The 60,948-nt window shown below is 48.0% G+C and overlaps 1 pseudogene; it reads left to right on the top strand.

Annotated features, from left to right (window-relative positions):
* Positions 1-6,356: 6,356 nt before the first annotated feature.
* LOC144113606 (CLIP-associating protein 1-like) lies at positions 6,357-32,224 on the top strand (annotated as a pseudogene).
* The last annotated feature ends 28,724 nt before the right edge of the window (positions 32,225-60,948 follow it).

The raw sequence follows: 60,948 nt of genomic DNA, 5'->3' as shown, positions 1-60,948 counted from the left end.
GGCTCACTTATTTTGTTTGGTTTTTGAGGAAAGTAAATGGCACAGTAACTGTCTCACATATCTCGGTGGACACCCGAACCGCGCCGTAAAGGAAGGGATAAAGGAGGGAGGGAAATAATAATAATAATAATAATAATTGGTTTTTGGTGGAAAGGAAATGGCGCAGTATCTGTCTCATATATCGTTGGACACCTGAACCGCGCCGTAAGGGAAGGGATAAAGGAGGGAGTGAAAGAAGAGAGGAACAAATAGGTCCGTAGTGGAGGGCTCCGGAATAATTTCGACCACCTGGGGATCTTTAACGTGCACTGACATCGCACAGCACACGGGCGCCTTAGCGTTTTTCCTCCATAAAAACGCAGCCGCCGCGGTCGGGTTCGAACCCGGGAACTCCGGATCAGTAGTCGAGCGCCTAACCACTGAGCCACCACGGCGGGGCGGAGGGAAAGAAGAAAGAGTAAACTGAAAATTGAAAGTTAGATTTTGAGGAAAGGCGCGGCGCTGCGCAGCGGCGGAACACTTGTGGCTCGGTGCTAATGAAAAGGCCGCTAGGGGGCCAGACGAAGAGAACGCCCTTCGCAAGTGCTCCTGCCTCGACGCCTCCTTACCCCCGGCAAACATCAACGCAGTAGAAAATGGAGTACTCCATCGCTTTCTACTGATCAAGCGGAATCCGTGGATACTTGCTTTACATCCGTGAGTCCAGATTTCGCCATTTTCTGCCCGTCGGAAAATCCAAGGCAGAGTACGCCGCGCTAAGCCTAGGCGGCGTCGGGCCGTCGGCCCGAAGGAACGCTGCTACAGCTCACGCCGCACCCGTGAGGATGGCGGACGCTGACGCGGCGGCGTCGGCTGGAGCCACGACACCGCTCGAAGAGAATCTTCACAGCGACGACAACGCTACCAACAACGCTACCGACAACGCTACCGACCACGCTACCGACAACGCTACGCACCTCTGGCAGAAGAGAACAATCGACAACGGGGGATGGTTCACTGCCAAATACCAGAACTCGAGACTGATTGCCGTTCCAGAGGCCGGGACAGACGCGGCGGACAATTCAGCGCTGAGCCAACCCAAACTCAAGTGGAATCCCGTTCGGCGAGAGAAGCTACCTCCTTTGCCAAAAAACGACTTCAAAGTCATCCTTAGACCGAAGAATGGACTCAACATCAGCGAACTGAGCACGCATCAGATGGCCCGGGCTATAACCAAAGCATGCGGAAAACCAGACATCTGCAACGAAGGCAGCTTCCTTATACGGCTGCACAACGGATCCAACATCGCTATACTCAGCACGCCAAGCATGGAGAGTGCCAGTGCTGTGCAGTGTGTTTCAAGTCTACGCTTTGCTGCAAAGAACTATGCAGTGACAGCTTACGTGGCCGCGCCGGACAATTCGTGCAAAGGTGTCATTCATGGAGTGGGCGCTGGGACCACGCCAACTGAACTACTATCGCATCTCCGGGTACGTAGCCAAGGAGTCAAAATACTTTATGCAAGAATGCTTGGCAAATCCCAAAGCGCGGTCATTACCTTCGAGGGAAAGATAGTTCCGCGTTACGTCTATTACTACGGCGGCGAGATACGTTGCTACCTCTATCGATCATCTCGGCAAGTGTGTTACACATGCTTAAAGGCCGGACTTAGGGCGGACGTATGCCCGACACCTGACGTTGTCGTCTGCTCTAAATGCACCGAGCCAGTAATCGAGGACGGACACTCCTGCTAGCCCAGGTGTGTGCTATGCACGGAAGCGCATCCTACGGGGGCAAAGGAGAGCAAGGAACGCCTCAGGAAACCGAGACCACGGACGAGAAAAAAGAGGAACCAGGCGGCGGAGACAACGGCGGACGCGGCGGGCCCGGAAATGCTGGTTCAGCGAGGACTCCAGTTCGAGATCCAAGTCCAGATCGGCATCGAGATCAGGATCAAAGTCGAGATCGGCGTCCAGGACCCGGGAGGATCCAGAAACCAAAAAGAAGCAGGAGAAGAAGACCGCACCAAAAAAGGAGGAAGCAACCAGGGTGAGCTGGAAAGAGCATCTTTTCCCCACCTCTCCCACTGCTCCAAAAAACGCAAACACACAGAAAACAGTGATAGGTAACACCGCTAATGGGGAAGCTAACGAGGACGTTCAAGAGCTAAGACAAATAATTCAGACGCTCAGGGCAGAAAACGCCGAGTTGAGACAGAAACTAAACGATCTGATAGACGAACTAAAGGCCCAAAGAACAAGGCAGAATAGCACTAACCCGCAAACAGACGAAGCTCAGGCGACAACTATAGGGCGCCAGGAATTTACAACTGCCATGGTTGCTGTTAACAATGCACTGGCAAATCTTAGCAACCTCATCTCCAACGTCCAAGACGAGACGCGCAGGGATAGAGAGCGTCTAGTACAATTCACAGCCATGAAATCCAGAGGAAAACCTTATAACAGGCCATCCCAGTATGGCGAGCAACCGTAAACGCTCGGTCAAGTTGGAAACCCTTGAAATATGGCAGTGGAACTGACGTGGGATCCGCCGAAAGCAGGGTCTTCTTAAACAACACATCACAAATTGCACCTCTCCGCCAGACATAATCGCCCTACAGGAAACCGGCTGCTCACTCACTCTCGCGGGGTACTCCATCTACGAGGGGCAGGGGCAAAGCAAGGTCGCCACGCTGGTTGCAAAAGCAGTCACCGCAATCAGACACGACATCGACGGAACGGACATTGACCACGTCCTTATAGAAATCATTACCCAAAAGAGAAGCCAAGAAAGCACCTTCCTACTTAACGTGTACAGCCCGCCAAGCCAGAGGAAAGCCAATTTCAGCTACCTGCTAGGCAAAGCAGAAGAAGCAGCAGGCAAGAACGGTATCGTTATTCTGGGGGACTTTAATGCCTGGCATAAAAGTTGGGGCTACGTTCGGGAAACCCCGAAAGGCAGGGATCTAGCCAGGGAAGCTGATCGTAGAAGGCTCACCCTCATCACTGACCACACCCAACCCACGCGAGTGGGGAACAGCATCAACCGAGATTCGTGCCCAGACTTATCATTTGTCAAAGGGGTAAGGCACGCAAGATGGGAAAACGACGGCGAAACTCTAGGCAGTGACCACTGCATCCTGCGCATCCATATAGAAACCCTCCCGATCAGGCGACAACATGGCCAGGCTAGACTGACAAACTGGGAAGCCTATAGGAAATCCAGGGCACAGCATGAAGACGCTGAGATCACCGACATAGAAGGCTGGGTCGCAAGAATCAAGACAGACTGGCGAAAACTAACCCGAAAGGTCGCCCTCACTACCAACACACCCGAGGTGGACAAACATCTCTTACACATTTGGGACGCCAGACGGGGCCTACTAAAAAAGGTGGAAAAGGCAAAAGCATAATAGGCGGCTCAAGCGTAAGATCGCTGAGGTCACCAGACAAGCTGAAGAATATGCGACGGAACTCTCGAGGCGCGACTGGAACCAAAAGTGCAACGAACTTCAGGGGACTCTAGGTTGGGCCAAGACATGGGCCTTGCTAAGGGCTCTCATAGACTCAACCACCACAAAATCCGAAACCCGTAAGACGACCCAAAGGATCGCGCACCAGTTCTAAGGCACTGACGAGGAAATGCTACAGTACATCAAGCAGCGTTACATCGGCAATGCAACATACGCCGACAGCAGCATGGCATACACGGGCGAAACGAATCCCGCTCTGGACGAACCCCTTACCATAGAAGAAGTCAGACACGCTGTGATGTCCGCCACAAAGAACACAACACCAGGGAGGGATGGCATCACCGATGCCATGATAAGGAATCTGGATGACAATTCAATCAAAAGACTCACGGAGTTCATCAATAAACACTGGGAACAGGGGACCCTCCCGGACGACTGGAGACATGCGGAAATAGTAATGATTCCGAAGTCCGGAAAGACTCCAAACCTGGACAATCTTAGACCTATTTCCTTGACATCATGCTTGGGAAAAGTGTACGAGAGAGTTGTGCATCACAGGTTGCAGACCCACCTTGAGGACAACGAACTCATGCTGCACACTATGTTTGGAGTTCGAAAATACCTATCGACACAGGACGTTCTCCTGCAGATCAAGGAGGAGGTGCTTACTTCCGTTCCAAAATATGGAGAAAACATCTTGCTCGCTCTCGATCTTCAAGCGGCCTTCGACAACGTCAGTCACAGGGCTGTGCTGGAGGGGCTCAGCAAACTGGGTTGTGGGCAGAGAATATTCAACTATGTGAAAGCCTTTCTGACTAACCGAACCGCTACCATTGGAATAGGAGGCATCAGGACTGACACCTTCAACACCCCAGAAAAAGGAACACCACAAGGCTCTGTGCTATCACCTATGCTTTTTAATATTGCAATGATTGGTTTAGCAAGGGCGCTCGAAGAAATTGAAGAAATCAGGCATGCCATCTACGCAGATGATATCACAATCTGGGTGTCAAGTGGATCCTTAGGCGAAAAACAAGAGCTTCTTCAGCGAGCGGCAGACACGGTCAACGCATACGCCCGACACTGTGGACTTGCATGCTTCCCTGAAAAATCCGAGGTGCTCAGAGTCTACAGAAAAGGGTATGACCTGCAAAACTCCATAGATATCTACATAGGGGAAACGAAGGTTCCAGAAGTATCGAAAGTTAGGATCCTCGGCATGTGGGTCCAAAGCAACCGTCGTATTGATCACACGATCAGACAGCTAGCAAATACCACAGCACAGATCACCAGGATGATTGCAAGAATTTCCAACAGAAGAGGAGGTATGAAGGAGGAAGACACATGTAGGCTAGTACAGGCCCTCGTGCTCAGTGGGATCTTATATGGCGTCCCCTACCAAACACCGCTCGAGCAAGAAAAGGAGCAGTTGGAGGCAATTCTTAGAAAAGCATACAAATGCACTCTCGGACTGCCGGTCAGCACTTCGACGGAGAAATTCCTTAAACTGGGCATAAACAACACAGTACAAGAACATATCGAGGCCCACCTTATCGCGCAGAAAACAAGACTGATGCTGTCCGCAACAGGCAGAAACACGCTGCGGTTGCTGGGCATGAGGGACGCTTTGAAAGAAATCAATAGCACAGCGAGCGTTCCAAATGAAATCAGGAGGATCATTGAGATCACTCCGATTCCAAAAAACATGCATCCAGATATACATAAGGCGAGAAGAAAGGCAAGATCTGAATTCCATGAAAGAAGCTTCGCCGGGGCAAAAGACGTATTATATGTTGACGCAACAACATACAGACACCGATATGGCTCGGTAGCCAGCGTGGTGGATCACCAGCTCAGGGAAATCAACTGCGCTTCGATAAAAACCAACAACATACTCGAGGCTGAGGAAGCAGCAATTGCACTCGCCATCACCCAGCAGAGTGACGAGCCCCATGCACACATCATTACAGGCTAGCAAGAGGCGTGCAGAAGATACAGCAGTGGACGCATATCCACTGCAGCCATTCACATACTCAAGGCGAGGACAATCACTTTTACGAGATGCTTCATCACGTGGACACCAGGCCATGAGGCTGTCAAAGGGAACCAATGTGCGGACGCCAATGCCCGAGCATACGCCAACCGGGAGGCGCGCACCGAAGGGGAACTGGACGCAGTCACTAGACGGTATGGAGCCATCTTAGAACACCAACGAGCCCTACGGAGGACCTACCCGCCTCCCCACAAAGACCTTAGTAAACAGCAGTCGGTTGCCTGGAGACAACTACAGACTAATACATACCCCAATCTGAGTTTAGTCAGCAAAATCTATCCATCCACTTATGAAAACAAACGCCCGCTATGCGGTGAACACGCAACGCTTTACCACGTTACATGGGCCTGTCAGAAAATGCAGGCAGCGCCGATAAACAACACACCTACACCGGAGCAGTGGGAGGCTGCGCTGTCCAGCTCGAAGCCTGAAGAGGAGCTCAAGCTGATCGACAGGGCTCGCAAGACTGCAAAGGCCGCTGGGGCCCTGGACTGAGGGCTCCACCTACGCTGCGAGAAATAACCCTTATACAATAAAGTTTTTTATTCATTCATTCGGTGCTAATAGTGGCGCATGCGCAGTTGTGACTAGGGAGCGAGAGAGAAAGAAAGAGTGGGCGGCGGCCACCTGCGCCGTGCGTGACGTCACCCGTGCTCCGACACACGCCGACTCGCGCGAAGCGCGGTGTTGATTCACGTAGTGAAGCTTTTCGCTTCAATACACATCGACATCTTTAAATAATGAGTTGTCTAAATTAGACTGCGCAGGTGCATAGATGCAAAGAATTTTCAGGCGAAGTGCGTTAAACGTGCAGTTGAACGCCAGCTCGCGTCCAAGCGCATCGTAGGTAACATGATGGTCTCGCAGGAGTATGCGGTTGAAAACAAGAACGCCAACGCCGCTAGAACGCGTGCTGTTCGTACGAAAAGAAAGAATGGATGCCAAACCTACGCATAAATTCCAACTGCGTGTACGCCAAGTCTGCAGCCGTAAGGTTACCGCTGATAAATCTGTTCTGTGCCGCATGTGTTACCTCATTATTTTGTAGTGAGCGCTACAAGATTGAAAGGCTGAGTTGGCACCGAGTTCTTTTATCTTAGCCTGGCTACTAGAAAATAATTTTTGACGCCATCGGCAGCAGTGCACTTCATGTCTTGCATCAAATTGCTAATAAGAATTCGCCTACAGCACACGGGCGCCTTAGCGTTTTGTCTCCAGTGTACATTAAAGATTCCCCAGCTGGTCGAAATTATTCCGCAGCCTCCACTACGGCAGCTCTTTCTTCACTCAGTGCCTCCTTTATCCCTTTCCTTACGGCGCGGTGCAGGAGTCGGCCGATATGTGAGACAGATATTACTCGATTTCCCTTCACCAAAAACCAATTTTCGACTCGGAACCCGGTTTTTGGTGAAGGGAAATCGAGTAATATCTGTCTCACATATCGGCCGACTCCTGCACCGCGCCGTAAGGAAAGGGATAAACCAATTTTCGACTCGGAACCCGCCCCGCCGCGGTGGCTCAGTGGTTAGGGCGCTCGACTACTGATCCGGAGTTCCCGGGTTCGAACCCGACCGCGGCGGCTGCGTTTTTATGGAGGAAAAACGCTAAAGCGCCCGTGTGCTGTGCGATGTCAGTGCACGTTAAAGATCCCCAGGTGGTCCAAATTATTCCGGAGCCCTCAACTACGGCACCCCTTTCTTCCTTTCTTCTTTCACTCCCTCCTTCACCCCTTCCCTTACGGCGCGGTTCAGGTGTCCAACGATACATGAGACAGATACTGCGCCATTTCCTTTCCCCCAAAAACCAATTATAATTATATAACTCGGAACCCCGCAACGGTGACTCAGTGGGTGGGGCGCTCGGCTACTGATCCGGAGTTCCCGGGTTCGAACCCGACCGCGGCGGCTGCGTTTTTATGGAGGCAAAACGATAAGGCACCCTTGTACTGTGCGATGTCAGTGCACGCTAAAGATCCCCAGGTGGTCGAAATTATTCCGGAGCCCTCCCCCACGGCACCTCTTTCTTCCTTTTTTTTTCTTTCACTCCCTCCTTTATCCCTTCCCTTACGGCGCGGTTCCGGTGTTCAACGATATAAGAGAGATACTGCGCGATTTCCTTTCCCCAAAAAGCAAATATCTATAAACGTTGGCTACCGCCATTGTCAGCAGCAAAAAAAGATGGGCTTCTACCGCACGAGGTGGATTTAGGGTTGCTTGACGGCGGAACTTATCTCTGATCCATCAAGGCAACGGTTTGGTCGAAGACCCTTCTCCCAAGCATCTCACCCTAGATGAGCCGAGCACCATGGCGGGGAAATCTTAAAACCGGTGGGTACCCGGCGGCACTTGGAATCGAACGCAGCACCTCCCGAATGTGAGACGGATGCTCTGCCACAAGGTCGCGCTTCGGTGCTATGATCTTCGCCAAAAGGCTGAGAAATGAAAAGCCGAAAGATGGTCGTTCGGCAGCTTACAAAGTCAAGCTGTCATGTTTTTTCCTGAACACAGTTATGGCTCAGGCTGATTGTACCATTCTACATGTTTTTTCCTCATTCATTGAGACGCTCAATAAGCTTTAGGATGCGATAAATTATGAAGAGGAATGAAATATTTGTGTGAAATGTTTCTTTTCATCACTGCATTTTGTGGAAACATGTTTGTATTGTAATTTTAAATGTTTTATAATTTGAACATGGGAGAGGTCTTTGCCCTGCAGTGGGTGTAGTCAGGCTGATGATGATGATGAATGCAGTAGTTCAGTTGACTTTCAGTAATGCAAGCTCTTAAGGGGGCCAAAAATTTGGTGTGAAATGCGTACTGAAGGGAGCCCTTTTAATACGCTATGTTGACAGAACCAAAGTTGCAGTAGTGGCAGACAGTGCCATTCACTCTGGGCCGCAGGTGTATTGGTGTCCATTGCATTGTGGAAATTTCTGCCATCTGAAGGTTGATGCATATTGCCCCACACCGCATCACATGCATATTGATGCACCACATGCATATTGACGGGCTGAAGTGTTTGTTTTTGTCTTTTTCCCAAAAACCCAGGTGTTTACGCTCTTCCTGGAGGCCTTGGGCGAGCTGATTCATGTCCACAGTGCGTACTTGCATGGCTGGCTTTATATTCTACTGACTCGTCTTTTCATCAAGACGGGAACCGATCTTTTGAGCTCATTGCAGACGAAGATTCAGAAGATCATCTCCATCATTAGGTAATGACTGTCAACCCATCTAAAATTACGTGCTTGCGATTCTTGATAGCTTGTTTGTTTTAAATCAAGGCTGGAGAGGTCTGCACATCAGCAGTTTCGCGTAAGGCCTTTCAGGGAACAGGGCAGTAGAGAAAAACTGTTCTTGAGCTATTTCTCATTTTCTCATCCTCTGTTCAGCATAGACGCAAGTCAAATTATGCAGGTGCAACTGTGCAAGTCAGACTAGGCAAACTATGCGCAGTGCTTGCTGCTTCTCTCTACAGTACAGTCAGTTCCATTTCTGCGTGCCTGGAATGCTGAATACAATTTTTGTAAGCTATAATGGGCCATGGTAGTTAACTTTGGAGTGCCTGTGTTGGAATAGCTAGTGAAGCAACATCTTCAGAGCTAATTAGTAGTGTTGTATATGTTCTCTGTGTGGAAACTACATTTCTTTACATTTACTGTCGTTGGTGTTCTGTAGTTTTTTTTCTAGCTCTACTTCAATTTTTCTTTGTAGTAACAGTAGTGATACAAAAACTAAATTTCATTCTGCTTGCATGGGACTGAATTGTTGAACCAAACAACATTTTCAGCATCTGCTACCACACAAATTGATGTGTTGTGCAGTGTATAGAGCTTATACGGGAGGCAGTATTAGGAGCTCCGTCACTTGTTTAGGGCATTATGTTATGCCATGGAGTCAATATGATCGCCTTCCTCAATGATGCAAGACTGCAGAGCGATAACCACGGGGCAAGACCTAGCAGACTTAAAACAGCCGAACTGATGCGTGAAAGTATGAATTGTTCAGGAGTGCGTTGTGCTGTGTCGTATTGTGCCACCTTATTTGAGCGTTTTGTGATCTTTATACGTTTATCTTCACTGCCTGCAGGGACTGTTTTCCTCATGCTGACCAGTTTCAAGCGGTAGCGAGGTACATTACTGACCCGACACAAACTCCAAACATCAAGGTCGGCTCCATTTGTTCTTCATTGTTCATTATTTCTGCTTGCTGAATTCAAATGAATATGTTCATTTCTAACATTGCTTCCAAATAAGCTTTCTCTTTTACCCGTTCTTTACATTAACGGGGTGCTGCAGAAACTAGGCCATGTTTGCATGAATGTGAACCAACATCTGTCACTTGGACATCTTGGCCGGTACAGCAAAACCTTATTCATACCATCCCAGTTCATACCATTTCTCGGCTCATAATCTCAGTATCATGGGCAATAAAGAGCTCCCATATGGCTGCACTATTTTTCTTCCGATTAATGCGTTCCCAGATAATGCGATTTTTCGGCTACTACGGTTTTAAAAATTTCCACAAATCCAAGTCGTATTATAGGATTATAATCAACTGAACATGTGCAAAAAAAGAAAGTGGTCTGAACCTGGGGCCCACAACTGAGCTGGAATGCAGCGACGGGAACCCGCCATGGTGGTTTCTCTGCAGGGCCTTTGTGCAAAGGGTCAAAACATAAAAATATAAGAGTAGGAATGTACCAACGGGGCTTTACTGTATTTGAAACAGTGCTACAAATGTAACGCAACATCTTTTAATTCCTTGTTCAGTGCATAGTGAGCTCAACTACCATGCACCTGAGCTTTGTGAAAAGCCAGTGTCTCGGATTATTTTTGTGGAGTATGCAGGCGCACATGTATCATTGAAGTTGATGGTGTTATCAGACCACACGTCACAAATGAGATAACTTAGCATTGCCCTTCAATACCTTTGTCAGTCAGTCGAAAATGTGAGCTGGTATAGCACACCTCATAGTTTACGGCATGCACAAATTTTTGTCAAATCTGAGCGTGAAAGTTGCCTATCACGTGACAGGGTGACAGTCATACATATTTATTCATGGTGAATGACCAACTGGGGTTGAGTCACTTATAAGCATGTAGTATATTTTAACTTGCAGTTCTGAGTATGTACTTCAGCATGCCTGATTCTGCTTCTGACCTTTCTGCAGGTTAAGATTACCATTCTGCGATACCTCATGTCTCTGCTTCAAGCAATGGACCCTGGGGATATGCTGGTCAACACTCCAGAAACACAGGCCATGGTTGCAAAAATCTCTTCGTGGATCCGTGACCAGAAGAGCCCTGAACTCAAAAGGGTCAGTCTAGCTGCCGCTAAATGCCACTTTAAGTCACCCATGCAAATATTTGTGGAGGACATTGTTGCTGTTGATGGCGTGTTATTAGTGTGTTAGCATTAGAAGAATCGGTGCAAGCAGGAATGGCAAGCAGTCTGTTAATATCTAGTGGCAGGTGGCCCACCTGCCCCATTGGGCTATGAACGAACTTAGTATACTACCTGTACAAACTTAGTATACAGTAGACTCTCGTTAAGGGGAGACCCTGGTCTTAATGAAGTCAGGTAATGAAGGTGCAGTCTTCTTAGACTATTTTTTGTTGTTGCTCGCTGTCAATGGAAGCCTTTGCACATGTTTCCATATTACTGTATTATGTGCATGTCATAAATGCAGCAGCAAGCAAGAGTAATTCTTTTAACGGGCTAATGGTATTTGAGTGTTAAACTTTGTCTGTGTGAACCTTGCTGTGTTTTCAGATTATCGCAGTGCATTTGCCAAATAATTGTAAAAGTTGTATTCTTGACGTTTGTGTTGCACAGCACTCCCAAGAAGTGATCGTGCCCATTTTCAAACTGAGGCCAGCAGAACTGCACGGGTTACTCAGCACGCTTGACCCAGAGACCCAGGTGAATTGCTTTTCACTTCACTGCAAATGCTCTCTCTCTCTATGAGCAGTAGCTCTGCTGAACATCGCCTCTTTCTTGGTTATTACTTGAACCTTTCTGCTGATGTGGTGTTTGGGGGGAACATTTCTACTGATGTGGTGTTTGGGGGTGAGGGTATGCACAAGCATACTCGTGTGCATTCTGTTGGGGTACTCTGTTTTTTAAATGCTCCCGGCACACTGTTGCAGGCTTGTGGAAATTTTGCCTTTAACGCAAATAACTCTAGATGCTAGGGTGGAGTGGGTGCGTCAATTGTAAGTTTGTGCCACTAGCTGTGCTGAAAGTAATTGCACTCACTAACCTGTATCACTAGGCATGTACTGTGTGTAAGGTGACTTTGTCTGGGGTGAAACTTGGGCCAGGCTTTCTGCTTGTTCCTTTTGCGCATTATCTCTTGTTAACTCCCTTGTCCACAGGCACTCACTATGGGCCTTATTCAGACCTCCATGCGTGGACGCAGTGAAGATGGTGAGCTGCGAACAACCAGTCCCATCACATCGTCTCTCCTTTCGTCTATCAGCTGTACACCAAAGTATGCAGAGCCTAAGAAACTGCCTGCATGAGGCCATCTAGGCAAATGCACTTGCTTGTTTTAGTGATGTTTGAAATGAATTTTTTGTTAGCTCATTGGCAGCAATGGTTGTAGAATACTGTGGTGTTGAGCTGTGACAAAAAAAGTAATGCTTCAAACTTCAGCAGTGGCATAGTGGTTTGAGCATTCTTATCTCATGTGGGAGGTGCAGGGTTTGATCCCTATTGCTGCCAGGTACCCACCAATGATCGTGTATACGAGCTTTCTTGTAGCGTGATGCTTGGCTTACCTGGACTTATCTTGGAAAATGGATCTCTGACGTCACCTCGTGCAAATGAAAATACCTCGTGCTAAAGTGCTCTTTGACCAAGGCTGCCTTTGTGTTATTAAAATTAATCATCACCAAGCTGTGCGCTTCAACAGGAAGTTTTGTTATCAAACGACTTTCATTAACTATTAAGGTTCGGCAGTTTCGGTAAAGCTTCAGCAGAAATTCTGGGCATAGTTTAAGAATTGATGCTAGAAAAGTAGTGCCAGAATAAGCAAATGCCCAGGCAAATCTAAAAACTGCACTGCCACCACAGCAGTAGCTTTTAGCCTTGGGGATGTGAGGCCATGGTCTCTCTGTGATCACTGGCCTTCATGTTTGTTATGCAAAGGTTCTGTTAGATTGAGACAAATGTACCTTCTTGCGGTTGATTAGCCGAGGAAGAAGAGGCAGCGGGAGCCGATCGAGCACGCCACTGCAGCGGTCGCTGGAAGAGGAAGAGGACAACACCGAGAACATGAACCCTGACGAGGTGTACAGCTCTCTGCTGCGCTGAACCACAGCCCAGATCCATCGGCTGGCTCTGGACCCTGTTCGGGGTGGGGTTGGCATGGACCTGGACTCCAGCTCCTCAGGCAGCAGTGCAGAGCTGCTGCTCCCACCACTGGGCAGTGGAGGCCTAAGGGAACAGCTGGCTCCTCAGAACTGGGAAGAACCCTGCAGCTATGGGCAGCAGCAGCGCCTGACCGGCAGCCGCGAGGCTTCGCCTGTCAAGCGCATGGGCAGCAGCGAATACGTGAGTGCACCTGTCTTGCCCAGTTGTTAGTGACACATGACATATCTTGTGGCCATAGACACTGCATCATAGAACATGTAGCAGTATTTTTTATTTGTTCATCATTTGCAACATCCATGTGCATCGATACAGCTTCATGCAAGAGTTCTCTTGTCAGCTTCTTGTGGTGACTTTTTTGCTAATCAATCCAAAACACCCTTCCATTTTCTCTGAGTGAGAATTAGGGGTGCACAAATATTCAAAGCTTGACAAGCAAATCTAATATGTTTGTTATTTAATCCGTATTCATATTATTTGCTTCAAACTTGACCTTCTTATAATATGGGCCTTTCTTTAGTCCTTTGATGTCCCAATTTAACCTTAATGTTATGTTTATTTGCCAGTAATTCATCAGTTCATGGATTTCATTTTATTGCTCATTTTGCTTGACCACATTACCGGTTGCACACTGTGTTGCTGTCGGATCAAGCAGTGTACATTTCTGTGCACGTCATGTTTTTTTGTTTACCGTATAGAGCCAGCACAGTTTTGTTTATCTTGGTTGCAAAGACCAGACATTGTTTTGAAAAAAAAACCTTTGCCTATTTATCTTTCTGCGAAATTTGTTTTCATACAGAGCAGATATGCAATGTTCCAATGTTCAGGAGCATTTTTTCCTCATAGTCTTATTTGAATCATACCCGAGAATTAATACTTGCACACCCCTAGTGAGAACACTAGTTTCTCTGCTTAATATGATGCAAGATTGCGTTTTCAATTGGATTCAAAAGACAGGCTTGATGTCACTCATGGTTTTGGAATCGTCATCAGCTAGCTTGAGCCCTTGAAAGGGCACTGCAGGATTTGGTGCTTTCTTTTTTTACATTAAGCTTCTTTCTATTGTGAGAGATTGCATTTCTGCTTTTTTAAGCTTGAAGTGCTGTTGTGTAATTTTTTTTCTAACTGTATTCATGACTCATTTCTTGCTTGTGAGCGGTGAATTTTATTTTTGCAGGATGGAGAGACTGGTCTTCCTAAGATCAGGAGAACGTCTCTAGATGGTGGTGTTGGCAAAAATGGTAAATCTATGCAGGTGTTCATGCACTTTTTTTTTGTCTTGAGATTCATTCTGACTTTGCCAGTACTGCACTGTTGCATTTTCTTGTGTTACTTTTGGCCTGTCCATTCATCTCCATGTGATGCTTGATATGAAAAAACTGTTTCTTATTACCTTGTTTTCAGAACAAGACACCCTCAACAACATTTTTGCCATCCTTCAAAACCCGAACAGCAGGTATGTCTCATCATTAAGCGAAGAAAGGCAGAAAGCTTCTTCATTAAAATACCTTGAGGTTCTCATTGTTAGCATTTATTATGCGGCTAAATTTTATAGCTTTGCTTTTGGTGATCATTGTACCTCGACACCTTTCAGCCATGCAGGGGTATCGAGGTTGGCAGGTTCTGTGCCAGGAAAATCTTGACATCTCAGTTATCTTGACATCTCACTGGCCATTCCAGGACGGAGCATCGCAAACAAGCATTATCGGAGCTCATGCCCCTCACCGAGGATGGCTCACCAGAGCTCTGGGATGAGAACTTCAGAAATGTTCTGCGTTGCCTCGTGGAAAACCTTGAAGAGCAAGTGGTAAGAGCATTGGCTGTGCCCAGTGGTTGTGGCTGCTCGCGTACAGTCGAGCCCACACATAACGGCCCCACTTAAGACGAACTTTCGCTTATAACGAAAAAGACCTGCGCCACCGTCAAAATATACATTATTTCAATGGCACAAAATCACACGTATAACGAACGTCATTAACCCCTGCTGATCGATTACAGCGAACGGACGGCACAAACCTGGCGCCGCGACGCGAGATAACCTTGCCTCCGACCCCTTTGTGCGCCCAGCGCGCGGTATGTTTCCCCGAGCCCAGTCGCAGGCGAACTGCCCACCCCAGGTCTCCTCGATTTGGCTGCACTTTCCGCACTAGTTCACAAAAGTGCCGTGTCAGTGTAGTGCCAGTTCCTGCGGCGCGAGTGTAGCCCGACACTAGTGCTGTAGGTGCAGCGGCCAAATCGAGTGCAAAAGTGCAGAAACTTTCGTCTGCTGCGGCCATGTACGTGTTGGTGTTTGTCGCGTGTTTTCACATATGCGCGAGATTGTGCTAGCTGCATTGCACGCTGTGTATTTGCTCCAAATGGCACATCTCGTGGAGCGGCTATGAACTTTGTTAATTCCAAAAGTGGTGAAGAATTTGACACCGTTCTTTCCGTTGCGTTGTTTAAAGGGGCGCAGGCCGGTCGACCGTCACTGATTCAACGGGTACTTCGAAGAGGCAACAATTAATTAGACAGGTTATTCAGACTACCGCTCGAGACGATCTTTTACATCCATACGCGTGATTCAGGCTGCTTCCGTCCAATCGAAAAGTGACTACAGTTGTCCGCCAAGAGTTGCCTGATCTATATTTGAACTCAATCGCCTTCACTTTCGGCGGACGGTGACGGCGACGTGACTGTCAGAGGCTAAGTGGCAGGCGAAGGTGTGGGCTGACGGCGACCTCAAGCCCAGTCGCTGTCGTAAGTAAGCGGAGGTACTGATGTCGCAGCGAGCCACAAACGTTGCGATCGCCCACGTATTATAAAACATCTCGCAATCTGCCTCTTATGGAAGCGCTCCATCGTGCTGCGTCTATAATATTAATTGCACACAAAAGAGAAATGGTGTAAGCAACTTGCGAGGCTGGACAGAAAGATGCGAACCCATACGCAGTACGTACTTCCGTACGTGCGCCATGCCAGCCAGTCGCTTACGCGCGTACACAGACACGCGCACACGCGCGCGCTTACACACACGTATACGCACAGTCATTTCAGCTGTTTGGTGAGGGCCCGGCGCAGATGCCGCGTCTTACACGGGTACGCGGCCGTCTCAAACATGGTCTCAACGCCGCTCACAAAACAAGCGGCCGCGGAGCCGTCTGCTACGGAGCGCGAAAAGCATCTTGCACTACTTGCACGAGAAGAGAACTCGCCGGGAGGCTAGTGCAGCAGTGCAGAAGAACTCGTGCAGCACGAGGCCAAATCGAGTGTCGAAGTGCAGGTGGCACTAGCTGCACTGTCAAATCGAGTGCGAGAGTGTCGCACTTCCTGAACTGGTGCAGAAAGTGCAGCCAAATCGAGGAGACCTCCCACTTCGTGCCGCTCTCAAGCGAGCTACCCTTTCCCCGCCAACGCGCCATTTCAAGATCGCCCTCCTGCCCCTCCGCGCAACTTCACTCCCCTCTCACTCTTTTGCAAATCCATGCGTGGCCTCTGCGATCAAGCGTGCTGCCGCCGGCGCTGATCTCAGAGGTCACGCTTCGTGAAGTAAGCCTTCCGTGGGAGCCAGGAGGTGGCTGCACTGACGCTCACGGACACCCCTCATTGGTCTCTCTGCTGGCGCTGTACGTCTGTATCTTTAGCTTGAGTGCCACTTGTGCACGTTACACGTCTAGCTCGTCGCGTGCTTTTGTCACTTTTGTTGCGGTGCAGACGTTTCGTTGGCTTCGATCAAATCTCGGGGCTCTGTTTATAATTCGGGATGGCGGACGGGAACACCGTGCCCATTTCCATTGTATTCATCGGTCGAGATGATGAAAATGGCCTGGGCGGAGGTGACGGCCACTTGCATGCGGAACTGGTTCCCCCAAGGCCGGTTTCGTTGCCACAGTGTCTGATGCCCAGCCTAATGCTTCGGACAATGACCAGCCGGTCGGCGATTTGTGGCAGCGCGTCGTCAACTCCGACATGGGGGCTCATGACATTGGTTGGAATGATTTTATTTCTATTGATGACAACGCCGACTCCGCGGAACCGTGCACGGACCAGGGCATTTTCTCTGAAGTGTGGGACGAGAGTGACGTGGAGGAATCAGATGAGGATGAAACTTTGGAGCCAGCACCCATAAGCGCGCCTGTAACAAAGGGCTATAGAGAGAGCCTCAGACAACTTGTCTATGCCAAGGGCCTCGGTGAAGAGCACGCTTCTGCTATAAATAAACTGGAAACCTCCCTCGTGGGATCTGCGCTGCAAAAGCAGACGTCCATCACGGACTTCTTCGCAAAGAAAAAATTTTGTTTTGACGCGCAACTCTCTTTAAAGCTGTGGTCCACTTACTACGAACTTCGGGATATAACGAACGGATGCCACATGATGCCCATGTTCGTTATAAGCGGGCTCAACTGTATGATTTGTGTGCAGGATTTATTCATTATGTGAATGTGCTGGATTGTGGAGTCGGAAAAAGGACACAATTTTTTGCATTGCCGTGAGCACTGCTTTAGACTATTGAGTTCTCGTGCCATAATTGATGATCCAATGAAACAGGAAACAAGATGGCTGGGAATTAGCAGTTGGAATGGTAGTAGTCAGTCTTGCACATTGTATGTGCAACGAATAGGTTCGAAGCTCTGTTTCTGAAGAGTCTAATGTGAGGTTCACAAAGGGGAAAATTAAATACGGGACACGCTAGCACACACTTCCAGCTGTTTATTCATACGAGCAAGTCTCGTATTTATACACTTCACAAATAGGGTGACATGACTCCTGAAAGCCAGGAACCTAACTACGCATTATGATATGGTTACTCCCGTGGTGAAGCAAAAAAAAAAGTTAGACGTGCAAATTCTAGTTCTTCAAACTAAGCATGGAAGGTCAGCATCACGTAAGCTAAAGAAAAGAGTGGGGGAGAGGGTGAAGGCATCATAGCAGAAGCAATGTCATGCATTCATATCAAAGGCAGAGTCAAAGTGTAGCTAGAACTGCTATAGCTTAATTGATAGCGCACATTGCTTGAGATGTGGAGACCATGGGTTGGGATCTTTCCAGCGGCATCTGGTTGTTTTTTATGCCACTTTGTGTGCAATTATCTTTCACTTTGAGAAATAATAACTGCCAGTGATCAACAATACAGAAAAAATACCTTTATGCTTTCCTTGGTTTCATATATCTTTAATCTGCACCAAACACTTACTTTCTATGTCAGAATGTACTTTTGGCTGCTCCCAATGCTGCTCCAAAGTAAAACTATTCCTCTGGGTAAAACTTAAGGGGGAAAGGTGGTCTTAGAAAAAAACATTTTTGCTAATGAAGTCACAATAATGAAAGTTTCAAGACAGATGTATTTTTGCGTGCCGATTCTAAATATGTAACTTAATTTGATGCAAAACAAGTCCTTGTGCACTTGTATAATATGTTATGTAACTTTTTGCTGGGAGGTTTCAATAAATGTTGCTGCAGGAAGCTTGCTTAGAGCACATGCCATTGGCTTGTCTTGACATCAAATTATGCAGTAAGGTCAAAATTATTATCCTGCGTATCATAGAAGTTGAGTTGTAGGGTTTTGAATTTGCCACTTCACAAACGGGATGATTCGTGATTTCAAAATTCTATAACTCTTCTATAACAGGCAGGATGATAATTTTTCCCTTATTGCATAACTTGATGTTAAGAGAAACCAATGGCATGCAATTTAACAAGTTCTTTGCGGCAGAATTCCTTTTACACTTTTGGCAAAATGTTACATAACATAATGCATAAGACCACAAGGACTTGTTGTACATAAAATTAAATTATACGTTTGGAATCAGCATGCAAAAATACATGTTCTCTGAAGATTTTATAACTCTGACTTCATTAATCAAAATTTATCTCTAAGGCCCTCTTCCCCCCTTAAGACTGACTGCAGGCTATTGCCGCATCTTGTTGTCACGCCAGGCTTTCTGCAAATTTGGTACAGCAATGAAGCATATAATAATTAGTAATGTCGAAATTACTGAAGATATTTCGAATAAATTTTGTGTTTATGCATTTAGTGGACTAATTAGCATGCCAAATTTCAAAATTGACAATCTTCTCTATTCGCCCCATGTGTTCAAATGTTCACATAATCCTACTTCACCCCCCCCCCTCTTTTTTTATATAGCTACAACATGCATTTCTAGCGGATGCACAGCCTCCTTGCTTTGAAAAACTAGCTTTTCGACGTGTCCTCTTGTGCTTTGTTTGAGGAACTTTGGGGTGATGTTCTTTCTGAAGCCTGTAAATATGTGACTTGCTGGTTCGAATTTACAGCTGGCAGTGTGAACTGTGCGTCTTATACCTTGTGATGTTTGTTTCCTTCACTCCCTTCACATTGGGAACGTGCACCAACTTGCCCAGCAGCCTGTCATTCGAATTATGTGACTACATCGCCTCTGGACGTGCTGCTGTATGCTGCGTCCATTGTGCTCTTTGCAGGTCCCTGTAAAAGTGGCTGCTCTGCGAGCATTGGCAGAGTTGCTGAAAAGGCAGCCTCAGCACTTCCACAACTATGCTGAGCTCACCTTGATCAAGATCTTTGGAACACTGAAGCAACCAGAGAAAGAGGTTTGTTTGGACAACGACTACAATTCTTGAACACAGTGGTGCATGAGACCACCACTTCAGTACAAGCGCAACTTCAGTGCTTGAGTACAGTTCAGAGCATGACCTTGCGGCCGTGCAAGCCACAGGCCAAGTTTAAAACAATCGAGTTTTGTTACAAAGTCTCCCAATGAGTTCATTGGGCAGCAAGAAAACTTGTCATAACTGATATTCCAGGGTACACAAGCTCGAGTTAACGAGGCCTCACTATGTGTCATGTGAAGAGTTTATGTAACATCCAGTGTAAAGTTAAAGTAGCTGCGTGCATCTTAGCTGATGGATGGAAAAAGCTTGCCTTTTTATTTGTGGCAAGTCTCCAGTGCTGCTTACTGGCTACTCTCACAATGTGATGCTCAAGGCCAGGTCTTTGAGACATAAAAAGATCTGCACAAATTACGCGTGCTCGAGGCAGGACTTGAGAGAGTCTGCATGTCCCATCAGTGCCAAATGAAATGCAAACAGGATAAAAAATTACTTTCTGGAGAAAAAAAATAATCCTGTTAACACTTGCGCAGTAGCCTTCATGCCATCGAAGTGACAAACTACTGTGCTAATGTTCAGATTTGCTCATTTAAATCCTTCTTGTTTTGCTATTGCCGTTTAAGTTGTCTTGTTTATATTTTATTTGATGCCAACAGTACATACAGTTCGCATGAACTTTTCTATAGCTCAAAGAATGCACTAACTAGCCCGGCAACACATTGCAGTCAGTGTGTTGCAGTTTTATTGTGCACTTACTGTGCCTGTGCACAGGTGTGTCGTGCTGCTGAGATGTGCTACATGGAGGCTGCTGCCGCACTGCCTCCCGAGCAGACAATGCGCTTGCTGCACTCGCTCATTGGGGAGTCGGATGACCGAGATGTAGTCATTGCTGCCATCAAGGTCATGTCCAGGGTGAGTTCTGCACTTCCAGTTCCGTGGGTGACCACACAGTTGCTGTCATTGTAATGGCCCCTGTCACGTAGCAAATTCAGTGTCGTGTTCAACTAATGCCGTTTCTGTTCCAGGTTCAGTGACGTTTTCTAAAATTGAGTCATGATAGGATGTTGTTTGCGGAACTCATTTGCTATATAGTTTCTGTAGGGCATGTGTTTGCTGGCATAACAACCAAGCTCAGGCGTACACAAGCGTGTGGCATTAGGTCAAAAATCGGATGAAACGTCAGCTTTTAGCAATGTTTTTAATCAAAAATGGTTCAGACTAAAAATAAATAGCTTGGAATGTTATCAGCTCTTAAACTTGTCCTCATTCTTGCCCCTTACTCGGTGTTTCCACGGCCGCTATACATGCCGCAGTTTACCAATGTAGTTTGGTACAAGTCCGCACACTTACGTTTTCTTCAGCATGATAAGCCCACTTTCTGTTTGGCATTAAGGGAGGAGGCTACCCTTGAACACCAACTTTTTTGTTTCTTGATATATCTGAATGAAATTTTCAGGGTAGGCTCACAGCATAACCATTTGAAGAAATACCAAGTTTCATGAAGCGGTGCACACTGGTTCTAAAGTTACGAGAGAATATCAAAAAGGTTCACATAGGTCCCTTATTCCAGGCCTGGAGAATTTGAAAACAGCGCTGTCACTGTGAAATTCATTATGGTTATTGCTAGATAGGTACTGCAGGGCAAGACAAGGCCCTTTTGCTGAATTTCCTTGCTGAAAAATTTTAGCACAGCACTGAATTTAGTGTCACTAATTAGACCTTCATTAGGTAAATTTTAATTGCTTATGACAAATTTCAGATAAAATAACTAGAAAAAGTGGGCTTGTCTTGCCCTCAGAAATTTATTCAGGCACGAAATAAAAAAAAAACATGGAAATATGATAAGTGGTTCCCGAAATGCAGTCAGAATGAGCAGCCACACCAGGAAAAAAGTCATTTCTAAACATGGCCCCCGAGAAAGTTTCGTCATCGCTTCAAACTTCCGTTGTGTCGCTGGCATGGCGCCAAGTCTTTCTTGAACAACAGCACGTTGTGCATCCGCCGCCTCGATCTCCTCGCGCGTCAGGAAATGCGTTTCCAAGTGAACGGCGCGCGACGCGTTGTCACGCTTCGGGGTAGATTCCAGACCGGAGCTGGAGGCCGCAATCGCCGAGGTTGAAGAGTTCGGTACACAAGGCGTGCCCGAAGCAACGCTTTCTTGCACCGAAGAAGCTGCTGGTACGTCGCTGAAAGCGGCGACGCAATCACTGTCTGGTAGCGATGTAGCAGAAGCTACGCGGCTGGAAGCATCGACACAGTGGCTGTTGGTGGCACGCTTCGCCGCACGAACCAACTTCATAGCACGCTTCCGCGCACCGAACGCGTGTAGCGTGTTTCGCTTTGTTGGATGCATCGTGACTGACCGCGCAACAGTCTGCAGGAAAATGTTCGGACGGCACGGCGAGATATCGTAAAGACGGTGACAACAGCGAACACAAACCTGGCGAAACGTGAAGAGAGCGCACAAATCACAAAGACCGCCAACAACAAGAAAAGGAAAGAGCCATGGCGGCCAGTGCAGACGATGCGCCGGCCGCCGCCGAAAGGGGACCGGCTCGTCAGCGCGTGCAGCAGCCAATAGCGGCCGCGCGACCCCATACGTTCTCGAGGAGTGCGCCCTTCGCCGAATCGCAGCCTCGCATTTCAAACGCGGGAAGCTTGAAAGGCGCTTTGAGGGCCCCAATCACAAGCGTGCCACGCTTCCACCATGCTGACGCAGCGGTCGTCAGAGGAGACAAAAAAAAGAGCAAGAGTTCACAAACAAAACAAGACCAAGATGACGGCGCTCGGTTCGCTGGCTGAGAAACGGCATGCGCTCGAAGTTGGGGTATTTTAGGCGCTTTCTCGCAGCTCAGCGGCTGCCGCGGCTTCTTCGATATTTAATTTGAAATACTTTCACGACGAATTAGGCGTTTATATTTGCAGAACAGGTTATGACACAAACTGTCAGAATATTCACTTTTCCAAAAATCGACTTTTTCGCGATTTTTCGGTTTTCAAGGGCCGCGTCCCCCCCTTAAAGGGATTATGCAATGAATAAAAAGTCGCTTGTAAATGTTTTCAGTGCTTAGAAATGATGCTAACAAGCATCATGAATTCACACCAAGAATGAGTCTTCGGAACTGAGCCGGCAATTTATTATGAATTTTTAAAAACCGTGTTTTTTAAAATTCGCGGGCCGATTGGTGTGCCCGTAGTGACCGATTTTGAGACTAAAATCGTGAAAAAAGACGTCACTGTACCCCAGGCCATCACATGCTCTCATTCGCTGGAGCCACGGCAACCACGACGTCACGGGCACACTTCCGGTAGCCGTGAAAATCGTCTGCTCGTGCCGTCGCGCGACCCTCTCGGGCAAGCGCGAGCCAGGGCATTGCCTTCGCGCATATGGTTTCAATTTTCCTCTGCCGCCTCCTTCTGTCGGGTGTTCCGGAGCCACTCGCTGTGGCTCGCCGAGTCGCTACTGTCATCGCTGGCGTTCAGCCGGTACGGCGTGAACGCATAGGGCTCGATGCCCATCGCGGCCATAAGAGCGAGCAGTCGCGCCTCGAGGTCCGGGTCCATTATTGCGAACTACAACAGACGACAAGCAAAGAAACCCGACGCGCGCCGCAATCGCGCCGCCGACGCTGCTGCTGGGGTGCTAGGAGCGACAACCGGAAGTTGCAAAAGGAACGTCAGCGGATGTCGTATTCATGGGCGGGGCCCAGTCCCGGAGCTCCTTTCTTTATATTTGTCTGGTGCCCCGCATGTACAAGTTGAGGGGGGGAGAGGAGGAGCGTAATTTTTAATCGTCTATATCTTCGGTGTTATTGATGCTAGCTTAAAAATTCTTCCGTTGGGATGACGAGTGATGAAATGCCTATCTGTCGTCTGCTTTACGTAATCTCAATTAATTTATTGCATAGTCCCTTTAAGTGCCACTTTTAGTGCTGACAGCCTCCTTCCTCTCTGCTTGCCACCCTGTCAAGCCTCCTCTTATCATACACATAGCACTGTTCCAGTCACTGTCATTGTCAGCCTTTTTTCTTTTTTTGTCATGTTACTGCATGCAGAAAAATGGCGTGAACCTTTTGTGGTCCGAAACGATTACCCACTTTGCAGCCCTTCCGGTACAGTTCACCAATTTTCTGCGCTGCGGAAGAAAACAACTGTGCAAAAACACGAACTATTTTTTTTAGGTTTCTGTACTTGTCCAAGCCTCAATGATATTTTGGCAGCATGAGGAACAGTTTGAGGTCATTTCAATGTTTAAAGTTCCTCAACCATCCATGACTAAACAAAATTCTCAGTGTCCATTTGAACCGCGAGAGTTTCCGCTTTTTCTTTCAAGGTGCAGCCCGAGACTGGCAACCACTTTGCAATCATAGAATTAAGCACACGACGAGAGCTTCCTCAAGCTTTGGATGAACACCTTGGCTTGCATTCTTTTTTGGGGCACCAGATGGTTTTTTCGGCCGCTTCCAAGATCTTGCCCTTGTTCTTGAGGAAATCTGAAACTGTTTGCTTAGAAATGCCAAACTCCTTGCCGATGTCAGCGTGCGATCAGCCGCTCGTGACTCGCTTAATAATGGCGGCTTTCTTCTCCATCATTAACCTACGGTACTGTTTTCCGCGCTTCGATGCCATCAGCGAGGACGACGAAGACGAAGTTGGGGCCATGCAGGCAAGCAAAATCCTCACGTTGCGAACAGTGGAGTTTTCTGACGAGCGTCGAACCACCTGGCCCAGCGTCGCAGAGCAGACTTGACATAATAGCACAACCACACACCAGGCTAGCCAAATATACCATGTGGACTGCACAAACGAAACGGCGCCGCGGTGCCTCCGGAAACTACAGAGGAGGCGCTGGTGAACATAGCCAGCGTGGCCAGACCAAATGGGTGTTTGACGGCTAGATTCGGCTAGTTGTTCAAAGCAGTGATACGCTTCGGCTGCAGGTCAATTTCCTTCGCAAGAGCGCTGCGCGAGAAGGCAAAGGACCTTCCGAGGATTTTCCATCGCATCAAAAAGTCCGGAAAATTGGATGGCGGGGGGTTCGAGCGTCCGAAACTTCAGATGTCCTTATAATACATTGATTCTATGGGGCTCGTGGCAGTGCCGTGAAGACGTCCGAAATATCGGGCATGTCCGGAAGTTTGGGCGTCCGAAAATTTGGTCGTTGACTGTATATGAAGTGAGGCGTGCTATCCAGCCTTTCATCGCCCCTCAGATGTGCAGATAGGTCCCACATTTTAGTGTGAGCCCTGACATAACCTTTCATTTACTTGCTTCTCTTAAAATTAAGGCTTCAAAAAAGGGGCTCCGCAAATTATGCAAAGATTTTGCGAACTTGCCCTAAAAACTCTTCAAAGGTCATAATGCATAGTATATACTGTGTATTGCTGCCAACATGTCTACCGCCCCCAACTCGCGCTCCTTGCTGGCCAAAGAAAGTTTATGCCTAATATAAGACTGATACCCTCTCCCTTCTGCGTTGTTCCAGAATGTTCAGGTAACTTGGCACTCTTTATCTATAAAGTTCGCTATCAGCTTTAAATTTAGCACGGCCGACAGCAGCGGGCATTCTGTTCGACGACCGCCAAGCACGCTTGTTGCTGCGCTGCCGCCGAGTGATTCATTCCATTGTGAGTGCAAGTCAGCCCCACATAAAGTTCTGTTTAGACGTCATCTTCGCTGTCGTTCTGCTCCTCGGATTGCAGTAACCACTTCATGACACTATGCGAGGTCACAAATTACGCGTGTAGATATGGTAGTAATTGACTGGGCCGATCCGATAGTAGCCAGACTCTTATCATGTACTGTGCTGGGTGCTAGGAGAAAGGCCAGGAAAGTGGGGGACATTCTTGTTTGTATTCGTGCAGCCTTTTAGCGGCATGTTGATTTTTTGATTTAAGTTAAGAAAGGGAAGTGAGCAAGAGCCGTTTACCTGTGTGCTAAGAATTTGTGTGCAAAGCCTCCGCCACAGCTGTGGCAGGTGCCTTCTGTGCACGAGTCTTTACAGTGACGTTTGTTTATGCCTGCCAATATCTCTTTAGCAGTTGAACTGAAAATGCCATATGTTTGGTTTGTTGTGTCGCTTGTGCTAAGAGCAGACAACTGCTAGTCAATTTTTCTCAACATCTTATGTGTTCTGCGTCTCTCATTTCAGCTTGGGGAGGTACATCCAAAGAGGATAATTGTGGATCTTCTGCCTCAGATGACGCCAGTTTTGCTGAAGGTAATTGTTGAAAACATTCATCTGTTTTTGTGGCTCTGTATGCTGTCTGATTGTTATGAGGTGTACCCTCTGTGAGACACGGTTAACTAGACCAGGGGTTCTCAAACCGGGTGTTGCAGAACCAAGCGGTTCCTTGGAGCGCTCTTTGGGATTCACCAAGCACCCAAGTCCATACTTGCCTCAACCCAACCTTTCCTTTACCCACTTTTTGGGACTAATCACACTGCAATTGTTGATAGCATAGTCATCATTAATGGGGGACAGGAGTTTTGGAACTTTTTCTTTATTTTTGGACTTAATGCAATGAAAATGCATTGTCTTAATCAGTTTTTATGCTGGTTTCAAATATGTAACTACTTTTCTGATATGTCAATTAGTTTTCAACATATTAGGCATGTTCACTCCTTTGTTTGCAGAAACAATATAAAAAAACTGATCAGTAAGCTATTTTATTAACATGTGGCTAGATAGCATACAGTACAAGGAAAATAACGTAGGAAGTGCTTTTTTTATTAAAGTAAGGGAATACGTCTACGTAGTGTAGGTAGGGGCCACTGATCCGAATCATGAGAGGGAAATAACTAGAAGAATAAGAATGGAACAAAGTGCGTATGGCACTGTCTCTCAGATCATGAATGGCAATTTACCAGTATCCCTAAAGAGAAAAGTATACAACAGCTGTAGTATCTTACCGCTACTCATCTATGGGCAGAAACGTGGAGGCTAACAAAAGGATTTCAGCTTGTATTGAGGACGAGTGAGCTATGGAACGAAAAATGATACATGTAACGTTAAGAGACGGGAAGAGGGCAGATTGGATCAGGGAACAAACGTTGGTTACTGACATCCTAGTCAAAATCAGAAGGAAAAAGTGGGCTTGGGCAGGGCATGTTATGCAAAGGCAAGATAACCGCTGGAGTGGATTCCAAGGGATGGCAAGCGTAGCAGGGGGCGGCAGAAAGTTAGATAGGCGGATGAGATTAAAAAGTTTGCGGGGTTATAGTATCTGCAGGCGGCAAAGGACAGTGTTAATTAGAGAGGGACATGGGAGAGGCCTTCACCCTGCAGTGGGCGCAGTCAGGTTGATGGTGATGATGCGGCCTTGGTCATTCTCTGCTTATTATTTATATAGATCTTGCGGAGTCCTCATACCACTCCTGGCACCGTGGTGCAGCGGTTAAGCGATGCACCACTGCACTGCAATGGCAGGCGCTGTCACCGGTGGGGCTTGTGCGACCCAGATTGCTCTTGCCAAGTATCCTCTAGCGACTATTCATTAATTTAACTGCCACCCCCCATGGTTTGCTCACAATCTGGTAGGTAGGTTGTGATAACATTCGCTCATGGTCAGTGACACTGACGACACTGGATTTCCTGCGACACAAGCTCCTTAACGCTGTCGCGTTAAAAGTGCAGCCCTTACATGCATGCATACGGTAATTACTTATGTGCTCGTACGTCGATGTTATCACCCAGTGACTAAGACAATCACAAGAGAAGGCCACAAGCATTCTGCAGTGGTTTATTATCTGCAGAAGTAGCTGTTTTGTCTACGTGACACATTATGGTGTCCCTGAAAACAGTGCATGCTTTCTACTGGAGGCTCGTGTTTTCTCGCATTTGTGCTCGCATTGCATTGGGAAATGGACTTGCCTCATATCCCGCCATAAATTTGCCTAGCAACTAAGTTGGAGGCAGAGGCGGCATTCGTCTGCAGTCAGCACTGCACCAAAAACGTATGACACAGTGTAGTAGCAAGGATTGAAGCCTTGTGGCACACTAGGAGAGGCTTTCTTATTAGTTGCATTGCAACATGGAGGGTATGCAAACTGCTGGCTGACTGCCCTTTTCCAAAGTTTTGAGTTTCTTGGTTGGAGCGGCACGAGCAGGAAAGCCCACCGCACGCAGCGCAACATGCAAGATTCATACGTTGTGCGGCCCGCCATACTCAGTGCAGGCAAATGTCCACACGCTCACGCCCTTGCCCTGGCCAATAGGTTGGAGGCCCTTTACGCAATACTTGCATTTGAGGAGACCTTCACTGATCTCTTGCAGTTAGCCGGCCCACTAAGTATTAGTTGAAGTTGTAATGCCCTGATTGTGCCTTTGTCTCCTTCGAGCACGCACACACACACAGTTTGCGAGCGATGGTATTGTATCTGCGGAGTTGCAGATAACTGCCACTATTTGTTAATATGTTAATTACGAGCGAAAGTGGTGGTCAAAATTTTTAGATAACGTCATTTATTACTGAATGTTCTATACCTGATGTCTGTTACAAGAGGGGTGTGCTTAATGGGAGAGAGGGCAGCCAACCTAGTATGTGAAACGTTTTATTTCCCGATTGTTCATTACAGCTGTGCCTATTAGCGGGGTTCAGCTGTATTATTATTCAATTTGTTCTGTCGAATCTTTGCCCTTTTTCTTCATTTTCATTCCTCTCTCATCTCAATTACAGGCGTACGATCACAATGAAAGTTCTGTTCGGAAGGCGGCAGTATTCTGCATGGTGGCGCTGCATGGCGTGGTTGGCTCTGAATTGATGAGGCCACACTTGGCTTCCCTTACGGGAGGCAAGGTAGGCTCGGAGCTCTTCTGTTCCTGGATTTTTTCAAGATCAGCTAAATTAACGTTACACAGCTTTAGGCTCTCTTGATGTGATAGTGTTGTTTCTGTTTTAAGAATGGACTGTGTCTCTGCCTTTGGAGCATCTACTGTGTTTACCTGAATGTAGCTGACAATGAATGTAGTAACATGACAGATAAGACTGCAATATACTGAAAGTCAATACACTAGAAGTTTTATGAACGTTTGTGAATAGAAGTAGCTCGGAAATTGGAATTTCTATCTCCAGTCTTCATAGAACGGTAGCCAAGGTATTCCTCAGCCACCTTCGAGCTTTAACGAAATTTGTTACCACCGTTACTGTGCAAAGGTTTCACGCGTCCCTTTATCAAGAGAGCCACAGAAAAGATTCTCAGAGAAGGCCAGTGCAAAGATAAGTGCGGAGTCTCGCCATGCTATCACTACGTCAACCATGTGCCTTGTAGGACTTGTAAACGCTCTCAGTTGCCTAACCGAGCAATGAGGCATGCCTCCCAAATGTTGCTAGTGATTGTGCTTGGCAGCATTTATGGAACCTGTCAAAAAATTGTGCGGCTTCTTGCAGAGTTCCATGCGGCTGAAAAATGTGTCAAATACTGAGGAAAGCACAAAGAAAGCCTTAACATGTGTAGTAGCAGCAGCAAGCTTTCCATGCACCTGCAGAGTATTACTGCTGTTAACATACAATATCGACAAAAATGCAGGCGTTGAGTGTCTGTAAAACTTGAATAGAACATAGTGAAGGCTTTTAAATCTCACATGTTCTAATGAGCATTCCTCAGAACATTGGTGCCGTAAGGTTTCTTCGATTTGGCTGCACTCGCTGCACTAGTTCTGTGGATTTACGCGGCAGTGCCGACAGTGTGCAGCGTAAGTTCAAGTGCAGCTTCGGAGTGGCTGCTTCCAAAACGAATGGTCGAGTGCAGGCCTGGTCGTCTGCTAGCCTTGGTGTCGCTACCAAATTACAGCCAGCTGCGTGCGAGCGACATCAAAGCGTGCCAGAATCCCAAACCACGTTTAGTATTTCTCAAGCAGGAAATCTCAAGGAAGGGTCGCCATTAACCAGCCCCAGGAAATAGTCATTTCATAAAAAAAGAGTGTCATTGCATGTATACACGCAGACGATTTACGAATATGCGCTGAAATGCCGCCCATGAGGCTCGACTTGACTGCTTAGGTTTACGATTATGACGCCATGAACAGTTCTTCACCTCGTTTGAAGAAAGAACTGTCATCGTTTCATTTAGAGACTACTGTCATATCTTCGCTTCTACTACCTACACATGGGCGCCGCCATATTGCTGCACTGCAGCTGCACTTCCACTTCGGAGAGTGCAAGCCAGCCAAGAACCCGTGCTGCACTAGTCTGGCACTTTTGCAAAACAAAGACTGAAGTGCAGCAGGCACACACTGCACTGGCAAAATGAATGCGGCACTCCTTCAACTGCTGCAGGAAGTGCAGCCAAATCAGTGAGACCTCTAGTGTGCTATTTCCAGTGACAAGTTTCTCGCCATGCTGCTGCTGCTTTGATATATGTGATGCGCTATGCCAGTCACTTTACTTGAGCGTTAATGGCTTGGAGCTTCCATTGTGTGACCTACAGAACTTTTCTTTTTTGCTTCCTTTTCTTTTTCGCTTCCCAAAGTTAGAGGTTGAACTTTAGAATGGCATAACCTTCACAGCTGTCTGTACACAAGATTCAGTTATGGTAGGGAGTGACTTTTTACTTCTACTATCAGTAGAAAGAAAATTGTTACGTTTGGATAAAAAGGCTAAATGTTAATTTTTCTAGTAGCATTGCATACTGTTATGATGGTGCATACTAAGCTCTTTAGGTGTGCAAGAACATCTGTGCAGGCCTGGCTGTTAGCTAAGATATTCATAGGCAGAGGGTTTTTTTGGGGGGGTGGGGGGGGGGGGGGGCAGACAAGTGTCATTTTGTAAGTAATTTGGGCATCGACATGCATACGACAACCTTCGATAAAATAAGCAGACCATTCCATCACCACCTCCTTGAAATCTTCACTGCATCCATTCGTCTCCTGCGCAAAATTCAGTTTAACATCCTTTATACATTGGCTAGAGCGTATCTGTACTGTTGGCGGTCCACACCTTGATGTCCCAATTGCCCAGAGCACTGTCAGTCTTTCTTACTGTCGCCTTGAATGCCCATTAGCCATAGTCGCCACATTACCCGTACCAGCCACTCCTTCGTGGAGTGTGTTTTGCTTGCCTCAAACCAGTTGTGAAACCAGCTGGCCCTCGTGAGGCAAGCCCGCTTCCAACATAATAGCTAACACACTAGCTGCCTCCGGACTTGGCATATTACACAGAGAAAATTGATGGCACTAGGAAATAATGCAGCCACAAATATAATGCGACGGAGGAGTTTTGAGGACTCACAAAAAAGAAAAAAATTCTATTATACCAAAGTAGAAGCTTAGAACAGCGCGAACAGGACACCGACAAAGAAGGAAACGAAGAAGACGAAGAATTTACTATTAGTATAACTAAATCACAGGCTGTTGAAACAAACTACAGCTGAGGCCCCGAGGACTTGAAAAAAAATCTGCAACGGATATGTCTATATTATTTGAGAGGCAACACTTCAGAAATAAGCACAACATCATCAGCCACAGCAAAGGCTCCGACGTGGTAACGCACACAGTTTTTGACGCAGTAGCGGCCACAGTCATCGCCGTGCCACTGCTGCTATGCCAGTCTTATGTCCTATACCCGTTCACCCTTCTTTCCATTCCCTGTTCCACTCCACTCTTTCAGTGACTAGTCTTTCTTTTAACAGCCTATGCCGGCTTCTTTCAGTGTTCACAGCCAGCCTCTACTTTCCTTGTGCATGCTGTGTGGCCTTAGGGTCAACCAAAAGCTTGCTTCCCCTTGCAGCTTTCGAGTGCAGTGGTGAAGGCTACTGTAACTATCTTAAGGAGCAGCAATGAAAAAGTTTGCGTTATATTCGTACCTTGGTTCCGAATATAACGCAAGATGCATTCTGAAAGCGACAAATTTGTAAAAAAAATCTTGCCTTGTATTCGTGTAAATTCAGTATGTTTTTTTTTTCAAATTAAGGGGGATAAGTGCTAACTTTTGGGCAGCGTTTGAATGGTAGGAGCCCAGACCCTGGTTTATTTGACCTGTCCTGTTAATCTGTTGTTTATCAGTAGTAAAGGCCTGCTTTCTTTTCCTTCTCTCTTGCCGCAGTTGAAGCTTCTCAACTTTTATATCCAGAGAGCACAGGGCAACAGGAGCGGAAGCACCCCAGGCTCCCCTTCGAACACGGCGTCTTCCTCAAGCAATCCCTGATGACATGAAACATCGCCTAACAAATCCACGCTCCCCGCTCTACTGGTTAACTACCACGGCTGTGACCCTGTGCTGAGCATCACTTGCTCTTTCGGTGGAAATGTCCATGGCCTCAGGCACCTACTTTTTTTTCTTCTTTATTAGACTCCAGCATGTGTTCTGTCTTTGCTGTAGTGCGCGTCTTCATGGCATGCCTGCGAGAGAGCAGTGCTCCACCTCCACGTGAACACATTGGCTGCTTTCAGGGATTTCATTGCTGCCCTTTGTGTGTGCATGCATGCTTGTACCTTCATCACGCTCGCAGCGCCTGTGAAAGCTCGCTGGCCGGTAACAGGAGTATTGATTTGCACAAGTGGGACAACGATCCAGACTGGCGACGACCACTCGCAACAAAAGTACATGCTTGTATGTGAGAAATGTTCCAGCTGATTATGCTTGCACTCTTGCTTTCCCTTATTGACTGAGGTGTTAAAAAGAGCAAGATATTGTCATTTCTTCAAAAGATATCTGCTCCTTTCCTGGTTAACAAGTTTTGCAATCTTGGACAGTGAGTCACATGGGTCTGCTGCATGGCAAAGACAGGTCTGATAACATTGTGTTCATGCTGACTATGTGACAAGTAGCCTTGTATGCTGGGCTCAGTTCTCTTTTTAGCACTTTTCACGTAACAAGCAACATTGTTAGCAGAGCTGCTACAGTGCTGATTTTTTTTATTGTTGCCTTTTCAAGGTAGCTAGCTGTACAGGGAGACCTGTGGCTGCTACTGCTTAGTGTCCTAGTGCTAGTTTTGTGCCAGTAACCTAGGTGCCTAGTGCCTGTGGCTGAGTGCTAATGCTGGTACCATACATTCAGTCTGCAGGGTGGCCTGTGTAACATTGAACATGCTTTAGAACTACGGCTGTTTATTGTACTTAAAGGGAAGGCATAAGATTTCCTGCTGATGACACACCACACTTTGTTTTGACATCTGTTCATCCCTTCTCAGCATGTTGCAAGCTTCGAAGTAAATTGTGCGAGTTCTGTAATCGGTTTTATCCTCATTATTTAATCACTTGAAAATCATTCTCAGGCCTGACAATGCGTCGTTAACAAGAAATCTTACATTCCTCCACGTAAAATGAGGTTGTTTTTTGAAGCTTGCTTTGTGTTCCTTGGGACATCCTGTATATATATACATATGTACGCAGTTGGAGTAAGTGTGATGTGATTGATTAGAAATGCTGAGCCATCTAACATGCTGCTATTCATGTTGAAATAGAAACATTGCCAAACCTTTTGTGGCTTTTTAAGCCGTTGCTTCTGTCATTGTATGTTGTTTTTCTTTTCCTTGTTGCTGCCTGCTGCCAATGGAATGTGAAGCAGGTGAAAGAGTGATGCCATTTTTGTGGCCTGCGTGTGTGATTGTGCAGAGTGTTTTCTACAAGGTGACTTAGTTTGTGGCATCTTACGAGGCTGCCATGAGGTGTAGTGCTGTAATAGTCCTTTCACTTTTTTTTAATGTGTTGAGCGCTTGACAACACTGGCAAAGAAAAGTGGAGAAAAAAATTATGGCTGTCACTGCAGAGCAAGGGTGTTGCTTTCGCCTACATTTAGTAAATTTACATCTGCACAAAAGAAATTAACATTTGTAATTGAGAGTAATTGCTGCTGGCAGTTGAAGGCATTCATCTTATGTAACATGCACACTACTGCTTAATTGACTCGAGATGCTTGAGTGAGCAATTTATATTGTAGTGCCAGAACTTTCTTCACTTGCATGCTTTGTCATTTTTTGTTTAGAAAGGATCAAAAACGAAACAAAGCCTTTCATTTGCAAAGGTATTACTTGTATAGTGTACATTCCCATGCAAGTCCATGCTTTTTTTTCTATACAGTGATACTCTTCACTGTTCCTGGTGACACTTTGAAAGCCGAGTCCTCACATCTGTTTTATCATTAGGCCTTTGCGCTTTAAGATTTTATTCTGAGAAGACAAGTCAGGAATAAACATTTTTACTCACTTGATTTTTTGAGATGGCTGTTTGATTGTTGCTTACTCGTGTTGTCACCACCCAGTGATGTTTAATTAGCAAAACAGACATACTTATGAAATACGATTTACTAAAGAATGCACTGCAAAAAGTAAAGGACGAACTAATATAATTTAGTTAGCAGATGCCCTGTTTTGGTACTTCTTTGCATACATTCAAAGACAAAAGCTGACACTGCATTGTGCAGTGTGACAAGGCAGCTGGGTTATTTTTTGTGAAAACCTGCAGCTATATTACCACATGCACTCATGTATGGGCCACATCCCCAACTTGCTTCATGTGTGCATAGCTTTTCCTACATGGTTTGTTACGCTGGGAGCTGATAGACGATAACTGCCTGCAACACCCTGTACGAACATGTACCGGTCGCCCCATTCACCAGACTACCAAGAACCGCAAACTTGCGGTGCCTCAGCGCTGCTAACTCTCCTTGTGCACTCGGCGTCACACCAGAATGGAAATGCAACCTCTGTGCGAAATTTGAGCCCGAACAAGCGAATGGTTAAGCAGAATTTTTTCTTCAGATTTTTTTCAGAGCAACGCACTGTCAGTATAGAAAAACCTTGCATATCGTTGCGTATCTATCAAATTATAATTTTGAAAGTGGGCCTCCTGCTGTGAAACGGGCAACGTTTGTGCCCCTAGAGGCAAGCAGTGGCGAGAGGCGAGAAGCCACAGACAAATGTAGGTAGGACAGGTAGCTGAACGAGGAAGTAGTTCCTATAATTGAAGAATACATGGAAAGACAAGGACAAGACATGTTTATCTTCTTCCTTCTGTGTTCGTCGTTTTGTTTTCACAAGTTAGGAGTAGATGTTCGTTGTAGTTTCATTTTTTGAGGAAAATGGGGAGGGGGTTGTTCATCTTGAGACATGTAGCCCAAAAGACAGAGCACAGGAGTGACTCACACAACATTAGTGTTTGCGTTTTGTTCCTACTGTTCTGTGTGCTTGCACCCCTTGTCCCCAAATGAGGCATTGACATGATCTTACGTGGTGCTATGCTGGTAAAAGGATGTGTGCTGCATGCACATGGGTGTGTGGCATTCAGATTCAAGCACCAACACACGGCTTCTATTGCAGTAGGAATTACGGGAGGAAAAAAGGCTCAAGGATGTAGATAAATAGTTTAGTCCTTCAGTTTGCCTTTTCTGAAAAATTCTGTGGCAGGAGGTTTTAATACATGTCAGCCCACCCCTCATGTAATACTACCTTGTGGGCCTTTGAGGTACAAATAAATAAAAAAAGTAATGCCCTTTCAAACAGTGTAATTTGCAGCTTTGGTGCAAGATTTTCGGTGGCCACTTCAGGGAGTGTTTGTCCAGAGCTTGTAGCGATTGCTAAATGGCGCTTGGTCCCAAGAACCGTACAGTTAACCAATTGCCCTTGTGCCTCTTGGTGAGAAAATCTTAGAGGTCAAAATGGCAATTTACCATAGCTGTGAACAATAATGAGCTGGATGTATTGCCGAAGAGAACCGAGGTTATCTGCTTGACAGGGGTAAGAATTTTGGGTTGGTTAGAGCACAGATGGCTTAACACCTCCTTTCGTATCTTAATAGATGTGGCATTGTTGGCATGTGTAATTAAAAATTTGTTTCGATGTGTGTGGCTGGTGAGCTGTCAGCTCGGGCATGACGAAGTTGAAAGCTCAACCAGAAGTACCTATGCTGTTTGAGCTCAGGGCAAGGGCTTTGAGCGAGGCCACTGCACTACCTCATTGTTGCACATTTGGCTTTCATGGTGCTCCAACTTCCTCCTTCCCCCACCTCTGTTAGGAATGTCGCCATGGGGCCGAGCGAAAGTGGTGGGGTGTAATTAGAGCAGTGGCGTGGCCATAAGGTCCATCCGAACAGCACTGCGTAAGACTTGTTTGCTGGATTGGCCCCGCAGTCGGAACTGAGGTGAGTTATGAGTGGGTCACTGTGGAAAAAGACAGTAGAGCAGCGGAAAACATGCCACGAATGGTGGAGAGCTATAGTTTGGAGGCAACCTTTGATGCCTTTGTTGCCATTGTGGTCAAAGTTATCTGTGAGACCATCAAGGGCAGCATCTGTTCTGAATGCATCGCATAGCAATAGATCAGAGCTTCATGGGCCTTACTGCAGGAGGTATATGAATCGGTTCAGATTTCACGTTGAGATGCATGCTGGCGCCTGCGCGCACATCACCTCTCGTACGCGTACGCCGCTTCCCTGGGGTGCTGGCTATTACTGATTGCGCGCTTTTAAGGCAAGAGCCTTAAGTGGCACATTAACGTCGGTACCCGGTTATGTTGTCGATGTCCAGGAAAAGTGGTTCACAACCCCCAGTGACATCATCAGCAAAGAGAAAACTTTCTTCCTAAGGTGGAGAGAATTGAACCAAGGACCTTCAGATTGCCAGGTGATCGCGCAACCCATGGGCCACAAAACCGCATTGCTTCGTGGCAAATAATGATTCATTTATTGTATGTGTTGCCCTAAGACTGTATGCTAATGAGATGGTGTGTCACTAGAAAGGAAGGAAACAATATAAATTAAAAAGTGGATGTTTTTCGCCTTCAAAGCATAGAACTAGTCTCTAGTGCCCTCCGCAATTTATTCTTGTTTAGGGAGTCGCCGCGGTGGCTCATTTGTTATATGGTGCTCGGCTGCTGACCCGAAAGACTCTGGTTTCATCCCGTCTGCGGCAATCTCATTTCGGTGGAAATGTAATGCTATAAACCCCTGTACTGTGCGATGTCAGTGCACTTCAAAGAACCCTGGTGGTCAAAATTCCCGGAGCCCTTCACTATGGCATCCCTCATAGCCCGTGTTGATTGGGACATTAAACCCCCATATACCCTATGTTTGCTTTGTATATGCTCATCTCCACAAACGCGAGGCCAAAGCATGGCAGATTCGAGGAGAAGCATGGATTCGGTATGCAGCAAAAGTATTATCGCTAGTAATTAATTACTTTTCCGTGAAATTACTGTTTGAAGGTAGTTTATTACATTACTAAATTACCAGGCCACAAAGGTAATTAATTACATTAAAAATTACTGAGAAAAGTAATTTAATTACTGTAATTATATTACAGTAATTTAATTGCTGGCGAGTCTGCCACACACTGATTTCAAGATGATTGCGCACTGCTTTTCAATGAATGCGGAATACTGACATGATAACTTCTGCAAATGGTGCGAAACAAGGCCTTTTGCATTTTTAAGGCAAAGGTTCTTGCCACCTTCCCTTTTATTTTTTTTTTTTTGCCTCGCCCCCTTTCCCCCTTCATATTTTTTTTGATGTTATGAGTGCAATGTTTTAACAATAAGCTTGAATTAGCCCCTGTGAAAAATATTTTTGCTGATCTGCACGTGACTGTCTCTATGTCCAGGTTCTGCGCCATTTCCTAGTCCCTGGCATTTATTGGCACTTTCACTTCAATAAAACTTTTGTGAATGTGCAGGCACAAATTTTTAAAAGTTCCTTTGCTAGCGCTTGCAAGTTGTTTCCATATTTTTGTTTTCCATGGGTTGAAGTTTCATGGCATGTCCAGTCCGTCAACTATTTCTTACCGTTCTCAGATACTTTGTCCCGTTACACTTGTGCATTGTGGAAGAGCCGCAGCTGCTCTTAAGATGCTTTGTGTCCTTGCCTTTGTGCAGGGCAGCAGCGGCGTCTTCTCCGCAGTGCTCTGTTGCATGTGGGCAAAGCATTCAAAGATGATTACTAGCTTGGCTGGCATTTTCTTGGTCTCTGAATGGCTCATGTGGTCAGAATTTGGCAAAATTATGGACATGTATACCAGGGAATCGTTTCAAAAAGTTTTCCAGGATTTGTATTGTGAATAAATATAGCACAACACGCATAATTTTTCGTTTTGTGATACTGCAGATTACACGAACCAAGAACAGAACAGCAAGGTTCTACTGTATTTCTTTGAAGGGCTGTGACGGTCTTAAAGGGTGTCTAGCAACCTAGAATTGTCCAGAGGAATTTCGTTTACCTGGAAAAATCTGGCAGTTGTGAGGGATACCATCAAGAAAGTGGTCAAGTCTCGGAAAAGGACGGACTGAAATTAACGCAGAGGTCTGCTGCGAGTTTAAACGATACTGTGAGTGTCCAGCACATGGTCCGTTCTTATTGGCATGACATAGTTTTATTTCTAATGAGTATTAGGCATGGCAGCCTGTCTGTTTTAGCTGTCTTTTTTTTTTGTCTTCAATTAAGTGAGCATTGTATATACCGTATTTACGCACATAATTTGCGCACTTTTTATTCAGAAATTTGGGCTCTAAGAAGGGGGTGCACAAATTACGTGGGGATTTCGCGAGGGCGACTTTAAAAACTCCACACAAGTCATAACACAATATAGGTATAGTGTAAGTTGCTGCGTACACGTCAGCACCCGAACCCGCACCCTACGCTGGCCGGCCCCCGAAAAAAAGCCAGCCAATTGTTCGATAGTTCCGGACTCCGTAAGTTTGCTTTCGCAACTTCGTCTGGGAAAGCAACCGCGAATCAATAAATCAATTATCAGACCACACAATTCTTTATTGTACCGCGCGAGTATCGACCAAACTGCTTGCCAGCGCCATATCACGGCGCGGTGCTGAGAAGCCAGCGAGAATAACCACATACACACAAGTTTGCCGACACAACAATTGTCGTCTATGGACAAACTTGTGCGCACTCGGTTACTCTCGCTGGTTTCGCCGCTCCGCGCCATGATAAGGCGCTGACAAGCAATTCGAAACTTGCCATACATTTGATATCCCATCGCAAGACACGACCGAACAAACAAACACAAGCCGACAGAGAAAAGTGTAGCCGGCAGTCGAGTCACATGCATCAGCCAAACAAACAGCGGTGTTGGTTCTTCTATCAGCTGCTGATCCTCCCTGAAAGCGCTGCTGGCCGTTCCGAGTGGCGATGCCGCTGGTGCCACCGCGATTGTAACAGCGGCCCGACACCACCCTGAATGCCCAGTGCACAATAGATTCAAAAAGCCTTCCGAACAAACACGCGGAATAGTCGAATGCTACTGGGAAGAGCCCGCATGCATGATGGTGGTCTAGCGCAGCACGGTGCGTAAAATATGTGAGTAAAAAAATTTTTTTTGTAAACCCGGGTGATAAGTTAAGGGTGTGCCAATTATGCGCATAAATACGGTACTAGTTGGTTCTGTACAGGTTGCCACACTCCTCATTAAAGGGACACTGAGGAGAACCCTATCAAAATTTTTTTGTTAGCAATATCTGATAGTTCGGCATTTCATGGCTTTGTTGACGCTTGTCCGGGAGCGAAAGATGCATTTATTTCAAAGAAATTTGGATTCGAAGCTGAAAAATTTTTTCCCGCCGCTCCGATTCAAACTCGAGAACTCTTATGAGGACACGGAGAACTCTTGTGACGACACAGAACGGAGTGACGTGAAACGTGACGTAAACGGAGACTCCGTGATTTCTGGCAGCTAGCGGTGCGGTCTAGCAGCTGCTGAAATGAAAGCTACCGCCGCCGCACGTTGAAGGCATCTATCGGGGGTCGCCACCGTCGCTTCGTTTACGTTTGCACCGGCGTCTTGCCAGCGTTACGATGGATCCCGTTCCCGAACCCGACGACGTAGTTATCGCAAAAACTCTGGCCTGCATTTCAGCGACCTCAGCCCCACAGAGCGTGCGATGCTTTTGAGGGAGCACGGTTTGGTTAGGCGCCGGCGGGTGGTTTCCCCCTTCCTCAGAGAGCAGCCGTTGCAAACTAAATATCATAACCCCAGTGCGGGGAGTCGCGAGGGGTGCGTTGCACCCATCGGAGGCTGGCCGGGGCTTTGGGGCCAACGGATTGCGATTCCTTGAACGGAGCGGTTGCACGGCGCAGCAGGCAGTTTCGAGGTCTCCCACGGTTGCAAGGGCCAAGTTATTTATTTATTTTTTGCCACAAAAAACAAATGGGTGCTCGAGGGCGGTCGCGTTTAAAGTCGGCGGCTTGAAACCAAGGCCGGCGCACGACGCTTCAACGGCTTCCGCTAGGTCCAACGGGTCCACTGGATCTGGCTCTCTCGCCAACTTGCATGTACCTTCAGATATGTACTGTGAATAGATTAAAATAGCCGAGCTCGAAAAGAACAGCTCCGCCGAACTGCCGCAGCTATTCAATATAACGCGCACCTCGCCGCGGAGCCAAATCAGCCTGGCCGGGCCGGCGGCGGCTGGCGAACTCGGCGCGAAATAGACATGCTCCAATCTCCCCGCCAATGCGGTCAGAGTGCGCCGAAGCCGCCGAACGCGCCGGCGGTCAAGCGCAGTTGGAGTATAGAGGGTCTCGCTTTGACCGACGTGACTTCGCCGTGCAGGGAGCGCGCGCGCCTCGCCGCAGCATAAACGCGCCTTGACAGAGCCTGCGCTTAACCGCTAACCAACGTATTCAGCGGCGGCATCCATGGGAGCCACTGAAACCCCCCGCCCACTCACTAAATAAAAGAAAAGAAGTCCAGTGCCGAGGTTCGGAATCGAAGCAGGGCCTTCGACGTTTGAGGCAGTAACGCTACCGCTCCGCCCCGACGGCTCAAGTTACAGCCGTCAATAAAGGCGCATCTAGTGAATGCACTCTTCTGATGCAGAAATCTCCGCGCTTTCGCTAGGTATATCCTGGCCTAACAGAGCTAGGCCATCAGCAATTTTTCTGAACTGCCTTGTACCTTGTCTCCCGTCCCTAATAAACGATTTCTGTTAGGTAGTTTGAAGTTGACTGGCACAGCCGGGAGTGTTTCGCCGGGCAAGCGTGCGAATACACAAGTGCTGCCTTATACGATCACCGACCATCGTGCCATCAAAGCTTTTCATCGACCGTGGCGATAATCTGACAAGCCTTAACAGGCTCCTTCAAAGGTTAACTAGCACTTGAAGCGGCACTTGGAGTTCCTCTGCTGTTCGGCGCTTGTAAATCGAAGCGCGTCAAAAACAAAACCACGGGGCACGCAAAGCTCTTAGACGCGAAGCGCCATAACAAATCGAAACTCTCCTGGCCGCCTCTGGCGCCGCCAGGCATCCGTTTTCTTTGCTTCCAACACTCAGGATGTCTTTTGCCTGCCTTCCTTGTGTGATAAAAGTGCACTATTGGTTTGAAAACAAAACTTACTTGAATATTGATCTGCGCAACCTACCTTTGTCAGCCTCAGAGATTCGCGACACCAAGTAGGATGGAAAATTTTTCCAAGGTGGCGTCTCTTGTCCTATGGTGTCACCACGCTTGTACTTACGAGATTGGCCTGTGGTGGCGATACCTGTATTTTGGTTCCTGCTAATTTCTTCCTTACAAGAGCTTTGTTTTCAGTAAAAGCGGCGATTTTGTGATCAGGAGCTGGTATTCTATCGATACAAGCCAACTTCAATTTCTCCTCAGTGTCCCTTTAAGTTTGGTCTGGTGCATAGGAATAGACATAGCTACGTTCAAAAGGGTATTCGGGCCTCTGGCATTTCGCCTCCATCGAAATGGGACTGCCGCGGCCGGGATCGAACTCACGTCTATCGGGTAAGCAGCCGAGCACCGTAACCACTGTGCCACCGCGGCGGGTTGCTCTTAAATCGTTTTTTAAATTTTTCTTCAGCTTATAAATCAGCATTGTTCCACTTGATAAGTGATGGGGTTCGTGACTACCGCTACATCACCTCTATTAAATCAACTATGATCATACGGCTGGCCTCTCGTAGAAGTCTGTGCAGATTATGGCGCCGTTATCGTTTGTCATTAGTTTAGTTCCGGCAATTCTTTTTCAACTTAAGCAGCAACACAAGTTGAGTAAGTGGCTGAGCTTAATAATCGAGTGATCAAGGAAGTAATTAGTCGCTGGCCTTCACCCGAGCGCAGCCGTACAGCCACAAAGGAGATATGTGCAGCTTTCTTAGAAACTTTGAGGTTAAAATAGAATTCTTCCTGCTCCGAGGACAATGAGAAATTGCTCTCTTGATTGAGGTTTTTCTCCACTAGGCAAACACGTTGCATGGGCTAACAATCATGCGACTACCATTACGTTTGGTGTGGTAATAGTAATGTTGAGAAACAAATGAAAGGAAGAACCCGAGAGAAATTTGCTCTGAACTCTAGACCCATGATGGACATGATTAGACCACGTAGGGGACGCTTTGAATGAGAATATGGCCTCTGTCTTACGTGTTTTACCATTTTTGACAGTTTTTTTTTACATTTCGTATTCACGTGTACGTTCATTTCATTTGTACTAACCAAAATTTTAAAGAATAGAAAATTAAGGAAATAATAAGTAGCCCGAAAAGAAGATATTTCAGCCTTCAATAAATAACTTTCAGGTGTCTTCAACACATCTAGCACTGTTCTTTTCTTCAAGAAGTGGCGTAATTAAAATAGAGAGAAAGGAGTTCAATAATTTGGCCCTCAGGGCTGGTAATTTTGCTTATTCTGGCAAATTTTATACCTTGTACCATACCAGAGCGCAGGTAGTGCGTGGAAACTAAATGCAAGCTCTTGTGCAAGGCCGTAAAATACTTAACTAACGCAATACGCACTTAGCGACACGAGGAAAGCCTCCCTCTGGTCTAAGAAATGGGCCCACATTCAGCCAAGCCACTTTTTTTTTGTCGCAGCTCTCCTTGGATTTAAATTAAACAAGCTCAAGTTGTAAAGCCTCATCGTATCCGGCCGTCGTGCAAAAAAAAAAAAGGCAAGCGAACGGTCTCCGGGAATGTTTTACTTTGTTGTTCCTAGCTGCGCAGCCTAACACAATGAAATAAAAAAAGTCACGACTCTTCGAATAATTAAGAGCAGCCCCCGACAAGAAGGCGTTCTCACGAAAAACGTTTAAAGCTTCGAGCAGGCTGCGTTCATCAGCTAAGTAGAGTGTGATGTCATCTGCATAAGCGGTGACGCGTACTGCCTCACTGCCTGGCAAAGCCAGACCTCTAATAAGAAAGTGGTGATTGACTGCCAGGAGGAATGACTCTAATGCTAAGCCAAACAAAAAGGGGGAGAGCGGACAACCTTGACGAACGCCGCGGCCGACATCGAATGCGGTACTTTCCCGGCCATCGAGGAACAGAGTGCTTGAAATGTCTCTGTACGTCTCTTGAATAAGAAGCGCGAAAGAAGGTGGGAGACCGAAAGCATCCAGTGTAGCGTAAATATACTCATGCTCTAAATAGTCGAACGCCTTCTCTTGATCGAGGGAAACAAGAAGACCCTGTGCGCGCCGCCGTATAGTATACTGTAGCATATCTCGAGTTACGGAAGATTTTTTTTTGTGTATTTCACGACCCGGGATGGAGCAAACCTGGTGGCAGGAAATGAGGGACGGGAGGAGAGCCCGTATACGCCGACCGAGTAATTTTGCTAATACTTTGTAACCTGAATTAGTAGGGTGATTGGGCGCCAATCTGCCGGACATGTCGAGAAATGAGATTTTTTAGGAATAAGGGCAATGCGGCCGCTTTTAAATGAATCAGGAAAGACATGCGGAGTGAAGCAGATTTTTAACACAACCGAGAAAACGGGGCCTACAATAAGCCAGAATTGTAAATAGAACTCCACAGGAAGGCCATCTGCTCCAAGCGCTGAGCCTCGTTTCATGGAATTCAACGCCTCCTTGATTTCACCTGATGTTGGCGGAGCCGTCATGAAGTTCAGCGGCAACGTGCAGCAAGCCTGCAAAAAAAAACGGGTGTGCGGAAACGTCATCGCGATCAACCAAAAGGAGCGACTGAGCAATATCCCGGAAATGGCTGAAAAACGCACTGAAATTCCTGCCAACTGGCTGGCCACAGCTCTGGCGGAAGATGTAAAAGCAAAGGCACCTTGAGGGCACAACAGCTTTTTGCGAGCAAATTGAAGCACCTCAAAATGAGCAGTTGGACTTCGTCAACAACGCGATGCAGCCGCTGTCAAAGAGGAGACTCGTAAAAGACGTTGTAGACTCTCCGAAAGCTCGATCCTCTGTCCATGCGCACATAAGCGACGAAGACGACGGGGTGCGCTGAGCAATACGCAGCTTCGCCGTAACCACGCGCAGCTCATCTGAGACGCGAGCCTTAAGGGCTCGACCAGAAGCGGCGCAATGGTGACGCCACTGCTCCTTCAGATGGTCCCAGTCACCAGACACGACCCCAACAACCGAAAAACGCAAGGCCCGCGTTAGCTCTTCTTTCGTGCTGGCGTCGTGAAGAACGCGCACCTCCAAACGCCATTGTCTGTGAGGCGACACTGCAGGCGCCGGAATCCCGAGTGATAGAAGGGGCCATGGTCTGATATGTATACCGGCGAGTATGGCAGCGTCATTACGTTAACAGCGCACACTGTCTTCGAAAGGCCCGTCGGTACATACGCTCTGTCTAACCTGCTCGAGAATAATCCGCGACGCCAAGTTTACACAAAGATGCAGCCATACAGGAGCTCATAAGCGTCCGTGTGCATGAACTGGTTGACTAGATGGCGCAACTCGCGCGCATTCCAGCCTGGTCTACCCCTACCGGGGCCCTGCACATCAGCGACCGTGTCGAGCCCACAGTTGAAATCGCCCAACATCACAACGTTACGTCTTCCAAGAAAAGAAATTAATTTGGATTAGCTCAGCTAATCAAGGATATACAAAGCGAACGCGAGATTGAGGTCTCCACTGACCCACGGAGCCGGTTGTGCGCCCTTCCTTTTGTGAAAATGAATGGCCTTTGCAAAGTTGTCAACGTCAATGAACTCAATGATTGCAGTCGGCTCACTTATTTTGTTTGGTTTTTGAGGAAAGTAAATGGCACAGTAACCGTCTCACATATCTCGGTGGACACCCGAACCGCGCCGTAAAGGAAGGGATAAAGGAGGGAGGGAAAAAATAATAATAATAATAATAATAATAATAATTGGTTTTTGGTGGAAAGGAAATGGCGCAGTATCTGTCTCATATATCGTTGGACACCTGAACCGCGCCGTAAGGGAAGGGATAAAGGAGGGAGTGAAAGAAGAGAGGAACAAATAGGTCCGTAGTGGAGGGCTCCGGAATAATTTCGACCACCTGGGGATCTTTAACGTGCACTGACATCGCACAGCACACGGGCGCCTTAGCGTTCTTCCTCCATAAAAACGCAGCCGCCGCGGTCGGGTTCGAACCCGGGAACTCCGGATCAGTAGTCGAGCGCCTAACCACTGAGCCACCGCGGCGGGGCGGAGGGAAAGAAGAAAGAGTAAACTGAAAATTGAAAGTTAGATTTTGAGGAAAGGCGCGGCGCTGCGCAGCGGCGGAACACTTGTGGCTCGGTGCTAATGAAAAGGCCGCTAGGGGGCCAGACGAAGAGAACGCCCTTCGCAAGTGCTCCTGCCTCGACGCCTCCTTACACCCGGCAAACATCAACGCAGTAGAAAATGGAGTACTCCATCGCTTTCTACTGATCAAGCGGAATCCGTGGATACTTGCTTTACATCCGTGAGTCCAGATTTCGCCATTTTCTGCCCGTCGGAAAATCCAAGGCAGAGTACGCCGCGCTAAGCCTAGGCGGCGTCGGGCCGTCGGCCCGAAGGAACGCTGCTACAGCTCACGCCGCACCCGTGAGGATGGCGGACGCTGACGCGGCGGCGTCGGCTGGAGCCACGACACCGCTCGAAGAGAATCTTCACAGCGACGACAACGCTACCAACAACGCTACCGACAACGCTACCGACCACGCTACCGACAACGCTACGCACCTCTGGCAGAAGAGAACAATCGACAACGGGGGATGGTTCACTGCCAAATACCAGAACTCGAGACTGATTGCCGTTCCAGAGGCCAGGACAGACGCGGCGGACAATTCAGCGCTGAGCCAACCTAAACTCAAGTGGAATCCCGTTCGGCGAGAGAAGCTACCTCCTTTGCCAAAAAACGACTTCAAAGTCATCCTTAGACCGAAGAATGGACTCCACATCAGCGAACTGAGCACGCATCAGATGGCCCGGGCTATAACCAAAGCATGCGGAAAACCAGACATCTGCAACGAAGGCAGCTTCCTTATACGGCTGCACAACGGATCCTACATCGCTATACTCAGCACGCCAAGCATGGAGACTGCCAGTGCTGTGCAGTGTATTTCAAGTCTACGCTTTGCTGCAAAGAACTATGCAGTGACAGCTTACGTGGCCGCGCCGGACAATTCGTGCAAAGGTGTCATTCATGGAGTGGACGCCGGGACCACGCCAACTGAACTACTATCGCATCTCCGGGTACGTACCCAAGGAGTCAAAATACTTTATGCAAGAATGCTTGGCAAATCCCAAAGCGCGGTCATTACCTTCGAGGGAAAGATCGTTCCGCGCTACGTCTATTACTACGGCGGCGAGATACGTTGCTACCTCTATCGATCATCGCGGCAAGTGTGTTACACATGCTTAAAGGCCGGACTTAGGGCGGACGTATGCCCGACACCTGACGTTGTCGTCTGCTCTAAATGCACCGAGCCAGTGATCGAGGACGGACACTCCTGCGAGCCGAGGTGTGTGCTATGCACGGAAGCGCATCCTACGGGGGCAAAGGAGTGCAAGGAACGCCTCAAGAAACCGAGACCACGGACGAGAAAAAAGAGGAACCAGGCGGCGGAGACAACGGCGGACGCGGCGGGCCCGGAAACGCTGGTTCAGCGAGGACTCCAGTTCGAGATCCAAGTCCAGATCGGCATCGAGATCAGGATCAAAGTCGAGATCGGCGTCCAGGACCCGGGAGGATCCAGAAACCAAAAAGAAGCAGGAGAAGAAGACCGCACCAAAAAAGGAGGAAGCAACCAGGGTGAGCTGGAAAGAGCATCTTTTCCCCACCTCTCCCACTGCTCCAAAAAACACAAACACACAGAAAACAGTGATAGGTAACACCGCTAATGGGGAAGCTAACGAGGACGTTCAAGAGCTAAGACAAATAAATCAGACGCTCAGGGCAGAAAACGCCGAGTTGAGACAGAAACTAAACGATCTGATAGACGAACTAAAGGCCCAAAGAACAAGGCAGAATAGCACTAACCCGCAAACAGACGAAGCTCAGACGACAACTATAGGGCACCAGGAATTTACAACTGCCATGGTTGCTGTTAACAATACACTGGCAAATCTTAGCAACCTCATCTCCAACATCCAAGACGAGACGCGCAGGGATAGAGAGCGTCTAGTACAATTCACAGCCATGAAATCCAGAGGAAAACCTTATAACAGGCCATCCCAGTATGGCGAGCAACCGTAAACGCTCGGTCAAGTTGGAAACCCTTGAAATATGGCAGTGGAACTGCCGTGGGATCCGCCGAAAGCAGGGTCTTCTTAAACAACACATCACAAATTGCACCTCTCCGCCAGACATAATCGCCCTACAGAAAACCGGCTGCTCACTCACTCTCGCGGGGTACTCCATCTACGAGGGGCAGGGGCAAAGCAAGGTCGCCACGCTGGTTGCAAAAGCAGTCACCGCAATCAGACACGACATCGACGGAACGGACATTGACCACGTCCTTATAGAAATCATTACCCAAAAGAGAAGCCAAGAAAGCACCTTCCTACTTAACGTGTACAGCCCGCCAAGCCAGAGGAAAGACAATTTCAGCTACCTGCTAGGCAAAGCAGAAGAAGCAGCAGGCAAGAACGGTATCGTTATTCTGGGGGACTTTAATGCCTGGCATAAAAGTTGGGGCTACGTTCGGGAAACCCCGAAAGGCAGGGATCTAGCCAGGGAAGCTGATCGTAGAAGGCTCACCCTCATCACTGACCACACCCAACCCACGCGAGTGGGGAACAGCATCAACCGAGATTCGTGCCCAGACTTATCATTTGTCAAAGGGGTAAGGCACGCAAGATGGGAAAACGACGGCGAAACTCTAGGCAGTGACCACTGCATCCTGCGCATCCATATAGAAACCCTCCCGATCAGGCGACATGGCCAGGCTAGACTGACAAACTGGGAAGCCTATAGGAAATCCAGGGCACAGCATGAAGACGCTGAGATCACCGACATAGAAGGCTGGGTCGCAAGAATCAAGACAGACTGGCGAAAACTAACCCGAAAGGTCGCCCTCACTACCAACACACCCGAGGTGGACAAACATCTCTTACACATTTGGGACGCCAGACGGGGCCTACTAAAAAGGTGGAAAAGGCAAAAGCATAATAGGCGGCTCAAGCGTAAGATCGCTGAGGTCACCAGACAAGCTGAAGAATATGCGACGGAACTCTCGAGGCGCGACTGGAACCAAAAGTGCAACGAACTTCAGGGGACTCTAGGTTGGGCCAAGACATGGGCCTTGCTAAGGGCTCTCATAGACTCAACCACCACAAAATCCGAAACCCGTAAGACGACCCAAAGGATCGCGCACCAGTTCTAAGGCACTGACGAGGAAATGCTACACTACATCAAGCAGCGTTACATCGGCAATGCAACATGCGCCGACAGCAGCATGGCATACACGGGCGAAACGAATCCCGCTCTGGACGAACCCCTTACCATAGAAGAAGTCAGACACGCTGTGATGTCCGCCACAAAGAACACAACACCAGGGAGGGATGGCATCACCGATGCCATGATAAGGAATCTGGATGACAATTCAATCAAAAGACTCACGGAGTTCATCAATAAACACTGGGAACAGGGGACCCTCCCGGACGACTGGAGACATGCGGAAATAGTAATGATTCCGAAGTCCGGAAAGTCTCCAAACCTGGACAATCTTAGACCTATTTCCTTAACATCATGCTTGGGAAAAGTGTACGAGAGAGTTGTGCATCATAGGTTGCAGTCCCACCTTGAGGACAACGAACTCATGCTGCACACTATGTTTGGATTTCGAAAATACCTATCGACACAGGACGTTCTCCTGCAGATCAAGGAGGAGGTGCTTACTTCCGTTCCAAAATATGGAGAAAACATCTTGCTCGCTCTCGATCTTCAAGCGGCCTTCGACAACGTCAGTCACAGGGCTGTGCTGGAGGGGCTCAGCAAACTGGGTTGTGGGCAGAGAATATGCAACTATGTGAAAGCCTTTCTGACTAACCGAACCGCTACCATTGGAATAGGAGGCATCAGGACTGACACCTTCAACACCCCAGAAAAAGGAACACCACAAGGCTCTGTGCTATCACCTATGCTTTTTAATATTGCAATGATTGGTTTAGCAAGGGCGCTCGAAGAAATTGAAGGAATCAGGCATGCCAACTACGCAGATGATATCACAATCTGGGTGACAAGGGGATCCTTAGGCGAAAAACAAGAGCTTCTTCAGCGAGCGGCAGACACGGTCAACGCATACGCCCGACACTGTGGACTTGCATGCTTCCCTGAAAAATCCGAGGTGCTCAGAGTCTACAGAAAAGGGTATGACCTGCAAAACTCCATAGATATCTACATAGGGGAAACGAAGGTTCCAGAAGTATCGAAAGTTAGGATCCTCGGCATGTGGGTCCAAAGCAACCGTCGTATTGATCACACGATCAGACAGCTAGCAAATACCACAGCACAGATCACCAGGATGATTGCAAGAATTTCCAACAGAAGAGGAGGTATGAAGGAGGAAGACACATGTAGGCTAGTACAGGCCCTCGTGGTCAGTAGGATCTTATATGGCGTCCCCTACCAAACACCGCTCGAGCAAGAAAAGGAGCAGTTGGAGGCAATTCTTAGAAAAGCATACAAATGCGCTCTCGGACTGCCGGTCAGCACTTCGACCGAGAAATTCCTTAAACTGGGCATAAACAACACAGTACAAGAACATATCGAGGCCCACCTTATCGCGCAGAAAACAAGACTGATGCTGTCCGCAACAGGCAGAAACACGCTGCGGTTGCTGGGCATGAGGGACGCTTTGAAAGAAATCAATAGCACAGCGAGCGTTCCAAATGAAATCAGGAGGATCATTGAGATCACTCCGATTCCAAAAAACATGCATCCAGATATACATAAGGCGAGAAGAAAGGCAAGATCTGAATTCCATGAAAGAAGCTTCGCCGGGGCAAAAGACGTATTATATGTTGACGCAACAACATACAGACACCGATATGGCTCGGTAGCCAGCGTGGTGGATCACCAGCTCAGGGAAATCAACTGCGCTTCGATAAAAACCAACAACATACTCGAGGCTGAGGAAGCAGCAATTGCACTCGCCATCACCCAGCAGAGTGACGAGCCCCATGCACACATCATTACAGACTCGCAAGAGGCGTGCAGAAGATACAGCAGTGGACGCATATCCACTGCAGCCATTCACATACTCAAGGCGAGGACAATCACTTTTACGAGATGCTTCATCACGTGGACACCAGGCCATGAGGCTGTCAAAGGGAACCAATGTGCGGACGCCAATGCCCGAGCATACGCCAACCGGGAGGCGCGCACCGAAGGGGAACTGGACGCAGTCACTGGACGGTATGGAGCCATCTTAGAACACCAACGAGCCCTACGGAGGACCTACCCGCCTCCCCACAAAGACCTTAGTAAACAGCAGTCGGTTGCCTGGAGACAACTACAGACTAATACATACCCCAATCTGAGTTTAGTCAGCAAAATCTATCCATCCACTTATGAAAACAAATGCCCGCTATGCGGTGAACACGCAACGCTTTACCACGTTACATGGGCCTGTCAGAAAATGCAGGCAGCGCCGATAAACAACACACCTACACCGGAGCAGTGGGAGGCTGCGCTGTCCAGCTCGAAGCCTGAAGAGGAGCTCAAGCTGATCGACAGGGCTCGCAAGACTGCAAAGGCCGCTGGGGCCCTGGACTGAGGGCTCCGCCTACGCTGCGAGAAATAACCCTTATACAATAAAGTTTTTTATTCATTCATTCGGTGCTAATAGTGGCGCATGCGCAGTTGTGACTAGGGAGCGAGAGAGAAAGAAAGAGTGGGCGGCGGCCACCTGCGCCGTGCGTGACGTCACCCGTGCTCCGACACACGCCGACTCGCGCGAAGCGCGGTGTTGATTCACGTAGTGAAGCTTTTCGCTTCAATACACATCGACATCTTTAAATAATGAGTTGTCTAAATTAGACTGCGCAGGTGCATAGATGCAAAGAATTTTCAGGCGAAGTGCGTTAAACGTGCAGTTGAACGCCAGCTCGCGTCCAAGCGCATCGTAGGTAACATGATGGTCTCGCAGGAGTATGCGGTTGAAAACAAGAACGCCAACGCCTCTAGAACGCGTGCTGTTCGTACGAAAAAAAAGAATGGATGCCAAACCTACGCATAAATTCCAATTGCGTGTACGCCAAGTCTGCAGCCGTAAGGTTACCGCTGATAAATCTGTTCTGTGCCGCATGTGTTACCTCATTATTTTGTAGTGAGCGCTACAAGATTGAAAGGCTGAGTTGGCACCGAGTTCTTTTATCTTAGCCTGGCTACTAGAAAATAATTTTTGACGCCATCGGCAGCAGTTCACTTCATGTCTTGCATCAAATTGCTAATAAGAATTCGCCTACAGCACACGGGCGCCTTAGCGTTTTGTCTCCAGTGTACATTAAAGATTCCCCAGGTGGTCGAAATTATTCCGCAGCCTCCACTACGGCAGCTCTTTCTTCACTCAGTGCCTCCTTTATCCCTTTCCTTACGGCGCGGTGCAGGAGTCGGCCGATATGTGAGACAGATATTACTCGATTTCCCTTCACCAAAAACCAATTTTCGACTCGGAACCCCGCAACGGTGACTCAGTGGGTGGGGCGCTCGGCTACTGATCCGGAGTTCCCGGGTTCGAACCCGACCGCGGCGGCTGCGTTTTTATGGAGGCAAAACGATAAGGCACCCTTGTACTGTGCGATGTCAGTGCACGCTAAAGATCCCCAGGTGGTCGAAATTATTCCGGAGCCCTCCACCACGGCACCTCTTTCTTCCTTTTTTTTTCTTTCACTCCCTCCTTTATCCCTTCCCTTACGGCGCGGTTCCGGTGTTCAACGATATAAGAGAGATACTGCGCGATTTCCCTTCCCCAAAAAGCAAATATCTATAAACGTTGGCTACCGCCATTGTCAGCAGCAGGCTGGAGGTGGGCTCCATGGGGCTCGTGCTGGGAAGGCCCTGCTCCTTCGAGTGTGGAGGTAGAGGGAACAGTGACGGGGGGGGGGGGGGGCTTCGAGCTACTCGCTTGGCCACCGCGATGTCCCTTTTGGTTTCCGAGTCCATCTCCTCCTCGGACCCCGTTTTTTTTTTAATTGGTTTTGGGGGAAAGGAAATGGCGCAGTATCTGTCTCATATATCGTTGGACACCTGAACCGCGCCGCAAGGGAAGGGATAAAGGAGGGAGTGAAAGAAGAAAGGAAGAAAGAGGTGCCGTAGTGGAGGGCTCCGGAATATTTTCGACCACCTGGGGATCTTTAACGTGCACTGACATCGCACAGCACACGGGCGCCTTAGCGTTTTTCCTCCATAAAAACGCCGCCGCCGCGGTCGAGTTCGAACCCGGGAACTCCGGATCAGTAGCCGAGCGCCTTAACCACTGAGCGTCGCCTTTTCCGGAGAGCAGACTCGTCCATTGAGGTGCACATGCTCTACTCGGCTGCAGGTGTCCGCGGTGAGCCCGCAGCAGCAGTATAAGTGGGAGAGGGCATCACAGCCGGTTCCCCAGGTGTAGCAATGGCGGCAGGAAGCGCAGGGGTGGCCAGAAATGGCGGGGAGGGAGCCGCCATGGAGTTCTGCGTCTGGTGAGCGAGCGCCATGGCGTCCCTCAAGGCTAGAACGCGTGGATCCGGCGGCGACACGTCCAAGGTCCCGATGACGGACTCAAGGTTCTCCGAGGTGGTGATGAGCGCCGCCGTCAGGCACCTCACCGTGTCCCGCAGATCAGCGATCTCTGCCTGCATTCGCCGAATGGTGCTGGACGACCTTCCTCTGGATGGCGTTCGTCTCCGTGATCGTGAGCGTGAGCGGCCTGCCCTGCGTTGCTGATTGTCACCGCCGAACGCAGGCCTTCGCTCGTTCATGGTGTCTGTGGCCTCCATGGGGAGACCCCGCAACGCTGCGAAGCCTTAAGCCCGTTTCACATGCAAGCGAACCGCTCGCGAACTCCGCCGCCGCGGCGCATACACCCTCTCTCAAGCGGCGGAGGAAGCCCCAGCGGCTGGAGTGGCGAGGTTCGGGCAAGTTGGAAATTTTCGCGGCGGCGACGCGGCAGCACCGCATCTCAACCAATGACCGCCCGGCAAGGGTGGCTAGACTGGCCCGGCGTTGCCACGCGAGTTTGTACGCCGCACGTACGAACTTTTGTTTAGGAAAGAAATTGTATAAAGCGCTGTTTAATGCTTAAAACGCAATAATTATATTTACCTAAATAAACTATGAAAAGAAATGACAAAATAATGCTTTTATATTACGCTTTTTTTGTGTTTGCAGGCCACCAAAACCGTTGCAGGCGCATATCTTTTGCCCGCAACATTGGTTTTCGCAGCGGTGGGAAACGCGGAGCGGCGATGCATGTGAAACGAAAGCTCGCGAACCGCTTCGCAGCGCCGCGCCGCTGTTCGCTCTGTTCGCCAGTTCGCTTGCATGTGAACCGCCCTTTAGGCCCAGCGTCCGAAGGAGCAGAGAGCTAAAAAACACGTCCACTCGTTTCGAACGCCCACCGCCTCGAACGCCCACCACTTGTGAGCGAACTTTAGTTAGCCTCTGTGCAACCCTCGGACACACGGGCTTGACGTCCCGTCTGTTCTCCGTCAGGTAGTTACACGCAGTGACCGAACGCACCGCGAGTTCTACCTTGAACGATTAATAACTGGACGCCCCACTCCAGTTGTAACCAACACAGTGCTGTGCGCGTGTGTGATTTAATTCCTCTAAAATGAACTAATCGCGCGCACAACCTGGACACATTTCTTATTGTGTGAATAGTTTGTACTTATTACTTCTCCCCTATCCTCTCGTCCTGTCCCCTCACCTCTTTCATTTCATTTCTCCATTTTTCCTGCTGTCCTTTATTTCCGCTGCCCAGCTCAGGTGCTTCAGTATCGATGGCAGATGCCGGGGCTAGCAAAAATCTTTTCCTTCCTTTTTACTATTATTTTTAATAAAACCACTACCACCACAACCGCCATTGTCAGCAAACATGCCGAAGGCGTCAAAAATGATTTTCTTGTAGCCAGGCTAAAATAAAACAACTAGAGTGCCAACTCAGGCTTTAAATCTTGTATCGCTCACTGCAAAATCATGCGGTAACACATGCGGCACCGACCAAATTTATGAGCGGTTCCTCCCTCGTTGGAACCGTAGACTTAAGGAACCGGAGAACAACTGTTAAGAAACCGCTGTTACCTCGACCGGAATCCGACATACCGACGCATACATACCATCAACCGCAGCGCACCCGCGGCGGTGCGCGGTGGTGGCTTCTCCTGGACTTCGCTTCTGGGTGTGTTCCCGTCGCCGGCTTGTGTCGGAGGCCGGTGTTCGACCTTCGGTGGTGCTCTTTTGTTCGGGTGTCCTTCGGCTGGCGGGCGCCTCAATATGGTGAGCCAGCCGCCTACAAAGGGTCTTGCCTTTGATGTCGTCGTCCCTGAGGGGGCTGGTTCGGATGATGTCGTCGATGCGGCAGAATCCGTAGTTGGATTGGAAGAAGTTTACTGCGTCCAGCACTTCGGTGGACGCAATTACCAGGTAACTGTGAAAAGCGAAGCCACTATATGGCTACAATAGTTGATGCGTCCTGCCTCATCATCGACAAGGAGCGCGTCGCCATCGTCCCCATGAGCCCTCAGGTGACCCAGGTGACCCAAGGTTGTGTGCTGCCATGTCGATGTTGTGGTTATCCACACGCTACCGTGGCATGTTCGATCAAGCCCTCATACTCAGAGGCTGCGGCCCGACCTGCACCTCCGCCGGCCGCACAGGCAGCCGTTGAAGCCATCAAGGAGCCCGGCGCTTCAGACACCGACGCTGTTACGGGTGGTTCATCTGCGTCTCAGAGTCAGTGTGTGGAATAACCGGTGGCTACAGCTGATGCGTCCAGTGATGCACCAAGCAAGCCGACAGTAAAGGTGCCTGCTAGCTCTATCAGCCTTAGTCTCTCCAAGTGTGCCTGCCGGTACGGAGGCCGAGCCCATTGTGCCCCTGGAAAAGTCAGATGCTGAGGACAAACCGCTCTCAGAGCCCGCGCGGCAGCCCGCAGCCAGCGCTGCGGTTTTGGCCAAGGACGCCAACATTGTTGCTGTTGTTGTTGTTGTTGCCTTGGTGACATGGCACGTACCCACGACGGGGGATTGGCCAGGGTTCAGTGGGGAGACACCATAGAATAGGGTAAACTGGTGCCAAGCTAATGATTGTGCCTTGGGTGAAATTTCAGAGTAATTTAAAAAGAAAAGGAAGAAACAAAATATCAGGAGGTAATATCTGAGAATTAAATAAGTAAATATATGAAAATGCCCCAAACGTTCTTTTAAATGCGGAAATTTTGGAAACAATTAGCAAGGGAATCTGCCGATAGCTGTTATATAATTGTGGAGGTATTCGCAAACTTGACGCAATGCAAAACCCCTTGCGCTCGCCCAGAAAGAGAGGAGGAGGGGAACCGACAAGGTGAGACCCAACTTTGTAATGGGAATTTCTAGGTGTGCTCTCCGCTCATGTGCAAACCTCCACCAAGAGTGTAGGAAATGCTCCAATGTCTCGACTTCGTCACAAGCCGCACAAAGGTTTGTGGGACTGAACCCGCATGCACAGAAGTAAAGATTTAAACGGGGAATCCTGCACCACATGAGTGTCATCGCTACCTCACACTGCCAGGTTTTGCACGCACGAGCCTTCCATGGGTACATGAGATGTTGGTAGTCAACAACAAAGAGTAAGGGATCGTTGCACGTGGCGGTTATACACTGAAAACGCTGAAATCGAGTCATACCGAAAAGAACAAGATTAGGGGCGCTGCAGGCAACAGATACATTTAGAGCTGATTTTGAGAAAAAGTCTGCTGCTTCATTTTGTAAAATACCGCAGTGGCCTGGTATCCAAACGAAGCGCACCTCTTTCACCCATCCAGGAAAAAAAAAACTTTAGTGAGCGTCTCAAAAAAGTGTTTCGTGTGGACTCCTGCGCCAACAAAACAGAGAGACAACCTGAGAGGAATATCACCTGAGAAACAGTTGTGGGAATTTTCAAAGCGGCCAGCCCAAGAGCCATAAACTCTGCTAGAAATATGGTTGTGTAATCCGGGACTCTAACCGAAAAGCTCCACGAGAGAGACTCTGAAAAAATACCAACCCCTCCATTCCGGCCTGCCCAGACGCATCTGTAGCAATCACAGTATGTTGCTGGTAAAAGGCAAGGTGATCAAAGGTGTCCAGTTAATGTTCTTGCAGGCAGATGCTTCGCATTAGGTGAGAAAATATAATCAAAATCAATATCCACAGGGGACGCTGCCCTACCAACTCTGCATACAAAATTGAGATCCATACCAATGTTGGATAAAAGGTTCTGAGTAAAAACAACTTGAGGGAGGCGGAACCTTGGTCAATGAGGAGTGAGAAAGAGGGCTCGGTGCAAGACGAAAATAGGTGTAGCCACACCAGGAGCCGACGCAAATGCCCGCAAAAAGTCCTGACAGTTAAAAGGTGAAAATGGGAGTTAAGGTAGGGAATGTGGGCCTCCAGGTAAAACTGCGGTGGAAACTGATGGAGGGAGACCTAGGCAGAAGCGCAGTGCCCGCGTTTCTAACAGCAGCAACGGGTGAAGCTTATATTTAGGGAAGCCAGAAAAAAGTATGCAGCCAAATTCCAAAATGGGTCTGACATAGGCTTTGCAGAGAAGTACAAGCGTGTCCCGGCGCATGCCAATAATAATAATAATAATTGGTTTTTGGGGAACGGAAATGGCGCAGTATCTGTCTCATATATCTTTGGACATCTGAACCGCGCCGTAAGAGAAGGGATAAAGGACGGAGTGAAAGAAGAAAGGAAGAAAGAGGGGCCGTAGTGGAGGGCTCCGGAATAATTTCGACCACCTGGGGATCTTTAACGTGCACCGACATCGCACAGCACACGGGCGTCTTAGCGTTTTTCCTCCATAAAAACGCAGCTGCCGCGGTCGGGTTCGAACCCGGAAACTCCGGATCAGTCTGCGCATGCCAAATTTCCTATTAGTCATTCCTGGTAGCCTACCTAGTGCACGCTCACCTTTCTCAACGTTATTCGATGTGGGGTCGCAAATCCATACTGGCATCATAAATGACGCCTAGATACCTCAACGTTTCCACCTGAGATATGCGGTCCGAGCGATAGTGTAGCGATATATATAGATGCATACTGGTTTAAAAACCAGCACGCTGTTTTTGTGCACATTTAATACCAAATTTAATGTATTCAGCCAAATCTCGAGCGCATTGAGGTAATCCTGGAGAGAACGATATAGGGCATGAATGTCTGCTGCAGAAGCAAAGAAGGCTATGTCGTCTGCATAAAAATATATTGTAACATCAGGGTGTACTGGAATGTCTCACATCAGCAGATTGAATAGAAGTGGTAAAAGTACAGAACCTTGTGGCACGCCCCTGGTCTAGGCATATGTGTTTGAGGTGAAGGAACCGTCAGAGCAAAAGAACTGCCGTTCCTGTTAAAAATTCGCGGTCCATGCATAAATGTAGTACGGCGGGTGTAATAATGCCGATTTAGAGAGAAGGATCGAATATTCAACACTGTCGTATGCTTTAGCAATGTCAAGCGTCACTAATGCTGATACTCCTTTCATGCGCATAGCAAGGCAGACTCTGCTCTCTAAATCGACATGGGCAGACCAAATGGAGCATCCGCGGCTAAAGCCAATCTGGGCAGAGCTCAATGCGTTCACTACTGAAACATGCGCGGATATGCGGCTGTGCACAATTCTTTCTATGAGCTTTACCAAATTGGATGTTAGAGCTATCGGCCCTATGTTATCAATATGGAAGCCTTTCTTTGAATCTTTTAAGAGCAATATTATTTTCGCCACCTTCCTGGATTGTGGCAACCACGCAGTTTCCAATGATGTATTGACCAGATCGAGGAGGTCCTGAGTGAAGCCTTGCGCCAAGATTTTCAACATACCGATCGTAACACCATCCCAGCCCGGAGCTGAGGATTTCATTAAAAAACTTCAGTGGATAACTGTGATTTGTCAACCACAACATAGTCTGAGCAGGGGTAGGGGGCGAACAGAGGGACTCTACGCTGCTCCTGAAAACGTGAAGCAAGCCCTTCAGCAATTCGCTCTAACTCATATCTCGCCTCATGTGGAGAGAGCACCACCGAGCTGATTAACTGCATGGCGGAGGACTTCACATTCCGTTTCAAAAAACGATACCAAGCCTTCCTATTTTGGGGGTTGACAAATATGTGTTCAAATTTTGTTTGTAGTCATCCTTTGCCTTTCTTATGGTTCTTTTAAACGAGGCCGAGAAAAATTTGTAGTTGATCCAATTTAATAATAATAATAATAATTGGTTTTTGGGGAAAGGAAATGGCGCAGTATCTGTCTCATATATCTTTGGACACCTGAACCGCGCCGTAAGGGATGGGATAAAGGAGGGAGTGAAAGAAGAAAGGAAGAATAGGTGCCGTAGTGGAGGGCTCCGGAATAATTTAGCTCACCTGGGGATCTTTAACGTGCGCTGACATCGCACAGCACACGGGCGCATTAGCGTTTTTCCTCCATAAAAACGCAGCCGCCGCGGTCGGGTTCGAACCCGGGAACTCCGGATCAGTAGTCGAGCGCCCTAACCACTGAGCCACCGCGGTGGGCTCCCAATTTGCCGGGCTCTGATTATGCAAAAGGGTCCTCCACGCTGCTTTCCTACGACGGAAAGATGTCTCACACGCGTCATTCCACGAAGGGGATGGTGATTTATTGCAAATAGCAGAACGCACAATGAACTGGGAGCTCTCCGTAGCCTTAAAAATCGAAGAAAATAATCGCTGAGCCCTGTCGGTCCTATATACATGAACAAGGATCAGGTGTAAGGGAGGCGCGCAAAAATGATTTGCAGGCTGCAAGGTTAACTAATTTTCTGAACGAACCATGATTTTGGAGGGGGTTCACCAATGGGGTGAAAGTAATTTGCAGGTGGTCACTAGATGTGCCACAGTCAATTGTGGACCATGCCCCTATACCTACCGCTTTTGCTGCCAAGGACAAATCGAGAACTGAGCGCGAGTGTCTGCGGATAAAGGTTATGGCCCGAGAATTGCAACACCGCACATCATTTGCTGTCATCCAAGCCCATAACAAATGTCCATGTGAATCAGTATAGGAACCCAAGACGACATGATGTGAGTTGAAGTCTCCAGCAAAGATTACCCTGCTAGAGTTTGCAAGTAATCTTTCTATGTGGTCTGTTCTGCATACTCCATTTGGAAAATAGACGTTTGCGACTGCGACAGTAGAGCAGTGCGGCAAAGTGAGATCTATAGCTAGAAGCTCGCAATCAGAATCCGTTACTCTATAGTTATTAATGCCCGGTAACACAATTTTGACGAAATCAGGGTCACCAACCCACCGCCCCTACCATTTATGCGGTCCGCACGGAAAACACTAAACCTGTTTAAAGAAAATGACTTAACAGGGGAGAGCAAACTTTCTTGCAAGATCACAATATCTGGGTTATGAGCAGATCGAAGAATGTTTAAATCAGGAAGATAAGATGCAATAGAGCGGCCATTCCAGTGGAGAACCTTTACACCCGCCATGATGCCTATTCGAGAATAGAGGCTGAAACAGCCTCTTGTAGCATATCTGACTTAAAAGACACTCTGGAAGGCCCTTTTATTATCTTGAGCTGGGGAACGGCGGACTTAGAAGGAGAGGTTGAAGCACGACGCTTCTGCGCAGGACAAGCCATTTCTACATCATTAGTGCAAACAGTGTTGCGAGAAAAACTTAGAGACGCTGTCGAGAGGCGGCACGTGATACGGCACCTTGGGTGATGACTTGGCAACGAAACTTTGAGTACAGGCTTGCTGTGATGTTGATGCTGGTGGAACTACAAGCTGAGGTTGAGAAATAACCTGATGTGCAACAATATCAGACAACACCTGCGTGAACCTGCTGAGCATGCGCTAGACCACAACTGAGAGAGCTTTTTCGACAGTTGACACTTTTGAGGCAGACAATGTGGCCTCGAGGTCAGGAGTAGAGGAGCGCACAAGGCTGGCATATGGATGTTTTTTGGCTAAGGAGTGCATAAGCGTCTGCCCGTGAGCAGCGATTCTGCTCAATTAATTCCAATAAACTTTGCTCCTGTGACGGACTTTCACAAGTGGCATCATAGGCGCTGTGATTGTTACTGCATAGACAACAGCTTGGTTGTTCAGCGGTGCAGCTGTCAAAATAGTAACCTTCGATCGCCACACACCCGGCATATGATCGCCGACTTACAGGCTATACCACTATGTCCAAATCTCCAACAGTTGGTCATTGCAGGGGTTGAGGATACAGTGGGTCCACGCGGTAGACAATTGGCCAAATTTTCAACTCTGAGGGGCATGTGCGACCAGCAAAAGTTGTTATGACTGACTCCGTTGCAACACGCACTCGAGCCATTTCGCGAAAGCAGCGGTATACAGAAATAATTCCCGCCCCGGCTTCCTGGAACTTCTCCAAAATTTCTTGAATTCAAGATGGCGGGTCCACTCCACGTACAATGCCCTTAGTGCACGCAAGCTGCTCAGTAATGAAGGCTTTATCCGGCAGAGAAGTGAAGGTATTACACCGGAGCAGATCCGACACACACTCAATGTTTGCCGACTTACAAACAATGACGTAACATACAGCGCTACGAAACCAGGATGAACAATGAAAGAGACACCACGTTCCTGGTTTTGTAGCGCTATATGTTCCGTCATGGCAAGCCAACTCGCCCGAAAAGCCACTCTGATTACAAACAATGCCACGCCTTCCAAAAGGTCGCACTTCATAGATGTCGCGATAGTGACTGGTTAGACTTTTTAGTTGATGCTGTATTGTTTTCGGATTCTTAATTTGAAACTTCCATTTCCAACCGGTACAAGCGCCACAGGAATTCAATTGACGCCATTTTTTAGAAATGAATTCAAAGGCAAGCTTTCGGCCGGCAGCCTGGTGAAACAGGCTGCCGAGCCATCACCCGGGGAGGTGAAAGACATGCCTACACACAGTGCGCCGACAACCTTACATCACCCGAGTCAGCAGAACTACCCTGAACCCTAGCAAAATCCCCACGAACGTAGAACGGCATCGCCAAAAGAAACGCCGGCACCAACAGGAAACGAAGCAGGTAGGCGGTGACGAAGCAGCAGCACGCACGAACGAACGACCAACCTACCTGACGCCAACATATCTGAGGCCGATGTTGACCAGAGCAGCTTGTCGTCCTCATCTTCTTAAGTCAGCTTCGCCAGTGACGAGACTGCCATCGCG

Source organism: Amblyomma americanum, chromosome 1, assembly GCF_052857255.1.
Source record: "Amblyomma americanum isolate KBUSLIRL-KWMA chromosome 1, ASM5285725v1, whole genome shotgun sequence".
Classification (NCBI taxonomy): domain Eukaryota; kingdom Metazoa; phylum Arthropoda; class Arachnida; order Ixodida; family Ixodidae; genus Amblyomma; species Amblyomma americanum.
This window is presented reverse-complemented; position numbering and strand designations above follow the sequence as displayed.